Source organism: Chiloscyllium plagiosum, unplaced genomic scaffold, assembly GCF_037043375.1.
Source record: "Chiloscyllium plagiosum isolate Xiang-an unplaced genomic scaffold, Cpla_swu_hap1 HiC_scaffold_39, whole genome shotgun sequence".
Taxonomy (NCBI): domain Eukaryota; kingdom Metazoa; phylum Chordata; class Chondrichthyes; order Orectolobiformes; family Hemiscylliidae; genus Chiloscyllium; species Chiloscyllium plagiosum.
The window spans coordinates 61,344,610-61,415,019 of NW_028270177.1; the positions used below are offsets into that span (position 1 = coordinate 61,344,610).

A 70,410-nucleotide genomic window follows, 5' to 3' on the forward strand; every position below is an offset into this window, starting at 1 on the left:
AAGAAGGGTTCCCGTGCAGATCCCTGTGGAAAAAAGACGGAAAATGAGGGAAATGCAGAATTCTTGAATAAATGAGGTTTTTTTCAATGACATAACAATTCTGATGAATAATCTCTGAACTTGTGATTTTTGTTTTCAAATTAACCCAGTATATTAATTCTCAGTTTACTGATCTTAATGAATATCCAGTACAAACTGCTTTGAATATATTGAATCATTTTAAGTGTTGAGTTCTAACATTATGGCACAGTGGTTCGCACTGCTGCCTCACAGCGCCATAGACCCGGGTTCAATTCCCGCCTCAGGCGACTGTCTGTGTGGAGTTTGCACATTCTCCCCGTGTCTGCGTGGGTTTCCTCCAAGTGCTCCGGTTTCCTCCCACAGTCCAAAGATGTGCTGGCCAGGTGAATTGGCCATGCTAAATCGCCCGTAGTGTTAGATAAGGGGTAGATGTAGGAGTATGGGTGGGTTGCGCTTCGGCGGGGTGGTGTGGACTTGTAGGGCCGAAGGGCCTGTTTTCACACTGTAAGTAATCTAATTTAATTGTCATTTCAATTCTCACGCCATCATGAGATTCTCATTTTAGTTGAATCCATTATTTTTTAATGCCAGTGTCATAATGAAATATTAATATTATTTCCAGGTCAACACACCTGCAATTAACCAACGTTTCCTCACCCAATACTCATAGTAACTATCTCATTCTCTTTCATTTGAATTCTCATATTAATGGATGGATTATTAATCAGCCTTATCAATTAAGAGATGGCTAATTATTTTTCACTTCAATATTTCAGTTTTCTTCCGATATACTGCACAATTACATTGCAATAAGGATTTTCTTATCAACCTTAAATTTGGTTTCAGCCATTTTAAAACTAATCATTGCTAATGTCTAACTGGTAATCATTGTTTAAATGCAATATATCCAGCTGTCGATGTGGAGCTATGGCTCAATACATCAACTGACAAACAATATTGCACTCTACACTCTCTTAATCTTAGCAAAATAATTTTCAGTGTGGAAGCTTAGTTGGATTGAATTGGTTGTGAGCAAAAATACATTCTGAGGAAGGGTCACTGGACCCAAAGTATTAACACTGAATGCTCCCCACAGATGCTGCCTGACCTGCTGAGTTGGTTTCCAGCAATTACTGATTTTGTTTCTGAGTTCCAGCATCCACAGTTTTTTGCAATCTTGTACTGATTGTATTTCACTTCAATGCTAACATTTCTAAATTTCTGATTATTACAAAAGAGCTAACCATTTTCACATTAAACATTATTTAAATTTCATGTGTTTCTTGTGTACACAAACCAGAATTAACAAATGTTTGATCTATTCTTTTACAATAAATCTTGAATTCTTAGAAATCACAATTTTGTGAAACTGAGGCAAGTTGTCTTTCGCTGAGTAGTCACATTGAATGACCAATGCTTTATTTCCAAATCATGTGCTTTACAAAGCAGTTTAATTTTAATTTATGTTTGTGAATACCTGCTTCAAACATATGGAATTATTTGATTATCATGAAACTTATATTTATTTAAGATCATTGTCGCTTCGTTCCATCATTATTAGAAATTACTAATTCTTTTTATCCATTACACACTGGAACTGTCTAATACAATCCTAGTCCAATTATCACAATAAATATCTGAGCAGATTTCCCTGAGAGTAACCACAGTAAGTATGTGATTATAGTCCTGCCATTCCTGCATGGGAACATTATGGAGGGCTCGGGTAATGTCTGTACTAATAGACCAGGAGGCAGGCGTTCATATTCTACCTTAAACAGAGAGGTGTCAAAGCACCTCAGAGTTGATTAGAAAATATCTAAGTGTCAATTGAATTACTTTTCAATCCAACATTTTCTCAATTTGTATCTGTTGTTCATTATAATGATCACAATATCTTGAATTTATTTGCTTCATGTCACTGAATTAAGTATGAATGTTATTAAGGTGAGGGGGAAAGTTTTAAAAGGGATCTGAGGGGCAACTATTTTCACAACGCGTGTTTGGCATTTTGAGATGAGCTGTGAGAGGAAAGGCAGCGGCTGGTACATTTACAACATCTAAAAGACATTTGGACAGTTACATGAATAGAAAACATCCAGAGCGATATGGGACAAACGCAGGAAAATGGGACTAGTTTAGTTTCGGAAACCTAGCCGGAATGCCAAGTTGGGCTGAATGGCCTGTTTCCGTTCCGTATCAGTCTAACGTTTTACAATTCAAACTTGACTGTGATGGGTACAGGAAAGCAAAAACGGGTGTTCATTCTATTTTCTGTCCATGAAAAAGAGACATAAATATTAAATAATTGTGTCACATGAAATAGTTCACTCTTATTGTGATTAGAAATACAATGAATCCGAGCATTGAAGTGAAATATAATTAAATTAATTCGACTGTGTTTCCATGGTTAAAATAAAAATTGATATTCACAATGATTGAGAGTTTGTACACTGCAATATATTCACATCAGTTCACGTACCGAGCTATTATTGCATATTTACACTCCTTACTGAACTGAACAATAATTACATATTAGCAACACATAGATTTTTGAAAATGTATCAGTGCACTTTAAAGAAGGAGATATTTAATGTTACTATGTGACTGTGCAATGTGTAGACATGAACAGCAATCATTGCAGTGAAAAGTAATTACAGTTCTCTGAATTTATGAGGCTGAGATAGCTGTGATTATTCAAATGAACAAAAGCCAGTTTTCAAAGCGTGTTGGATGCAAAATCATTGGTTCCACTGTGGGATAGTTGACCTGAAAACAATAGCATTGCTGCAATGGATTAAATGAAACAATGGATTAAATTAAAATATGGATCTGACTATACACGTTAGAAAGACAAACAAATTATTTTGTAATTATTATAAGGATAATGAATTCATAATAAATGTTGTAATCTGAACAAATAAGTTGACTCAATATTTTAAAAGCACTTTGCTCTGATGTTGATTAGACATCATTAAGATCGGTAAACTGAAGACTAAAATATAACAGCTAGATTGATGGATTGAGGACAATAAATGAGCCATTCAGTAATTATTGAAAAGAAAAGACTTTTGCTCAAAATGCAGACAATACAGAAGTAATGTATTTCATTCAATTAGCTTACATGTAGAAACGTATGTTTTTAATTTAGTTAATTTTATCCTGATCGATGTTCAAACATTTGTGTCTGAATTAGGAAGAAAATAAGGAGATAATGAAAGTGAATATCAGAGTGACCACAAGATACAGTCCATGACATTTGATAGAAAAAGAAATTTGCATAATTTTGTAATTATTGAACGTTGATAAATAATTAACTCCTCAGGTACTGAAGCAGTCCAACCCCAAGAACTACAAAATCTGGACAATATCCAGGTTTGGGCTGACAAGGGGCAAGTAACATTTCTGCCACACAAATGCAGGCTGCGACCGTCACGTATAAGAAATGACCTAACCACCATCACTTGACATTCAATGCTGTTACAATCACTGAACACCCACTATCAACACTATCCTGAGGATAATCATTGATCAGAAACTGAATTTGTCTCACCACATAAACACAGTGGCTACAAGAGTAATTCAACTCCTGGCTCCTGAAAGCCTGCCCAACAGCTACCAGGCACACGTCAGGAGTGTGATGGAATACTCCCCGCTTGCCTGGATGAGTGCAGCCCTAACAACACTCACGGAACCCATGGCCACTTCCATCTCGAAGGACAAGGGCAACAGCTATATGGAAAGACAACTACCTTCAAGTTCCCCTCCAAGGTACTAACCCACCCTGACTTGGGAAAATATCGCCATTCCTTCACTCTCGGTGGGTGAATGTCCTGGAAATCCCCACCCCAATGGTATCGTGGGTCATCCCACAGCAGCTAGACTGCAGCGGTTCAAGAAGACAGCTCAGCACCAATTTCTGAAAGGTAACTAGGGATGGGCAATAAATGCTGGGCCCAGCCAGTGACAACCAAATCACATCAAATAAATATTAAAATAATGTCTGCAAGATCAAAACAGCTCCAACTCTGTCCTAGCTGCAATCTCTGCCTCTTCTTATTGACAAAGATAAAAGGTTACCCTGCTCAACTTTCTCATCAGTACATTCTTCACCCCAGCCTTCTCTTATACCAACCAGCAGCATTTCCATCACCAGCAGCAACTCCACTTAAAATATTTTGTCAGTAACTTTTCATTAATTGGTTACTTCAACTACAATGCAATCTCTACAAACAGACCAAGTACCTTTTAGGCGACTACAAATTTTCTAACAACTTTTCTTGATCTCTCTGCCATTCGTTTTGGTTATATGAGGTAGGGAGGGATAAGATCACCGCAGTGATGTAAGATATGTGTAATACAGTGAGACAGGAAAGATAGTATGCCTCACGTTGACTCTTTGACCCCACAGAGTGGAACAACACAATCATTGCATAATAAACACAACACAACATTTCAACCCGGCGTGACAGTAATAAAATGTGGATCGTTTGGACAGGCTGGATTTGTTTCAGCCGGAGTATGTGAGAGTGAGGGGTGACATGACTGAAGTGTCTAAGATCCTGAATGGTTTGTTAAGGAGGACGTGGAAAGGATGTTTCCTCTTATGAGTCATACATGAACTCGAGAAAAGTGCTTTAAAATTAAATTCACCCTTTCAGGACAGAGATGAGGAGATTTATTTCCTCACAGAGGGCTGTGCAACTTTGGAACTTTCTGCCCCAGAAGGTGGGCTCAATGAATATTTTTAAGACACAGGTTGATAGATTCGTGCTAAGGGACGTTGGGGGAATATCGAACACAAATCACTAACAGATCAGGCCTGGCCTTATTGAATGATGGAGTGGACTTGAGGGGCTGAATGGTCAGCTCCTGCTTCTTTCTCACATGACCCAGGACTAAGAGCTTTGTTGAAAATTCATTCACTGGATGTAGGTGCCACTGGCTATGGGCAGCATTTATTACCCAGAGGGCAGGTAAGAGTCAACCACATTGCTGTGGGTCAGGGGTCACATGTAGACTAGATCAGGTAAGGATGGCAGCTTCCTTCGCTAAAGGACATCAGTGACCAAGATGGATTTTTCCTGACAATCGAGAATAATTTCATCAATAGAATCATAACTCTAGATGATTATTAAATTCAAACTCCTGAAACCGACTGACCACGTGGCTGTCAGTGAATCCAATACAAGTGAATGGAAACATTGCTCAGAGTCTGGTTCTGGAACATTCAACACAACCAGGAAATGGAAAGTGAATCATTAGCTGAAAACAAGGCCACTGCTCTGATAGGAACAAAGTCATTCAATGTTCAGTTATTGACCATTATTGACTCACAGAATATTCTAACTGCAGAATCACAGTAAAAGGGAAAAGTAAACAACATTCTTGGCAAATACATAATGAATTAACTGCTTGTATAAAACAGCTCTGAACAAAGGGGCTGAATCCTCCACAAACTGACAAATCAGATTTGTAGATAGAGATTGGAAATCTTTAGATAAAACCCCTTCCCTGTTGATGGTGTGTGCTAGAAACCATTCTCAGAGTGATCTGCCATTTATTTCCTTTGAAGAGAATCTGTTTCCCCTCACAAAAGGAGGTGTGTTGCTCACTTACAGACTGACTTCCAGACAAAGGAAACCTGATCTGAGACTCGCAAGTTAATTAAGCTATGAGTGACAGTCCACTGCACACAACAAGAGCTCAGACCACAACAGATTCTAGTGAAACCAACAATGCAATGAAAAAGGCGAATTGCTCTTTATAATCATGCAGCCTCTCTCAATCAAATAATCCCAGTCAACTTCTAAACATTTTAAAACTATTAATATCAATGAATATATATTTATTTCCATTCCTTATTTCCTCCAAAAAATGCATCTGATTATTCTCTTCAAAATATATTTTGAATGGTGAATTCCAAATCACAATTCATTTCCAATTATTCTTAGAGCAAAACAACTTGCAAACTAAAATAGTTTTCATGTCAATAATGACACTGGAAACTTTGTTATGTAGTTTAACTGTATGTCCAAATATTGTTTTGGTTCATTATTGTAGTGAAGATAAAATTAAAGTCTATTTATTTTCTCTGATATCCTTCCATTACTTTATTCCCTAATAATAATGCATGACGTAATGGGTGACAAGCATTAAAATAAAATCGAATTTTCAATGCAAGAACTGGTACAAATAATCACATATTATTCAGTTCATTCATTGTCGTTGATTATCAGAGTTATTTTCATTGTATGATCACGTTAAATTCACTCAAATAATCACAGTACAATTTTCACCTCTATAGATAAGTAAAGTGAATGTCAAATTATTAATATTTCAAGTCAAACCAAATTTACATTTTGTTCTGTTTTATTCCAGGAATGACAGGATGTGTTACATTATTATGGGAAACAGGAACAAGTGAAGGTGGTGGCTCTCAGATGTGAGGCCTTACAGCCAAAGGGCCAGGTGGTAGTTACAGTGGGGGAGGTACCTAGTGCCCCGCTCTCCTCAGAAGGCAGTGAGGATGGTGACACTGGCAGGAACGGGTTAGATGACAAAGCGCCTACGTATGGATAGAGGGACGGCAATGGGTGGGATGACCCACCGCCCCGTAAGGTCCAGAAGGCCGTGTCTATAGCATCGCTGGCCATCAAAGCTCAAACTTGGACAGACAGTAGGGGGGGCAACAAAGGGAACTGACAGAAACTAAACCTGAACCGTTCACCCGCTGAATGGCAGATGTTGGTGAATGAACACCCAGCCTGATAGAAAAAATGGTAATAATGGAACTTATTGGGACAATATGGATGAATTAGTAGAGGTACACAGTCTCACCGAAGATGATGTATGGACCCTCCCTCGAGCCAAGATGCCCTGAAGTGTACAACAGAAACTGTCCCTGCAATGAGAGGATGGGATACAAGCTGGTTCCTCCCAGAGTACAGCCGATCAGTGTCTCCAGGCATTTACAGATATTGCAGGGACACACTGCGGACGGGACAGGCTGAATGGGCTAAAATAACCTTGGTGACTCAGGGGCCCAAGGATAATATCGAGGATTATACAGAGAGGAAGCCTGAGGTGTGTAAGCACCACGGAAGATTACCAAACCCCAACCTGTGACGATGAAATAGGTTTGATGTGTTTAAAAGATGACATGAGATCCTATTTAACTGTAATTATAAATATGGGACTCCCAGTGGGAGTTAATTCTAACCACACTCTGAATTGCGTCATGAGAGCTGAGGCAAATGCAGAAACACAGGGGAATAGCTGCAGTACAGGGAGGGTAATCAGACCCACAATGTTACAAGGGAAGCAGGAAAGGGCACATAGACATGGAACGTATGCACAGAGAGGGAGATAGGTGTTCATATTGTGAGTGGCCTGTGTTCACCTAAGTATATGCATAGCCCATGAATATTCATTGACGCGCTGTTGAAGGGCCAAAACTGCATGATGCTAACACCGGAGCATCTTTGTCAGTTACCAATAAGCATTTACCCCTCACTCCCTCAATTACTAAAATGAGAGCAGTCGGAGAGGGAACCTAGGAAGCTGGATGAAGCAAACCTGCCCCGATGTAGACCGGGAGTATGACAAAATGTATTCAGATATGGAGGTGTGAAACTCAAGAAGGGACCTTCTGGAAGTTGCTCCTATTCATGCAACTATTGACATCAACATCTGAATTTAAACATGGGGATGCTCCGGCCAGGACTGGGACAGAAAGAAAAGGAGAGGCAACCTCTCCGGAGTAGCTACATTGCAGGGAGACTGGGACAGTCAAAGAATCTGGTGGGTTATAGCTCGGACGAACTCAGTGGTGTGCGTAACTCAAACAGAAAAGTGGGTTGTTATCTATCGACCCTGGAGAGATCGAGGGCCCTCTCACTCCCCACACAAACAGGATCTCATCAAAGCTGGGGCTGAGGAGGCAATACTTGTGACAGTGATAGATTGACAGAAGCTGGAAATAGTCTGGGTCCATACCTGTGGACATTGAATGGCAGATGAAAGTGGTGTTTACTGACTGAGGAGAACAGGCCACCAGGATACTATTACCTCAGGGATCCTGCAATATTCCTGCATATCGCACCGATGTGTGTTTGATGGATTTAGTCACACTGATCTTACCAACACCTCATCACATCAAACAGTGAGAAAGAACATATCCAGATATTATACAGAGTATTGGATCAGGTTAACCAGGCCAGGCTTAAAATTAACACACAGAGAGTGCAACTGGGAAGGTAGGGAGAGACGGAGCTGGGACATCATATTGGGGAGATCAAATCAGGAAGGGAGAGGGGACAGTCCAAGCGGGAACAAAAACTATGATTATAAACCTATCCACCCGCACACTGTAAAGGGATCAGGCAAACTTTAGGATTGTTTAATTATTGTGGGAATTTTGTGAGGAATTATCCAGAAATAGAGAACCATCACGAGCCCTGGCAGAAGCGCGGACATTAACCAGGGGTGAGGGAGGCAAAATGCACACAGTCAGCATGCCTTTGGTATAGTTCATGACTGGGCTCGGTGAAGGTATATCACCGTGTCTGGGGGCCACCTTGAGCATGAAGGACAGGTCAGAGAGTTAGTAGAAGCAGCTAACTTTCCCAGTGAAGCAGCAATAATGAAGATTAGGGCTCACAGGAAAGTAGAAAGCCCACACCAACGGGGTAGTTGGTGAACATGGGTGAGCATACTTACTGAAACAGTGCAGACATTTGAGGAGGATGCAGTGGCAGTAGCTTCAGAGGCGAGAAAGGAAAGTTTAAAGACATTTCCAGAAACAGTCCCACAGCAGGAGAAACAGGAATGGGAAAAGGGTGGGGCAGTAATAGGACATAGGATGATCCAGCAGTGCCACTGTATAAGACAAACATTATGAAAAACTTATCATGGGCTGGCCCATATTGAGCAGGATAAAATGGAATATCGTATGATCAACTACAGGGGTGTTCTGGAACAAGAAAGTTTTGTCGAAGGGGTGTAGTCTGTACACAGTGTGAGCCAGGGAAATCAATCAGGATAAAATGGAGGCAGCCGCAGGGACCCAGGGGCCCATGGGAACAATCACAGATGGATTTTACATACACCCCAATCCCAATCCCAGGGAAGGAAATCCTGCTGGGTCTTAATAAACAGGTTTACTCAGTGGGTGGAAGCATTCCCCTGCAGATTCTGACCAAGGGACACATGTTCCAGGAAACGAAGTTAAGCAGCTCTGTGGCTTGTTTGGTACTGAGCAGAAATCCCATCTCACATACCACCCCCAGAGCTCAGGGACAGGAGAAGGAATGAAGCAGACACTGAAAGCTAGTCTGACTAAGGCCCTGACAGAGACAGGCAGGGATGGGTTAGTGTACTCTCCACCATCCTAATAAAACTGACGTCAGCCCCAGCAAAGGGAACCAAGCAGTTCCCCTTTGAATTAGTGACCGGATGGACTATGCAGCTGCCAGAGGGTATGGTAGTGGGAGAGCAGGAGATGTACAATGGCAAGGATAGGGTGAAACAATTTGTTAAAGAACTGACAAAGCAACTGCATGAGCTGAGAGGGGAAGTTGCATACGGACAGAGAATCAGAGACTGGGAAAGGGAGCTCATAAACATCCGAGCTGACATCCCGAACCCAGAAGATCGGGTCGGGGGGAAATATTAGTGGAACGTATGAAAGAAACACATCAAAATGCTGGACTTGGCTGGGGGAGCCACAGAATTCCAGAGAGGGAACTCTTTCATCATGCATTAGTAAGGAGCTCTGAATAAACATTGGTCGTGCTGCTCAGCACAGAACTCAGGCTCCTCTTTGATACTTCTCCCAGCAACAGTTGTGCAGGGGTATGTTACCGGCTGGAGGTCTGTGACCAGTGCCTCTGTTCCACAAGGGTCAGAACTGGGACATCTGTTGTTTGTAATACATATAAATGATTAGCCTGAAAATGTAAACAATTTAATTAGCAAGTTTGTAGATGGCACAAAGTGAAGAAGCTGTGAATCGTGAAGAATGTTGTCAAAGGAAACATCAAGGACGTGATCAGTTGGAGGGTTATGTGGAGAAATTGCAGATAGATTTTAATTCAGACAAGTGTGACGTGATGCGTTTTGGGCGGCTCATTGTAAGAGGAATGTATACACTAAAAGGAAGTGCCCTGAGCAGCATTGATATACAGAGGTGCAAGTTCACAGCTCCCTGAATGTGGTGAAGGAGGTGGATGGCAGGCTTGCCTTCTTCTGTCAGGGGACTGAATATAAAACTGTCATTAGGACACCTTTGCAGTATTGTGTGCTGTTTTGAGCACCGCATTATAAGGAGGATGTGGAGGCTTTGGAGAGGGTGGAAATGGGTTTACCAGGATGTTGCCTGGATTGGGAGAGGTTGGAAAATCTTGGATTGTTGTCTTTGGAAAGTCAGTGGCTGTGGAGTGATCCGAGAGGCACAGACAGAGTGAATAATCTGAATCCTTTTCCAAGTGTAAATGACCAATTCCACAGGCCATAGATTTAAGGGGAGAGGGGGCAAGTTTAACGGAAATGAAAACCGAAAGAACAGCAGATGCTATAAACCAGAAAGAAAAACAGAAGTTTCTGAAAAAGCTCAGCAGTTCTAGCAGCATCTGTGAAGAGAAATTAGTTAACATCTCTGAGGAAGGGAGACCGGACCTGAAACATTAACTGATTTTTATTCACAGATGCTGCATAACCTGCTGAGCATTTTCAACAACATATGTGCAAGTTAAAAGGGAGTTGTGTCAGACAAGTTTCTTATGCAGAAGGTGGTCAGTGACTAGAATGTACTTGCCTGAGAGATGGTAAAAACAGAAACAATCACAATGTTTAAGAGGCATTTGGACAGACAGATAAGCAGGCCTGGGTTGGCAGGGATATGGATCATGTACAGGCAGATGGAATCAGTTTGGAATAGCATCATGATCCACACAGACATGGTGGGCCGATTATTCCGGTGCTGTACTGTTCTGTTTTCCAGGGGGTAGAATGATAATATTTTGAGTATAATATGTCTCTTCTTTAGAACACACAGTAAGTTGATGCATTTTGAGAGAAGCAATGTAGAAAGGGAATATATATTTGAATGGCACAGACACAGGGAGCAGGACAGCAGGAATGCGGGAGAATGTGTACAAATCCTTAAAGGAGAGAGAACATAAAGTGTTTTAAGTAAACGTATAGGATGCTGGGCTTCATTAATAGAGGGAATGATAACATACTCATGCAAAAGATGCTGACCGTTGACAAAGTTCTAGTTAGGTCACAATCAATCATTGCATCCAATTGTGGTCAACAGATTCCTGGTCAGGATGAGGAAGTTAAAATACCACAGAGGGGCCTGTTCCATACTTTGCTTCTCTTTCAGGATGCATTGGCGACTCAAGGGTTAAACATTCTCCTGCCAAAGGTCTTACTGCCCTATTGTAAGTGTACAAGGCCTGTACTCTTCCAATACAGACTGAACACCTCAGTAGGGGTGAGGCAGACCGTATCTTCGAAATAGAACCTCTTGGAGCCACACATGTGGATTCCATCATAACCCCAGACAGAGCAATTTACCCTTTCCAGACAAGACTGAGAGCCCTGGGCACAACCCTGTTAAACTGCCTCCTGCTCTCATTGTCTCACTTCCCCTCCATATGAGCATAGGTAAGTGAATCCCCCATTTACAGAAAGAAGAACCCTTCTGTCTTAATCTCTTCCCATCAACATATAATCATGGACAATACGATAATCAGTTTCTGTAATCCATCACACATTATCACAGGACATTCGCATTCATCAAGCTTTGTAAATTCATAATTACCAGCTTTAAACTATGTATCGCCCATGTGACTGATATGTCTTTGTCTAATTCTTATTAAATATACTGTCTCTGTGGGTAAGGCAGAGGTTCATGAAGATGAGTCTGTACAGGTAGACACTCGGCTACTTTAGAGATGCTTTGAAATTCTTGCCAGCTGTCCGATAATAAAGCTACTGCTGTTGTACAGAAAACTTGTGTCGTCTGGATTTGTGGAACAAAACAGTCATTAACAAGGAAGGATATGAGTGATCTTCAGGGTGTGGAGTACAGACTTACTGGAGTGGTTCACTGATGAAGAAAATGCAGTCACTGGATTGATTTGAAGAGATTGCTATTTTCTTTGAAATAAACAAGTTAAATACATTTTTGATAAAGCTGTATAAGATTATAACAGACCTAGATATAGCAGACAAAAATATCTGTATTTGATAGGTGATGGCACAAGAATTAAGACCAGATGTAAGGTTTTGAGACAGCGGAAGATGAGCAAGTGTTTCTGCTGACTGTATTGGCTGGAAGTATGCAGAACATGTTGCCTATTATGGAGGTGCAAGTAGAGAATATCAATGATTGATAAAAACAATTAGATCAGTTCTGAGGGAAATAAACTTGCAGAGTTTGGGGTACGTATGGGGAATGAGAATATGGGATTCTGCAACAGAGAGCCAGCTTGGATTTGATGGCCTCTTTCTGTGCTATAATGATTTTATTTGGACTTGCTTAACTTGTTCTGGTCACCGATTAAGTTGTCATTTAGGTAAATTTGCTCAGTGTTCCCACTCAGACCAATACAGGCTGTCCCTCCACAGCAGGAGATAATGTTTACTGCTTTATACTGAGTTCTTTTGGTGGGGGGGTGGTGGTGGTGTTGGTGGTGGGGGCGGGGGGGGGGGCGAACGGTGTGTGTAACAGTCTGCTAGCATTTATCTGAAATGGCAAAACACCAGTGCAGCCAGACTAGGGAACGACTCTGGAAATGTGGGGAATGCCAGAAGGGAATTCTTTACCCATCCCACCTGGAAACTGGCCAAACCAGTCAGACTGGGGAGCTGTTCACTTGCTCTGTGTGTGTGTGTGTGTGTGGGGGGGGTGGGAAGGGATTCACTCAGGCATGCATCCTGCTGAGACACCAGTCAATTTACTGATAGCCACAGTTGAAGGATTTTTTCTCTTTTTCACGCCAAGTAATGAACAATGGTTTTGGCAGCTCACAAAATTGTGCACATAGAGTTCTTAGCTTTAGAAATGTTCACAACATTGTAGAACATGCACAGGTTCACACTGGGTACAGATTTTTATTTTCCTTTATTCATTCACAGGAGGAGGGTGTCGATGGCCCGGTAGGATTTACTGCCCATCCCTAATTACCCAGCGGGGAGGTAAGAGTAAACCACATTGCTGTGGGTCTGAAGTCACAATGTTGGCCAGACCAGGTAAGGATGGCAGCTTCCTACCTGAAAGGGCATTAGTGAACCAGATGAGTTTTTCTGACAATCAATTAATGGTTATCATTAGACTCTAAATTCACAAGTTTTTTTTATTGAATTCAAATTCCCCCATCTGCTGCAGCAGGCTTTGAACCCAGGTCTTCAGAACACTATCTGGGGTTTTAGATTAACTGTCTCACGACAATACCACTCGGCCAATACGTCCCCACATCGCTGTCCATCTGCACAGAGTGAACTGCGATTTTCTGGTTCATCAGAACTGGGTAATCACACATACGTTTGCTCAATGATTGCAGGAGTTGGATGTTGACGGGCTATTGACATCCACCTCCGAACCATGTATTCTGGGGTTTGTTTCTGATGATGATTGGAAGCACCGTCAGTCTTGTTATCTTTTGGGGATAAAACCAGTTTCAATTAGCTTTCTGTTCAATGCATGACAATCAATTCTATCTCACAACTCTCAGGCAGATTAGTTTTTGTAGAAGGACTCTCCATCTCCCCAACCTCCTCCATCCTCACCTCCAACAGTACAATAATCTCATAGAGTCTCTTTATGATTATGAATGAAACAATCTGATCGGCTGCTTCTTTCCCTACTCCTATGTCAAGTTGGATCTTAAACTCCCCTTACTGCAGCTGTGATCCTGCATCATTGTACAGTGTTGCTCGTATTTCATGTCTTGGCCTATCAGTGTTCATGATACTGCATGTAGTATATGGGGCCAACAGTGTAAGAGTTTAGCTCTTTCTTTCCAACAACAGCAGTAGAATTGTACTCCAACAAAACTTATAGAATCACGGCCAAGAATATCCCCCAACTTACCTCTTACCATCAACCCAGAGTATCAATCCTCATTCAACTGAGAGAATTCAGGAGGGCATGTCAGTAACAGCAGCATGAATACCTAAAAATGTGGTGTTAACCTGATGAAGTTACCAAAGAGGACTACTTCTGTGCCAAACAGCATAAGCAGCAAGTAATAGACAGAGTGAAACAACCCGGGAAACAACAGAACAGATCTAAGATCTGCAGTCCAACAAAATCTAGTTGTGAATGAAGTCAGAGCACAGCTGGAGTTCTGAGGACAGTTCTCTTCAAGATATTAACCAACAAGAATGTCAGACTGGATTAATTATCATAAAACTCAAGTCCTTTTGATATTCATATATTTACAATCAGTGTTCAATTCACCAAATGTAGCTGAAGGTAAAGATAATCTTCAAGTGATTGTAACAGTGGAGACATCTGAATACTTGATCAGCAAATTAAAGCCTGTTGTGTTGAGATAGTAATAATTTTAAAGATATTTTTAAAAAGTAAGGTGACTTGAGTATAATGGAAGAAGTTGATTGGTGGGTGGGAATCCCAGCCCCATGGAGTGCACATCCAGTTCCATGTGGGAACTCCAAGACACTTCTTGTGTGAGCGACAACCACAACAACACGGAGGTGACGTGGGAAATGTCAGGAACACTCGTTTCACCACAGCTAAAGTACTGCACACACTTCTGATCCCCTTATTCCAGGGTTGATGTGATCACACCAGAGAGGGTACAGAGGAGACTGATCAGAATGTTTCTACAATTGGAAAATTTCTGCTCTGAGGAAAGGTTGGAAAGGCTGGGGATGATTTCCGAGGAGGATGAGCTGAGATTTAATTGAAGTGATAAAATGCTGAGGAATCCAGATCTAGTTGGTAGGAAGGATCTATTCATTAACTGAGAGGTCAGAAACTGGAGGATTTAGATTGAAACTAATTCCCAGAAAGAAGGAGGGGAGAATTCATTTCACTCGGAGATAGTGGGGAGCAGGAACTCATTGATGGGATGGGGCAGAGGCAGTAACCAGCATCACATTAGAATAAAAGGACATGGATGTAACTGAGATGCTGGAACATGCAAGGTTGTAGACTAAAGTCTGCAGAATGGGATCAATGTGATTTATTTAACATTTCCCCAGAATATTAAACTCAAGTCCAATTTGAGAATTTATGAACATCATCCGACCTGAATTCCAAATGTCAGAATAAATTTATCAGAAAGTTACAGCACAGATCGAGGCCACTTGGCCTATCCTGCATGTGTTGGCTGTAATAGAATGACCCAGGCTTTACAGCGTTCTGTACTCACCAATGAGTGCAACAATTTCAGACTGCGTACTCTGCCATCTATGTTGTTATAACCTGTTTATTCAATGTATTTCTTTGACAGCTGCTCACCTTGTTTCCTGGTTTCTTTCCCAGCCCTAACTCCATTCCCCGTGGCCTTGAGGGGTTACCATTTCTGCTGTTTAATCTCTCCTGCCTTCTCCCGTGTGACAGACTGTCTTTTTGTCCTTGTCTCACTCCCAGCTTGCTCACTACTTGTTACACTTCTGATGGCTCCCAGACCTCTGTGACTTCACTGCGTCCCCCGGGTCAGTGGCACGAGTTTTGAATTCTCTTCCTCATGAGATTATCGGAAATCTTTCTGGCTGCAGTTTCCCCCAGATTTTATTTTGAAAAAAAAAGAGGATTTGCGTCAGAGTCAAGTATTTGCAAGCCTTCATCCACAATCCTGAGCACTTAGACATAATATGTGACCCTCCCACAGATGTGCAGGTTTGATGGATTGGCTGTGCTAACATGGCCTGTAGTGTGTAGGTTCGGCGGGTTGGGTTAGCCATGCTAAACGTGGGGTTATGGTGGGACAGCAGGTCATTGCAGACTCGATGGACCGAATAGTCTCTTTGTGCGCCTAAGGGACTCTGTAATTCTAACTAGTTGTGATTGTTGTCACATTTTCCTAAGTCCAGGTTCATTCAACTCAGGTACACATGCTGCCTTTTGTGTTTCTGTAGGTGCTCACTCAATCCTTTCCTTCTGTTTTACATCAATTTCACACTGTATGTGAGGGTGGGAATGAATGTGTAAATTTAAATACTCCAACCGAAACCCCTCACAAGTCAGGAACTGTTTCTGCTACTAGCATCACTCACAACAGGAAAATAAAGGTTCAGTCACAAATCTGACAGAAACACAGTAGTTATAATCACCAGGAAAGGCTTAACAGCTTAAAACTCTTTTCTTAAGAAAAGAGGAGGCTGAGAGACAATTTGGTACAAGTAGGAAGCTTTGTGTCTGTGTTTTCAGAGGTTTGAGGTTGAAATCATTGGGTTGAAGCATGCTTCATTGCCCCAGGTCATCCAAGGTGCTATCTAAATGTGCATCTTTCTTTCTGCCTATCTGTCTGAGTCAACAATCAGATGGATATGTCATTGTCTGAGTGTTTTCCCAAATCCCTGAATGAATTTGCCTCCCCCCACAATCTCAGGTGCCAGCTGCCTCTAGCCCACCCACATGGGCATGTTGAAGAGCATGACAGGAGAATGGATTGAAACCAAGAGTTCAATGGCAGAATGAAATAGGAAGAAGGAAATAGAGGGGATTTTTGGATCCCAGGGGATACAGACTCCAGGATTAGTCCTTGTGGGCATTCCCACAGTAACACGAGACAGCATTCCATGATGAGAGATAAATCCGGGTGGCAGTAGAGGGAACCACTGAGCATGAGCAGGTTTAGTTCAAACACAGGAGGTTTGTTCAGTCAGTAACAGTGTGTTAGACATGGGTGTGAAGTGAGCAATGAGGGGAAATGTTACCACAAGCTGCAGATGGATAACTTTCATTGGAACAGGAGGAAGCCATTCACCCCTTCAACCCTGCTTTGCCATTCAAGAGATCATAGCTGATTTGTGGCCTAAGTTGCAATGTTCAAAACTCACCAAACACATCAATAAACTCCTCTGCAACAGACAAGATCAATATACAAAAACGAAACATCTGCAAATGCTGGGAAATCAGGAACAAATACAGAAATTGCTGGAAAAAAATCAACAGATCTGGCTGCATCTGTGGAGAGTGAAACTTTGGGTCCAGTGACCGGTCAGGTGACCACCTGCAGCTGACCATTCTGCCTTTTCTGCAACACTCTCTGGAACAGGTTCCAGTGCAAGGGGAATGAGATTATCAATAACAACTGAGAGAAACAGGAGGACGTGCTCAATCAGAATAAAACCCATTTTGGTCTTTCACCTTTAATTCAACTATAAAAAATTATTCATTATCATTTCAGAAATAAGATAATAGGCCAGAAATCAACTCTTCATGTCATTGGGTCTGGGAGACTGTGTTAATTCTGACCTGGTCCAGCCTACATGTGAATCCAGACATTGAATAACGTGGTTGACTCTGAACGATCTCTTGGGCAGTTAGAATGGATGACAAATGCTGCCCCAGCAAGTGATGCCGTGATCCCATGAACAAACAAAACAAATCCAATCACTGTGGTTACTTGTGAACTCGCCGGTGTTATTGGAAATGGACGAATGGGAAGGTTTATGGGGTAAAGGGAGAAGAATGCATTCAGTGAGGTGATCCTTTGGAGAGCTGATAAGCCAATCAGCCTCCTTTCGTACAGTAACAATTCAGTAAATATTTCATTCTGAGCCATCTGAGGAAATATCAGAGCAGGGTTTATAAAGAGGTCAGATTGAATGAGTGTCTCGGTGAACACAATTGAGACACAGGTACAGAGAGGTTTTGGGATGGATTAAATTATATTTTATACATTTGCATAGTCATCAACATTACAGCAGTTAAAACTGGGAGTTATTTATGCAGCTGAAGGGGATGCTGGGTAAAGATACCGGAGTTAGTGCTTATTTTATTCCAGGCACACCAGGCGAGGAGCACATCCTTCCTGTATCTATCCTCTCGAGCTCTTGAAGATTTTTCTTCCTTTGAAGTGTTTCATGTTTAGATACTCCAGAGAAGACAGCTTCAAGCTCCTCAATCTCTCCTGCCAGGGCAATATTGCTGTTTGAATTCAATTCACTAGCATGTTACTGGCTGCTTCATGGACTAGAACTGGCAATTGAGACTGAAAGGTTCCTGTATAAAATATCTTCAATGGTATTCCCAGACGTGAGTGGTTTTAGAGAAATGACCTTGACTTACAGGCATTGAGTGTCAGAGCACTTCCTGTTGTGGGGCATCCTGTTTAGATTCAATCTATTGATAACTATTAGAACTGACTTGCACTGGCTCCGTCAAAGTGGTCAGAGCATTATGGCTGTCATTGAAGCTGGTAACAAACTTCCCATGGGTTAAAAATCGTAAATAATAGAGTAGGTACGAGGTCTGAGTGCACTGTTGGAGTATTGATGTTGTGGTTAATCACATTAACTCGGCTGGAGTTGACTGAATTTATATTGTCTCTTGCTGAATCTCAGGATGTCTCTCTGGGCAGTAAGTCTCCACAAACAGCAGTCTGACAATGAGCAGGGATCATCTGTTTTGATTTAAATTGTGACTGTAGCACTGCTGCTTCACAGCACCAGGTACAAGGTTGGAGTCCAGACAGGGAGGGAATATTTCCCTGGAGTTTGAGTAACTGGAAAGAGATGGCGTCCGGCAATAGACAGGATTTTGTTTTACAAGACATTTGAAATTTTTAAAAACTGTTATATTCAGATAGTTTCATTTCTTTTCTTTTAAGTTTTATTTATTGTGGAATAAATAGCTACAATATTTTAAAACCAACTTCACAAATGTTAAATAAAATCCATCAAACCGTCCCTCACTGAAAACTGTTGTGGAAGTGCAATCTCCTGGAGAATCCCTGCCCACTTCTTCCTACCCGGGCTCCATGGCTATATACATACCTGGGAGATAGCAGCAGGAGGAGACGATTCAGCCTTTCAATCCTGCTCCACCATTCAGTGGGAAACAGCTGACCATCCAGCTCAGTCTCCTGTTCCTGCTGTGTTCCAATCCCCTTTCATGGCTTTACCTTGAAGAACTATATCTAAGTCCTCCTTTGGCTTCACCACCTTTTGTTCCAGTGACGTTGCGGTGTTACTGTGTGGGTGTAGGCAGGGGTAATGTGATGGTGCTGCCTCCTGGACGATGCACTCAGCGTCCCTCATCATCCTGCAGTAACATCAACTGGGTTTTAGCAACTAGAGATAGAAACCATTTGCAGGATATGGGCATCACTGGCTCAGCCAGCATTTATTCCCCATCTCTAGTTACCCTTGAGAAGGTGGTAGTGAGCTGCTGCCTCGTACCATTCACAGTCCATTTGGTGCAGAAAGACCGACAATGCTGGGAGGGAGAGTGTTGCAGGATTTTGGCCGAGTGATTCTCTATCTTTGCTTCTTCAAATGTTGTTTAACTTAATCACAATCTGCATATGATTTTGAGATTTCAGTCTGCAAATCTTCACCATCTAGCACCCTGTATAAAGGAATATGTACAGATTAGAAATTCAGAGCAGACAATTCTAGTTTCTCTGGAATATCTTTTTCCCCCTTTCTTCCCTCAAAGCTATAACCCTCCAGCCCACTTACTCTCTCCCACCGTTCTGACTCTACTACCCCCTAAGGAACACCCTCCCCATTCTCATGGAGTTGTTGATAAACAGGTCTTTGCCACCACTTCCTGTCCCTGGTTAGACGCTGCACCCTTTCTGGGTTCACTTCCTTTCCCTTCAGTTGGTGCAAGTCAATAATGTAACAGCAGAATGAAACAAAAGGAAACAGACAGGGAGGTGGCAGATCCTGGACAGTAGAGGAACCTTCAGTCTGGGAGAATGGGTCAGATCTTTCTTTGTTTCTCATTGGTAGATTCCAGTGTTATGACAAGTTGGGGATGGAACTTGGTCCCATGTGGGTGTGGTGACACTTTGACCCTCCAACAGATCAATACTACAAGCAAATACGTTCCTCCTCCAGACAATCACAGTGTGAAATCCTTTCCACTAGTTACCCCAAAGCACATGCTCCAAAACTTACACACATTCTGTACTTGTGCAGTGCCAGGTTTCTCCACAGACGTGTGGTCCCTGCCTCGGAATTTGGGAGTTGCAGTCCTCATGCAGGCACTGGATCCCTGTCTCTGGAACGTGAATGAAAAGTGTGGGGTGGAAGATGTTGTGTATTGGATCCCCATTCAGACACACGGGACTTGTGGGCTGTCACTGGGATTTACTGAGACATCCGCTTAGACAACCTGATTTCTGATGTAAGGAACATAGATTCAGCTAATTGGGGGTTAGGGAGGTTAATAAGGCGCAGCAGGTTTTAAGCAGAGGTGGCTCAGTGGCTAGCACTGCTGCCTTACAGCATCAGAGACCTTAGGCGACTGTGGGGAGCTTACACATTCTCCCCATGTTTGCATGGTTTCGTGCAGTTCTCCAGTTTCCTCACACAGTCCAAAGATGTGCAGGTTATGTGGATTGCCCATGCTAAATTGCTGACAGTGTCCATGCATATGCCGGTCAGACAATTAGCCATGGGAAATGCAATGTTACAGGGAATGAGTGGGTCTGAACGGGATGCACATCATAGGGTTGGTGTGGACTCGATGGATGAATACCCTGTTTCTGCACTATAGGGACTCTATTCTATTCTCATGAGGAAGAATGTACTTATCTCGATATGTTGTGAATCTGTGGAATTCCCTACTCAAAATGCGGTGGATGCCAGGACAATGAGCCAATGTAATGAATAGATACAGATGTTGAATTTGCAGTGGGTTGAAGGGTGAGAAAGAGCTGGCAGGAAAATCCAGCTGAGACCGATGTGAGCATAATGATCACCGTATTAAATGGTGGGGCTGGTTCTCCTGTGCCCAGTGCGTCTCTTCTTACGGTAATAACTGGAAAGCTGAATCCAAAACTCACCACTTTCACCAAAGGAGATTTTCGGAAAATGACATAGTCAGGTGGATTAGTGTTCCAAGCTTAGATAGTGAGGAAGTGTGTAGGAGATAATGATTTTGCAATTTTAAACTGAGGGGAGACAGTGATTTATGGTTTTAGATTGCGTCGTACATTCGCATGTCCAGTGTACGCTGTTGTGAATATCCATCCTGTACTTTATTACAAAGCCAAGGTCACTGACAATGAAAACCAAAACACCCAGATAACATCGTCTCACCTCGTAATCTGATAAAAGACTTGTGATAAGTCTGGTTGAACTTAGAACACAGATGGAAAGCTGGAAGATTAGATCCACTCCCAAGATCCTGTGCTTTTTAAACAAAAGGAGACTACAATAGGATGAGGCAGAAGTTGGGTAATGTAGACTGGAAATATAGACTTTACGGTGGGAAAGTTGACAGACTGCGGGAATATCAAAGCAATTTTTCAAACTGCTCAGCAAAAGTATATATCAGAGAAAAGGAAGGACAGTAGGAAAAGGAATAATCTGCCATGGGTGGCTTAGGAAATAAGAGAGTCTATCAACTGAAATAGAATGCATACAAATTGCCAAAGACCATGGAGAAACTAGGAGTTTCGAAAATCTTTAAAGATCAACAGAAAGCGAGATGGGATTGGGGGAGAAAAGTGATGAGTAGCTATCCCCAGGGCCAGAATAGCAGTTTACCTGCGAGAGGGGAAGCTATTGTGTGGGGAACATGTGGCCTCTAATTGTTGAAGCACTGAACTGTTACCATAGAGATAATCCTGATCAAGTTAAAAATCACAGCACACTCCAAAAGCTTGTACTTCCAAATAATCCTGTTCCACGATAACCTGGTGATGTGTGATTTTTAAACTTTGTCCATCCCATCACCGGCTCCTCCACATCAGAATCCTGATAGAAAGCCCCACTGAAACTGAAGCGCCTGTCAGATACTTGAGGGAGCCTCGGGGGCGTGGGGGAGAGGTGTGTGGTTTAACCAGAAAGTGCTGAACTGAACTAGACTTTCTAACTGACCGTCGCCATGGAGATAATACTGAGAGACAGTCTCTATTCAAAACCACAAAGCACAAAGGTATAAGAATGGGAGCGGCACATCGGACAGGTGGGGAGTTACCTGATGCTGCCTGGAGGTGTTCTGCATGTACACTATCCAGGTAACTGCCATGCCTCATCAATAAAGACTCAAAGAAGACCTCTCAGAGTTCTGTGCCTAGTTATAGCTATCTAGCAGGGTTCAGAAAAATGAGTACACAGCAGTCAGTCTTCACAGTGGTGGAGGATACGAAGAACATGCCAGTAATTGATAAGGAGACTGAGGAAGGTGAGGACCTAGATAACCATTATCATGAAAGAGTTAGAGCTGGGCAAGGTATTGGAGCTAAAGGGAGACAAGTCTCATTGCCCTGATGGAATACATCCCAGGATACCAACATAGTTAGTGGGAGAAATAGCAAATGCACTTAGAGTTATAAAATCCTACAGCAGAGACAGGACCTTTGGCCCAAACTGGCCCATGCCGACCAGAATGTTAATCCACGCTAACCCCATTTCCCTGCACTTGGCCCATCTGCTTCTGACCCTTTCCTATCCATGTATTTGTCCAAATGTCTTTTACCTGTTGTGAGTGTTCCTGCCTGAACCACTTGCACTGGCAGCTCATTCCGTATACATACCACCCTCTGTGTAAAACAGTTGCCCCCCCCCCCTCCCCCAGCTTCCCTTTTATTCTTTCTCCTCTAACCTTAAACTGATCCAATCAAGCCGTCCAATTCTTCAGTTACTGGGAGAAGAGACTGAGTGCATTCACCTTATCCAGGCCTCTCATGGTGTTATACACTTCGAGAAAAGAACCCCCTTTGTTTCCTCTGCTCTAAACATAAAATCCTCACTGGTCCAACCTCTCCCTATAACTCAGACCCCTGAGCCCTGGCAACATCCTTGTAAATTGTTCTGCACTTTTTACAGTTTAATTTCTGAAACCTACATTACATTCATCATATTGCCAGTATTTCCCCACAGCGCTGGAACCGACATGACAATGTCAATGGATTAGAATCCATGATCGAGAATGAACTCCTTTACAACAATCCCGTTTTCATAGTGTTTCCCATGGTGCAGGTATCCTTGTGTCTTTCTGGTTGCATGGTTAATTAAAGACTTCTCCTTCTATAAAGCAAAGTTGTGGCTTAATTGTTCCTGGGAAATGTGCCATGATTTTCCAGACTTTCAAAAGCAAATGGAATCTCTCTCCCCAGTCACCATGCTGACATGGACTTGGCTGTGTCTCAGTACTTTTGCAGTCACACTGACATTTGGGATATTCGCCCACGGACAGAATACTCCCTTTCCTTCCAGATGAAAAGGCCAATGATATTCAGAGCGGCACGGATCAAGTAACTATCACATCTGAACATGAAGTTCAATTTGAATTTCTCATCCGCAAATCCACCCTTTCAGTACCTTACAACAGAGCACACAAGTTACCACTGTTAATACAGGATGGAAATTCATAAGACAATTGTAGTATTAAACTGTAGCTTCCTTGTTCCTCCAAAGCTTTAAGCCTCAGTCTCACAATTTCTCTCTTCTGTGAACTGAAATCCAAACCAATCCCCCACTCCTTTCCTCCACACCCAGTTCTCACACACTCTCTCTTCGAATTCAGTTTCCTAGCTCCTGATGAGAACCATCCAGCATACACTGCTTCCTGCAACTCTGGCCAAGACCCATCTTACTAAAATGAGCCAAATTAGAATTCTAATTGCAGGCCCATCCTTGTCCCTTTCCATAACAACTCTGAATCTTCACAAAAGAGTTCTGATAATTTTCTGCAAAACGCTGCACCACTGATAGTCTGATCACATGTCAGGGTAGCAAGAAAGGGGCGATTCCCCTGGGTCCTGCTCCCAGAGGGATGACGCTGCTAATGACAGATTAATTCCTCACACCCACAGCCTCCTTCCCAGGCACTGACCAAGACTGCACATACTCCCACAGTTGCCAGCACTGCGACCGTGCACTGGTCTCCCTCCTACAGCACGTGCTCCCGATCATACAGGAGTCCGGGTGATTTACAGCAGCTGCTGCCCAATATATCAGAATCCCTACAGTATGGAAACAGGCCCTTCGGCCAAACAAGTCCATACTGACCCTGCAAACAGTAACTTACACAGACCCATGCCCCCTAACTAATGTAACTAATACTATGGGCAATTTAGAATGGCCAATTCACCTGCCCTGCACATCTTTGGATTGTGGGAGGAAACCCGCTCAGACACGGGGAACACGCGCAAACTCCACACAGACAGTCGCTCGTGGCTGGAATCGAACCCGGGTACCTGATGCTGTGAGGCAGCAGTGCTAACCACTGAGCCGTCTCTTTCGAGTGGAGGGGGCGTGTCTGGAGGACTGGGTCAATGGGATTGTGAACAGTGAATGAATGTGGAGGACACTGGGTGATGGACAAGTCAGTGAGCGACAGGATCAGTGCAGCAGCAAGAGGGGATCCTGGACAAACTGAGCAATGGGAGAGTCTGACAGGAGAGAAACTACAGGAAGGTTCTGTTTCGAGGCTCAGGCAGGGACAGCTGGGAGACAGCATGGCCTGGTGGCTTGGGCAGGTTTACTAATCAGCCTCTTCAAAGATGCTTTTACACAACTCTGAGCCTGATCCTCCTAGTCCAGAGGTAAGGACACTTACACTATTTCCTGGTGGGCAAGGGATACAGGGACTGCCTTTCAAAAGGAACTCACCTGTGTTGGTGACATTAACAGGACTCATTACAGACTCACTGACAAAATGCTGGTGTACTTAAACTTCATCCAGAATATTAACACCTATAACTGGGCAACGCAGACCCCAATGTACAGAGTTAAATCCTGGATACTAATAACAGCTTTGTGCATGGGAAATCATATCTCATGAATTTGACTCAGTTTTTTTAAGAAGTAACAAAAAGGATTGCTGAGGTCAGAGCATGGACATGATCTACATGGATTCAGTAACGTGTTTGACAAGGTTCCTCATGGGAGACTGGTCAGCAAGGTTAGATCGCATGGAGTACAGAACTGGCCCGAAAGTAAAAGGCAGAGGGTGCTTTTCAGGCTGAAGGCCTGTGACCAGTGGAGTGTCACAAGGATCGGTGCTGGATCCACTACTTTTCGCCATTTATATCCATGATTTGGATGTGAACATAAGAGGTATTGTCAGTAAGTTTGCAGATGACACCAAAATGGGAGGTGTAGCAGACAGTGAAAAAGATTACCTCAGAGTACAAGGGGATCTGGATCAGAAGGGTGAATGGGCTGAGGAGTTCAGTTCAGAAAAATGCAAGCTGCTGCATTTTGGAAAAGCAAACTTTAGCAGGACTTACACAGTTTATAGTAAGTTCCAGGGGAGTGCTGTTAAACAAAGAGTCCTTAGAGTGCAGGTTCATAGTTCTTTGACAGTAGAGTAGCAAGTAGATAGGATAGTGAAGGCGGCAGTTAGTCTGCTTGCCTTTATTGGTCAGAGCATTGAGTGTAACGCTTCGGAGGTCATATTGCGGCTGTACAGGACATTGATTCGGCAACTTTTGTAATATTCCATGCAATTCTGGTCTCCTTCCTATCAGATGGATGTTCTCAAACTTGAAAGGGGCCAGAAAAGAAGTACAGGATGTTGCCAGGGTTGGATAGGCTGTTTTCCCTGGAGCGTTAGAGGCTTAACGGTGACCTGAAAGAGATTTTTAAAATCAGGCCGGGCATGGATAGGGTAAATAGACAAGATATTTTCCCTGCGGAGGGGGGAGTACAGAACTAGGGGGCTGAGAGGGGAGGGTAGGCAGAGAGGGGGTGGGCGGAGGGTAAGAGAGGGTGGATGGATTGAGAGGGTTGGGACAGAAATGGGTGGGGACAGAGAGGGGGGATAGAGAGGGGAGGCACAGAAATGGATGGGGACAGAAAGCGGGATTAGAGAGGAGGGGAACAGACAGGGGGATCAGAGGGGGCGACCGACCGACAGTTGGGGGGGCGACCGACAAAGAGGGGGAACAGACTGAGGGGGGGGCAACCGATGGAGGGGTAAAGAGACGGGTGTGCGACCGACAGGGGGGCGACTGACAGAGGGGGGACAGACCGAGGGGGCAAAAGATGGGGGGACAGACCGACAGATTGTGGGACAGACCAACGGGGGAGGGACGACCGACGAGGTGGGGGAGCCGACAAAGGACTGACCGACAGGAGGGGGGCAACCAGACAGAGTGGGGGGAGGGAGGGGGGGGAACCAGACAGAGTGGGGGGAGGTAGGGGGGAACAGAGAGGGGGAAGATGGAGAGTTATTTTATAGATCTACAACTCAACCCTGTTCGTGTTTTCTCCTCCTCACCTTAATTTCCTCTGAAGGGCTCAGGACAACTGCATAGTTCCTGGAAAGTGGAGTTTCAGGGAGATCAGGTGCTGAATGTGGCATTTGGGACACTGACCTTTAATGGAATGTGCAGTTCAACAAATGGACTCTGGTTTGATTCCACTGTCTGTGTGGTATTTGTACATTCTCCCCGTGTGTCTGCGTGGGCTTCCTCTGGGTGCTCTTAATTTCCTCCCACAATTCCAAAGACATGCACTTTAGATGGATTAGCTTTGTGTAATGGTAGGTTACAGAGTTAGGGTGGAATATTGTTCCGATGGTTGGTATGGTCTCATGGGCAGAAAGGCCTGCTTCCACACTGTAGGGATTCTGTCACTGAGTATAGGGGTTAGGAGGTCACGTTGTGGCTGAGTAGGGCATTGGTGAGGCCAGTTTTAGTATACTGCATTCAATTGTGTTCGCCATGATTTCAGAAAGATGTTATCAGAATAGGACTCAACCTCTTAATGGCAAGTTCTTGGGAAGTGTTGACAAACAAACAGACCACGCAGTGTAGGTTGATTGTTCCTTGAAGGTGTGGTTGAAGGTAGACAGGTTGGTGTAGGTGGTGTGCTGTATGCTAGCTGTTATTGGGCAGTGCATTGAGGATAGGAGTTGGGAGATCATGTTTTGGTTGTACAGTTTATTGGCTCGGCCACTTTTGGAATCCCCAGACTGCTTTCAATTCCAGTCTCCCTGCTTTAGGAAAGATGTTGGGAAACTTGCAAGAGTTCAGCAAAGTTTTACCTTGTGGTGCCAGTATTGGAACATTTGAACCATAGGAAGAGGCTGAATAGGCTGAGGCTATTTCCCTGCAGCACTGGACACTTTAGGTGGCTTTATCGAACTTTATAAAATTATGAGGAGCAATGATAGGGTGACTAGTCATGGTTTCTTTTTTCCCAGGGTAGGGGAGACCAAACAAATGTGAATCTTTTTTCCAATGTGCAAATGACAAATTCTAGAGGAGAGATGGCAAGTTTAAAGGATGTGAAAACCGAAACAACTGAAGATGCTGGAAACCAGGAAGAGAAACAGAAGTTTCTGGAAAAAGCTTAGCGGGTCTAACAGCAGGTGCGAAAATAAATTAGAGTTAACGTATCTGAGGAAGGGTGACCAGACCAGAAACATTAACTGATTTTCCTTCACAGATGCTGCATGACCTGCTGAGCATTTCCAACAACATCTGTGCAAGTTTAAAGGAAGTTGTTTGGAGTATATACCTGAGAGTAACTTTATAAAGTGCGAGTCAGACCACATCTGGAGAAATGACAGAAGTTTTGGTCCCTTTATTTAAGGAAATACATCATTTCATCAGAGGCATTTCACAGAAAATTGACTGGGATGATCCCTGGTTTGCAGGGATTATTTTTTAAGAAAAGACTGAAGACGTTGGGACTCTACTCACTGGATTTGGGAGGAATGAGAGGGGATCTCATTGTAACATGCAGGATACGTAAGGAGTTTGACAGTGTAAATACTGAGTGGATTAGATTAGATTAGATTACTTAGTGTGGAAACAGGCCCTTCGGCCCAACAAGTCCACACTGCCCCGCCGAAGCGCAACCCACCCATACCCCTACATTTACCCCTTACCTAACACTACGGGCAATTTGAGCATGGCCAACTCACCTGACCTGCACATCTTTGCACTGTGGGAGGAAACCAGAGCACCCGGAGGAAACTCACGCAGACACGGGGAGAACGTGCAAACTCCACACAGTCAGTCGCCTGAGGCGGGAATTGAACCCGGGTCTCTGACGCTGTGAGGCAGCAGCGCTAACCACTGTGTGCCGCCGTGTGATGTTTCCTATGTGAGGGGTTTCATTAGCAATGGAGCTGGAATGAGGTGGAGATCAGCAACATTTTAAGAGATTGGAATTCCTGGTGTTTGTGATTGTGTAGGTGTCTGATCAGAAGGTCACCTTGGGGTCAGATAGGAGAGCAATATTGTGAAGAGTGCGGTTCTGCCTCAGACAGTTCCCAGGGAGAGGGAGGGGCTCAGCAGTAAGGGAAAGTAATTTGTAATAGCAACAGAAGGCAATGGGTTTAATCATTGCAACGGTCCGTTGTAGGAAATTGCAGCCAATCGCGTAGTGGGAGTGTGATGAGCAGTTTGATAACTGAGTAATGGAGAGGGATGATGGGGAGGGAGAGCTGGGCATTGTCAGTGTACATGTGAAACCTAACACGGTGCTTTTGGACGATGTCACCTCTTGGCAGTGTGTAGGTGAGAAACAGGACGGACCAAGGCGAGATCCTTGAGGGACACCAAATATAAGGAATTCAGAAAGGAAAGGGAAAGTCGGGATGGAGCAGGTTTTCCAACAACGGTGGGGTCAAATATTAGTTTGTAGCAGAATGGGAGAGAAAGACATAACCAGAAAAAACAGACAGGTAGAACAAGGAACAATATGTGATTTGGTGAGGGGGAGTGATGAGGAGGAGGAGCAGCCCAACTCCAAAAGCACTATTTCTACATTAGTGACATCACCCAACTCCACCCTAGTCTCAGCTCATTGACCGAAATACTCGTCCATCCCTGTGTTATCTCCAGACTTCATTATCCAAACACTCCTGGCCAGCCTCCCACATTCAACTTAAATGTAATCTCAAGAGTATCTAAAACCCTCCTGCCCAAGTGCTCACTTGTACCAAAACTTGTTGATCCATCAAAAGGCTCCTATTAACAAGCATCAATTTAAAATTCTCACCCTTGATGTAATTCCTGGCTGTGAACATCCCTGTCTCCCTGCACCACACAACCTGTGAGACCCCGACAACTCATTTTCTTTCAGACTCCCAACGATGTGTTTATTCATTGCTTCAACTGTCCAGCTGTTTCTACTGTTGCCAAGGCAACGCGGTCTGGAATTCCCACCCTAACCCCCTCAGACCTGCTTTCCTCCTTTAAGGTATTCCTGAAAACCTGCTTATTAGGCAATTCTTTTGATCACCTGACCTAATATCCCCATCTGTGGCCTTATGTCAGAAGTTCTCAATAGTATTTCTGTGGAATTATAAACATGTTAAAAAAACTGTTGTTGATTTGCACATACATTGTCAACTCTTCACTGTCGCTGAGTGAATAATCTATAACAGCTCTTACCCAACCACATTGTGGGAGCACCTTCACCACACGAATTGCAGCTGTACAAGGAATTCAAACATCACCTTCTCCACAGGCAATAGGGCTTTGGCACTGATCAATGGTATCTGTGGAGGGAAAAACACACAGTTGATATTTCAGGGAGTGCAAAATGCATTATAGGGAGGGAAAATGGTGCAGAATTTGGATTTTGAAATTTGTGTTTTACAATGTGCACTAAGTTCTATAAAACCTCTTATCCCATACCATGAAAACTTCCTCCTCTTCCTGGTCTATGTCCTTCCTTTCCCCTGCCCTTCACCTTCACACATTTCCAATGCCTTGGTCACAACAACACTGAGCTGTCAGTGAAGTTTATCATGTGGTTGAGTATTGTCCCGCCCCTCATTCACTCCGATTGGTTGAAGGACCAACTAGCACCTCTAGCCCCCGCTCCCCCACTCTTATTGGTCGTGCGCTGACATCAATAATCCGAGGCCCATTGTGGGCTTGAGCATGCTCAGTGCTTCCTGCTTTTGCTGCTGTTCATTAGGTATGAGAGAGAGAGGGCTCATCCCTATTTCTCCTGATGTCAGACAATAACAACAACTACCTGCATTGTATGGAGCCTTTCACATTGACAAATCTCCTAAAATGCATCACGAATGATGGAAACGTTGATTAAAGAGAACGATTTTTAGATACATCCTTAAGGCGGACAGAGGGGGTTCGGGAGGATATTCCAAAGGTTTGTGTCCTTGGCAGCTTCAATCGTGGAGTGATATAGGTGGGCAACAGCTTACAATGGAGACAGTGGCTAACCATAGGTTAACAACCTCATGTCGTAGCCCCCTACCCCACACACCAGTCCTTGTTCTCACAGCCTGCCATTACACTTTCCCTATGGTTAGCCACTAACTGTCTCCATTAACAGCTAGTCACCCTCCCCCAGCCAGATGGTTATCCTTTATCCAACTGTTCCTCTCACTCTATCCCCACCTATCCTTTACTCCTTTTATCCTTCTCCCACACTATCTTCTGAACATAAACTTACTTTTATTCTCAGTAACATCTGTTCTGTGGAAGGGACATCGGATCTTAAACTTTAACTCTGATTTCTCTTCACAGATGCTGCCAGACCTGCTGAGCATTTCCAGAACCTCCCGGTTGTTGTTTCTGATTTACATCTTCTGCAGTTTTTGGTTTTAATTTACCGGGAGTTTGTAATTTAGGTCCAACAGCATCTGTCCCAGTCTCTGCTGTCTCTCCCAACCCCAAACAGTGACACTGCACTTGCACAGCTCATGGACAGGTGTTGTCTTGCTGGCCACACCCCCATTCAATCCCATTGGCTGCAGGACCACACAGACTCTCCTCCCATTAGTCGAGAGCTGCCGTTAATCAGCCAGGCCCCATTGTGATGAGAGTGGAGGGCTAATCCCTCTCTCTGCCCTGGGATGAGCTTCATCATTCACAGTGAATGGGGCAGTATCACAGAGCACAGGGCCTGGGGGCTATTCAGCCCAATGGGGCTGTACTCTCTCCCTTTGGAGATGCTGCAAGTCTGTCCCAAGTCCCCCCTCCATGTGCCCACAGCCCCCCAAATCTTTCCTTAAAAAGTAAATTCCAAGTCTGTTTCAGAATACCTGCTGAATCTGTGTCGTTCAGACTGTTCCAGATGCTCAGAACCTTGAGTAAAATAGTGTTCACATTTTCACCTTGTATTATTTGCCAATTACTTGAAAGTAGTTACTAAAAATTGTGACAGTGTTAACAATTCCCCTCTCTCTCTCTCTGCAAATTCAAGACCTTGGAACCAAATCTGCACCAGATCGAAATCACTGCTTCACCTTCTCAGCCCCAAGGATAATTATCTGTGCTTCAGCTAGCTCTCCACACAATAGAGGAATACATCTTAATTTATTAAGATCAAAGAAACAGACCTTCGGTCCAATTCGTCCGTGCCAACAAGGAATCCTAAACTAATGGATTCCCATTTACCATCTATTGTCCTGCATCCATCAAAACCCTTCTTATTCATGCACCCAATTGGAAGCCTTTTAAATGTTGTGATTTTATCAGCCTCCACTACTTCATCTGGTAGCTCCTCCCATACACACACCACACTCAGCTTGAAAACGTTGCCACTTAGATCCCTTTTAAATCTTTGCCCTCTCAACTTCAACCCATGTGCTCTAGATTTGGACCCACCTAACCTGAGGAAATAGGACTCCGGCTGCTCACCTTATTCACATCCCTCGTGATTTTATAAATCTCCATGAAGTCACCTCTCAGTCTTTGACTCTCCAGAGAAAATAGCCCCAGCCTATTCAGCCTCTCCCTGTAGCCCAAATCCTCCAATCCTGGCAACGTTTTTGTAAATCTCGTCCAAACCTTTTCAAGTTTCACAACATCCTTCCCAGAACAGGGAAATTCAAACTGAAATCAGAATTCCAGATGTGGCTTAATCAACGTCCTGTCCAGCCACAGTATGACGTCCCAGCTTCTGTATTCAATGCATTGACCAATAACGGAGTGTGTAAATGGAGTCCCATTTGCCAGCGGTTCACCCTTATCCCTCTAAAACCTTCCTATTCATATACCCAATCAAATGCCTTTTAAATGCTGCAATTGTACTATCCTCCACCCCTTCCTCTGGCAGCTCATTCCCTACTTGCAATGCCCTCAACATGAATAAGATGCCCCTTAGATCCCTTTTAAATCTTTTCCCTCTCACCTTAAGCCTGTACCCTCTAGTTCTGGACCCACCGAACTTGGGAAAAAGTCCCTGACTGCTTACCTTATCCATGCCCTTCATGATTAAGATCACCTCTCAGCCTCCAACTCTCCAGGGAAAATAGTCCCAGTCTATTCAGCCTTTTCCAATAGCTCAAACCGTCCAACCCTGGCAAAATCCTTGCAAATATTTTCTGAACAATTTCAAGTTTCTCAACATTATTCCAAGAACGGGGAGATTGGAACTGAAAACAGAATTCCAGACGGGCTTTAATCAGTGCCCTGTCTTGCCACAATATGACGTCACAACAGCTGCATTCAATGCATTGACCAATAACAGGGGCGGGGGTACCAAATGCTACATTCACTACCCTGCCTACCTGTGACTCTACTTTCAAGCAACTATAAACCTGCACTCCAAGGTCTCTTTGTTCAGCAATATTCCCCAGGACTTTACCATTAAGTGTATAAATCCTGCCCTGATTTGTCTTTCCAAAATACAACAGCTCACATTTATCTAAATTGAACTCATTCTGCCATTCCTCGCCCCAGTGGCCCATCTGATCAAGATCCTGTTGTATTCTGAACTAACCTTCTTCACTGTCCACTACACCTCCAATTTTGGTGTCTTCTGTAAACCTACTGACCATACCTCATATAGTCACATCCAAGTCATTTATTTAAGGGCCCAATATCCATCCTTGCAGCACATTGCTCCTCACAGGCCTCCAGTCCGCAAAACAACCCTCCATCATCATCCTCTGTCTCCTACCTTCAAGGCAGTTTTGTAATGGCTTGCTCTCCCTGCATGCCATGTTATCTAACCCTGCGAACCAGTCTGCTTTGTGGAACCTTGTTGAATGTCCATATAAACAACATTCACCGCCTGGCTTCATCAATTTTCTTTGTCACTTCAAAACATTTAGTCAAGTTAGTGAGACATGATTGTGCATGTACAAAGCCACATTGACTCTCCCTGTCATTCCTTACCTTTCCAAATAGATGGATATCCTGTCCCTCAGAATCCCTTCCAACAACTTGGCTGCCACTGACTTCAGGCTCACTGTTCTCTTGTTCCATGGCCTCTCCTTACCACCTTTTTAAAATAATGGCACCTCACCTGTCGCTATCAACGATACAAATACCTCAGGAGAGATGAAAATGTGTTGCTGGAAAAGCGCAGCAGGTCAGGCAGCATCCAGGGAACAGGAGAATCAAAGTTTCGGGCAACGAAACGTCGATTCTCCAGTTCCACTGATGCTGCCTGACCTGCTGCGCTTTTCCAGCAAAACATTTTCAGCTCTGATCTCCAGCATCTGCAGACCTCACTTTTACCTCAGGAGAGGCCCAACAATCACTTCACTAGATTTCCAGAAAGTTCCAGAATACACCTGATCATTTTCCAGGGCTTTATCCACCTTGATGCGATTTAAGACATCCAGTACCACCTCCTCTGTAACATGGACACTTTTCAAGTTATCACTGTTTATTTCTCCAAACTCTCGAGCTTCCATATACTTCTCCAGTAAAAATAACGTGAAATATTTGCATATCTTTCGCACCCCCTGTGGTTCCATAGACAGCCTTGTTGACCTTTAAGGGGTCCTATTCTCTGGTCCAGTTAATCTTTTGTCTGTGATATATTTGTTTAATCTCTTTGGATTCTATTCCAGGACATCCCAGAAAGGCCTACTTCACGGACCGTAAATTTCCTCTGACTTGATCAACACATACCCTCCACTTCCCGCACCTCCGCCTTTACCCCACCCCTCCAGCCACAATAAAGAATATAACCCTGCGGTCTTCACCTTCCACCCCACTAATCTCCAGATACAGCGCATCAACCTCTGTTATTTCTGCTACCTAAAGTCAGACCCCACCACCAGAGACATATTTCCCTCCCCACCTTTATCTGCGTTCCGCAGAGACCATTCCCGCTGCGCCTTCCTTGTTCGGTCCACACCCTCCCACCAACCCACACTCCACACCCTTGACCCTCCCTTGCCACTATGGGAGATGTAAAACATGCGGCCACACCTCCTTCTGACCTCTGTCCAAGACCTCAAAAGGATCTTTTCACATTAGGCAGAGGTTTGACTGCCCATCCCAAAATCTCATATACTGCATCTGGACACTATGGGAAATTTAACATGGTTCATCCAACTAACCTACACATCTTCAGACTGTGGGAGGAAACTGGAACACCCGGAAGAAACCCTCACAGACACTGGGGAGAATGTGACAACTTGAACACAGGCAGTCGCCTGAGGCTGGAATCAAACCCAGGCCGCTGGTGCTGAGGAAGCAGCGCTAACCACTGAGCCACAATACTGTGGGATCTTTGGTGCTGATGCGCTGCCCCACTGATACCTCAGTAACTCACCCTGCCTCATTTCCTAAGTGGCAGTGATGACGGAGTGAAATTATCGCTAGACAGTTAATCCAGAGACCCAGATAACGTTCCGGTGACCCGGGTTTGAATCCCATCACGGCAGATTTTGGAACGGGAATTCAATAAATATCTGGAAAAAATAATCTAGTGACGACAAGGAATCCATTGTCAATTGTTGGAAAAACCAATGTTGTTCACTCATGACCTTTCGGGAAGGAAAATGCCATCCTTACCTGGCCTGGTCTGCATGGGACTCCAGACCTATAGCAACGTGGTTGACTCTTAACTGCCCTTTGGGTAAACGCAGCAATAAATGCTGGCCGAGCCAGTGACGACCTCATCCTGTGAATGAATAAAGAAAACAGGTCAGGTTTTGTTCCTTCTCTAGTAGGTACATCCTACAAACTGAATCTGAAACATTCTCGTACACACTGAACAAATACCTTTCCATCCAAGCCCTTAACACTACAGCACTCCGAGGCCATGTTGGTAAAGTTAAAACCCCTTATCATTGCATCCATATTATTCTTACAGATAACTGAGGTCTCCTGGCAAAATTGTGTCTCAATTCCCCGCTGACTATTGGGAGAGAGTCTATAATACAATCCCAGTAAGATGGTCATCCCTTTGTTATTTCTCAGTACCAAGCAAATAACTTGCCTGGATGTACTCCCAGGAATATCCTCCCAAAGCCCAGCCATAATGTTATCTCTAATCAAAAACACCTCTCTCCCTGCTCTGTTGGCCACTTTCTATCCTTGCTATAGCATCTATACCCTGGAACATTAAGCTGCTCGTCCTATCCATCCCGGAGTGATGCCTCTGTAATTGCTGTAATATCCCAGTGCCATGTTCAAAACCATACCCTGTGCCTACCTCCCTGACTTGTAAGGCCTCTTGCACTAAAATAAATGCAGTGCAACTGGTCCGTCGCACCTCATTCTGTGACTTGCTCTTGCCTGCCTTGACAGTCTGACTGGTGAACAGTACCAGCCTCAGACTCGCCTCTTTTCTCACTATCTCTTTAGGATTACCCCGACTCCCTCACAGGTTTAATGCCTCCCGAGTGGCACTAGCAAATCTCCCTGCTCGTCAGGGCCCCATGCTTTCCCCTTCCTTTGCCATTGGTACCAATGTACAATGTCCTCCCACTGGTTATTTTCCCTTTTGAGAATATTCTGCTCCCTCTGTGAGACATCCTTGACACTGGCACCAGGGCAGCACCACCCCATTCTGATGTCTCACTGTCAGCTGCAGAAATGGCAGACTGTGCCCCTGACTGGAGAGTCCCCTATCACCATCGATCGTGTGGAACTGGATATACCTCACATTATGTTAGAAGCCAGTCTCAGTACCAGTAACTTGGCTGTCAGTGCTACATTCCCCTGAAAGTCTATTACCACCTACATTTTCCAAAACAATACACTTGCCTGAGATGGGGATAGCCACAGGAGACTCCTGCAGTACCGACCTACCCCCCTAGCTTTCCTGGCGATAATCCATCTACCTGACTGTATCTGCAGTATCCTGCATTCCTGAGACTGCCACCTATTACACCCCCCGTCTCCTGTCAATTCCTCACTGCCTTTAATCACTCCTCCACCAATCCATGCGATCCAATAGGATTAGCAATCACACTTGCTGCAGACATAATCATCAGGATCATTGAAACTCTCCCTAATCTCCCACATCCGACAGGAACAGCACGCCACTCTACAACAGGCCATCTCTCCGCCTTAACAATCTACAGACCAAGACAAAGGCACAGTCTTACTGCTCAAAAAATACTGCCCGAGAATAACTTAATGCTTACGGTTCATATCTTAAACATTTAATCAAGGGACCGTAAGACATTAAAAAGAAATCCTCACCTTACTCACTATTGTAGATTGAATAAAATAAAACCAGCTAAGATTGACATTTGAAGAGACTGAAACTCACTGAGCTGATCCCCGGCTCGGAGTACTTCCAAGGGTGAGGTCTCTCGGAGGGCAGCTGTGAAATGTTACTGTTTCTCTTCTCTGCCCCCTCCATTTCCAAAGAGGTTTTTAACTTCACAGCAAGTCAGCTCAGAGAGGTCACTGCTTGGTTTTACTCACTGGGTTGCCTTTGCTGCCCAGACCAGTATTTCTTGGCCACCTTTACTTGTCTTGGAGAAGGTGGTGGTTAACCGCCTCCCTGAAATGCTGCAGTCCATGTACACCACAGTGATGTTTGGACAACAATCCCCCTCTGGCCCCAGATCCCTCGCTGTCTCTGTAATCCCCCTCCGGCTTCAGAAATTACATGTCCATGGCATAAGATTTTTATTTGGATTCATTTTTGTTTAATAAACCCCCCCCCCCAAGAAAGTGAAATATTTCCCCCCCAAACAAATTTCTGTTGATTGACCTTTCGGAGAGGCTGACACATGGACGTTGCAGTATTTTATCTCACATTGTACACCTAGAATGATGGAACTTTCTTTTAACATTGCTAAAAGGGAGGCAATGGCTTAATGGTATTCCTGCCAGATGAGTGACATGTGCAATGTTCCAAGGATTAGGGATAGAATCCCAACATGGCTGATGGTGGCATCGGAATTCAATACAATCTAGAATGAAAAGGCGAATGATGACCATGAAACTATTGTCGATTGTTAAATACCCATCTGGTTCACTAATGTCCTGTAGGGAAGGAAACGGTCATCCTCACCTGATCTGGCCAACATGTGACTCCAGACCCACAGCAATGTTGTTAACTCTCAACTGCCCTCAGGAAAAATACTTTACAAACTGTTAACAAATACTCCGCAGGTATCACTTAAAAACTGGCAGTTCACCTTGGGACCATGTGAATTTCTGAACGGCCTGAACTAAAACTGAGTTTCAGCCTCACCTTCTCCCCGTCTCACATCAGTCTGTTTACACCCAACTCCAGAACACTCTCATTGAGCCAAGCAGCCTGCATAGTGCTGCCCTTTCATTTTCATTGTCTGCTCATACCTACATTGCCCTCAGCCTCCTGTACTGTTCGAATGCATCTCAATGGGAGCTCAGGGACAGCACCTCATTTCTCAAATCAGCCCTTTGTAACCCCTGTGAGTTTTAAACATCAAGAAATGCTTAAGTAGTGCAAAGGCTACGGGCCCTGCCAATATTCTGGCAATAATACTGATGGCTTGTGCTCCAGAACTTGCCACCAACCGAGCCAAGTACCACTCCAGCACTGGCATCTACCGACAATGTAGAACATTGCCCAGGCATGTTCAACACAGGGCAATCCAACCCAGGCAATTTCCCTCTATCAGTCCACACTCGATCAGCAGTAAAGTGATGGAAAATGTCATGAACAGGGCTATCAAGCAGCAGCTGCTCAGCAACAGCCAACTGAGTGACACTCATTTTAGGCTCCACCAGGGCCACTCAGCTCCCGATTGTGTTACCGCCCTGATTCACAACCTGACGACCAACTGAATTCCAGAGGTAAGGTGACGGTGACAGCCCAGTCCCACTCCAAGATCACTATTTCTAGCTGATTCTACCCTTGTCTCAGCTCATATACTCTCATCCACCTTGTGTTATCTCCAGAATTCATTATCCAAACACACTCCTACCAGCTTCCCACATTCAATCTCCCTGTAATCTCAAGAAAAACTAAATCTCTGCTGCCCAAGTACTCCCTTGTATCAAAACATGTTGATCCATCAAAAGGCTCCTATTCATAATCAACAACATAGAGCCACAGAGATATACAGCATGGAAACAGACCCTTCAATCCAACCCGTCCATGCCGACCAGATATTCCAACCCAATGTAGTCTCATCGGCCAGCACCTGGCCCACATCCCTCAATTTAAAATTCTCATTCTTGATTTAATTCCTGGTTGTGATCATCCCTAGCTTGCCGCATCACACATCCTTGAAGACCTCGACAACCCATTGTGTTCGAAACACCCAATGATCTGTTCATTCATTATTTCACCTGTGTGGCTGCTTTTACAGTTGCCAAAGCAACATTTTCTGAAATTCGCAGCCAAAACCTCACAGGTCTGCTTTCCTCCTTTAAGACATTCCTCAAAGCCTGCTTATTTGGCAATGCTTTTGGTCACCTGACCTAACATCATCAGTCTCTGACCTTATGCCTAAAGTTCCCAATAATATTTTTGTGAAAGTATAAGCAGGATAATAAAACTACAAACTGTTCTTGATTTGGACATTACCTTCAAATCATCACTGTTGCTGTCATGAATAACCTATAATGCCACTTACCCAACCACACTGTGAGAGCACCTTCACCACAAAAAATGCAGCTGTACAAGAAAGTCAAACATCATCCTCTCCACAGGCAACAGGGCTTTGGCATTAATCACTGGAAGGAGAAACACAGTCGATGTTTCAGGGAGTGCAAAACGGATTACAGGGAATGAAAATGGTGCAGAATTTGATAGTCAGAAATGGAAGGAAAATGCATTTGCTTATTGGGAAAAAAGAATTCTCGACTGTCAAAGATTTTCCAGAAAAAAATTAATAAGCAGCATATGGTCAGGGGCTGTGCGGCAGTGAAAAATTAACTTACAAAAATGTCTGTAAAAGTAAGAGTAAAATACTAAACAGACCAAATATACACCCATTGTTTGAGACTGAGGAAGCTAGATATTGACAAAGTGGTCATGAGGGAGCCCAGAGATGAAGCAGAGCAGTATAAGCTGTTCTGATCCCACATAGAGATGCATAGCACCGACACAGACCCTTCGGTCTAACTCATCCACGCCAACCAGGTTTCCAAACCTAATCTATTCCCATTTGCCAGCACTTGGCCCATATTCCTGTAAATGCTTCCTAATCATATCATGTGTCCATTTAGATGCCTTTAACATGTTTTAATTGTACTAGCCTCCACCACTTCCTCTGGCAGCTCATTCCACCCAATGCATGAAAGAGTTGTCCTTTAGGTCCCTTTCAAATTTTCTCCGTTCACCCTAAAGCAATGCCCTCTACTTCTAGACACTCCTACTCCAGGGAAAACACCTTGTTCATTTACTCTATTCATGCCCCTCATGATTGTATAAACCTCCATAACATCACCACTCAGCCTAAAGCACTCCAGGGAAAACAGCCCCAGCCTTTTATGCCTCATCCTACAGCTCAAATCCTCCAACCCCAACAACATCTTTGTAAGTCTTTTTTGAAACCTTTCAAGTTTCACAGAACCCTTCTGATAGGAGGCAGGCCAGAACTGCACACACTATTCCAAAAGTGGCCTAACAAATGTCCTGTACAGCAACATGACCTCCCACATCCTATACTCAATGCTCTAACCAATAAAGGAAAATATACTGAACACCTTCTTCAGCATCCTATCGACCTGCAACTTGACTTGCAAGGACTATGAACCTGCAATCCAAGGTCTCTTTGTTCTGAAAACGTCTCCAGGGCCTTGCCATTCAGTGTACAAGTCCTGCCCTGATGTGCTTTTCCAAAATGCAGCACCTCATTTATCTAAATTAAACCTCATCTGATCAATATCTTATTGTAATCTGAGGTAACCTTCATTATCCACAATACCTCCAATTTTGTATGACCTGCAAACTCATTTACGATACCAAATCATTTAAATGAATGACAAAACAAATCCAGAAATAAACATTCATTTCTCTGAGTTTGAATGTGCTCTGTGTGGATCCTGCCAAATGACTCTGTACCAGAGAAAGGCTGCACCTGAGCCTGGCTGCACCTTGCCCCCTACAAAGCTGGCGGCTCCGCACGTGTCCAGTGAATTCTTGCCCCGAATAAAGATGGTGGCGCGCACTCATGCCTGCAGCCACACTGAGGCAATTCCCCATTTACTGAAAACACGAGACTGGGACGTTCAAATTTGTGTTTTCCGATGTGCACATTTTGTTTGTAAAACCTCTCCGCTCATACAGAATCGCTCTCACCTCCTGCGGTTCCACAGACAGCCTTGATGATTTTTGCGGGTACCTATTCTCTGCCTGGTTACTCATTTGTCCTCAGTGTATTTGTACAATCACTTTGGATTCTCCTTGAACCTAGTTCCTAAAGCTATCTCATGTCCCCTTTTTGCCCTCCTGGTTTACCTCGAGTATACTCCTACTGCCACTACACTCCTCTAGGGATTCACACAAACACAGCTCTCTGTACCTGCCATATCCCTCCTTCAGTTTCTTGACCAGGTCCACAATTTCTTTCGTCAGGCAGCACTCTTTACACCTACCAGCCTTGGCCTTAACAGGAACATACTGTCTATGTACTCTCATTGTCACAGGCCTATGGAGGCAATGGCAGATGAGGATACAGAAGCAATCATTCCCAGTAAAGAGGTAATGTTGTGAAAGATAACAGGCTAAAGGTAGATGGGTCTCCTGGCTCTGATGGAATGTATCCCAGGGACTAAAAGATCTGGTGGGAAAGGGGGTGGGGGTGGGGGGGGGGAGAGAGAATAACAAATAGACCTCGTGATAATCCACTAAAATTTGTTGGATGTCTGGTTTTGACAGACTGGAAGCTGCAAATGTGGTGGTACTATTTTTCAAAAAGGATCCGATGGCTTAACGTCTGTAGTGGAGAAAATGCTTGAACCTCTCAAGGAAGTAGTGGTGAGATATCTGGGTAGAAATTGTCTCATTGAGCAGACACAGCATGGATTCATGATTGGCAGGTCACGTTTAACACGTTTACTGGAATTACTTGAGGATGCGACGAGTGCCGTGGACAAGGGGGACTCGGTGGATATGGTGTACCTGGATTTCCAGAAGGCATTCGATAAGTTGCCACATAAAAGGCTGCTGAATAAGGTAAAGATGCATGGCATTATGGCAATTATCATTGATACAGGATCGGTTAACCAACAAAATGTAAAGAATGGGGATAAATGGGTGTTTGGATTTGTGTTGGCACTACAACTGTTTGCAATTTACACAAATGTTTTGGAGTTGAGGACCAAGTGTACGGTGTCAGAGTTCACATTTGATACAAAGATGAGGTAGAGCAATGTGTGCAGAGGCCACTGTAAGTCTGAACAGGGATACAGATCAGTTATGTGAGTGGGTAAAGATCTGGCAGATGGAGTTCAATGTTGGGATATGTGAGGTCATCCATTTTGGTCGGACTAACAGCAAACTGGATGACGAAATGGTGAAAACTTGCACCATGCTGCTGTGCAGAGGGAGCTGGGTGTCCTTGTGCATGAATCACAGGAAGTTGGTTTGCAGGTGCAGCAGGTAATTAAGGCAGTGAAGGGAATATTGTCCTTCCTTGCTAGAGGGATGGTTATGCTGCAGCTGTACAGGGTGCTGGGGAGGCCACACCTGGAGTACTGTGTACAGGTTTGGTCTCCTTACTTCAGGAAGATGTACTGGCGTTGGAGGGAGTACAGAGGAGGTTCACTAGTTTGGGTTGGGAGTTGAGGATTGGTGCATGTGGAGAGATTGAGAAAACTGGTTCTATAGTCATTGTAATTTAGAAGAATGGGAGGTTGGATAGGAAACAATAAAATTATGAGGGAGTAGATAAGACAGAAACAGGGAGGCTATTTCCACTGGGGGTGGGTCAAACTACAGAGCATTACCTCAAAATAAGGGGGAGCAGATTTAGGACTGAGTTCAGGAGGAGGTTCTTCAGCTAAAGGGTTGTGAATCTGTGGAATTCCCTGCCGAGTGCAGCATTTGACGTTATCAACTTGAATGCCTTGAAGGCAAAATGTAGATTTGTGAATAGGAAAAGAACTAAGGGTTATGGTGAGAGATCAGGAAAGTGGAGCAGAGGCCATGAGAAGATCAGCCCTGATCTTATTGAATGGTAGAGCAGGCTTGAGGGGCCAGATGAAAGTTCTTGCCTTGTGCTATCAAAATCGGCCTTTGTCCAATTCAGAACCTTAACTCTTAGATCTGGTATATTATTTTCTGTAACTATTTTAAAACGAGTAGAATTATCAGAGACTCCCAACAGTGTGGAAGCAGGTCATTCAGCCCATCATACTAATACTGACCTGGAAAGCCTCCTAACCTCCTCCTATAACATTGCACTTCTCAGGGCCAGCCAACCTACACATCCCTGAACATTATCGGCAATTCAGCCTAGACAATCCACCCAACCTGCACATCTGTGGACTGTGGGAGGAAACCAGAGCACCCGGACGAAACCATGCAGAAAACCCCAATAATTATCCCTTTCTTATTTCCCAGTTCCACCTAAATAACTTCACTGGGCGTACTCCCAGGAATATCTTCCCTGAGCAAAAACATAATGCTATCCCGAATCAAAAATGCCACTCCCCCTCCTCTCTTGTCCCCCTTTCTATTCTTCCTATAGCATCTATACCCTGGAACATTAAGCTGCCAGTCCTATCCATCCCTGAGTGATGCCTCTGTAATTGCTACAATATCCCAGTGCCATGTTCAAAACCATACCCTGAGCTCCTCTGCCTTCCCGGTCAGGTCTCTTGCATTGAAGTAAATGCAGTGCAACTGCTCAGTCCGACTTCATTCTGTGCCTTGCCCTTGCCTGCCTTGACTATTTGACTTCTGAACTGTACCAGCCTCAGATATATCTCTTTCCTCACTATCTTCTTGGGTTTACACCCACTCCCTCACTGGTTTAATGCCTCCCGAGTATCACCAGCAAGTCTCCCTGCCTAGACATTAGACACCTTCCAATTCAGGTACAATCCATCCTTCTTACGCAGGTCAACTCTACTCCAGAGGAGATCACAACGATCCAAAAAACGTGAATCCTTTTCCCCTGCACCAGCTCCTTAGCCACTCAATGAGCACCTCCTCCTCCTCTGTAATATGGACATTTTCCAAGATGTCACCATTTATTTCCCCACATTCTATATCTCCCATGTACTTCACAGCAAACACTAATGCAAAATACTTGTTTCCTATCTTGCCCATCGCCTGCAGCTCCACACAATGGCTGCCTTGCTGATCTTTGAGGGTCTCTATTTTCTCCCTAGTTAGCCTTTTGCTCCTCATGTATTTACAAAAGCCCTTTGGATTATCCTTAACCCTATTCGCCAAAACTATCTCATGTCCCTTTTTTGCCCCCTGGATTTTCCTCTTAATTATACTCCTACTGCCTTTATACTCAAATTTTTTTGGATTGAAATAAATGCAAAATATAATATCCTGACAATACAAACGAGGGTAGGACTTACACTCAATAAAAATAGGGCCTTGAGTAGTGATATGGGAACAAAGAAACCGAGTTTGTGTCACATGTAGACAGAGTGGTTAAGGTGCTTAGCACACTTACCGACATTGTTCAGACCTTTGAGTACAGGAGTTGGGACGTTATGTTGAGGATGTACAGGATGTTGGGGAGGCCTCTTCTGGAATACTCTGTCCAGTTTTGGTTGTGCTGTTATAGGAAGGATATTATTAAATTGGAGCAGGTTCAGGAGAGATTTATCTGCATGTTGCCATGAATGGAGGGATTGTGTTCTAAGGAGAGGCTGGATAGGCTGGGAATTTTTTCACTGGAGTGCAGAATGTTGAGGGGTGACCTTATTAGAGGTTTATAAAATCAGAAAGTGTGTAGATACGGTGAATGGACGAGGGAGAGGGGGATTCAAATCTCGGGTGCATTCATTTTGAGAAGAAATGAGAAAGATTTGAGCACAGGGGTTGGGGCTATACTCTCTCCCTATGGAGATGCTGCAAATCTGTCCAAATTCCCTTCCCATTTGCCCATAGCCCCCCAAATCTTCCCTTAAAAAGTAAAATTCCAAATCTCTTTATGAATAACTGCTGAGTCTGTGTCCAGCTGCCATTCAGACTGTTCCAGATACTCAGAACTTACTGAATAAAATAATGTTCACATTATTTGCCAATTACCTGAAAATAGTTACTAAAATTGTAACATTGTGAACATTTCCACTCTCTCTTCAGATTAGATATCCTAGAAACAAATTTACACCTGGTCAAAATCACTGCTTAACCTTCTCAGCTCCAAGGACAATTATCTGTGCTTCTGCTATCTCTCCACAAAAGAGGAACACATCTTATTTTAATTTATTAGAGATGTACAGCACAGAAACAGACCTTTGGTCCAATTTGTCCATGCCAAATAGGAATCCTCAACAAATGGAGCCCCATTTGCCAGCTATTGGTCCGTATCATTGGAAACTCTTCATCTTCATGTACCCAATCGGATGCCTTTCAAATGTTGTAATTGTATTAGCTTCCTCTATTTCATCTGGCAGCTCATTCCACACATACACCACACACAACTTGAAAACTTTGCCCCTTAGATCCGTTTTTAATCTTTGCCCTCTCAACCTAAGCCCATGTGATCTTATTTTGATCCCACCTAACTGGGGGGAAAGGACCCTGGCTGTTCACCTTATCCATGCCCTTCATGATTTTATAAATCTCCATGAAGTCACCTCCCAGTCTTTGACTCTCCAGTGAAATTAACTCTGGCCTATTCAGCCTCTCCCTGTAGCCCAAATCCTCCAACCCTAGCAAAGTCTTTGTAAATCTTGTCTGAACTCTATCAAGATTACAACATCCTTTCCAGAACAGGGAATTTCGAACTTAAAACAGAATTTCTGAACTGGCTTAATCAATGTCCTGTCCAACCACAATTTGACGTCCCAGCTTCTGTACTCGATGCATTGACCGATAAATATAAGCATACCAAACCCCCCCTTCACTAGTCTGCATACCTGCGACTCTCCTTTCAAGGAACAATGAACCTGCACTCCATGGTCTCTGTGTTCAGCAACGTTCCCAAGGACTTTACCATTAAGTGTATAAGTCCTGCTCTGATTTGCCTTTCCAAAATCCAACAGCTTACATTTGTCAAAATTGAACCCAGTCTGCCATTCCTCGCTCCAATGGCCCATCTAGTCAAGATACTGTTGCATTCTGAACTAACCTTCTTCATTGTCCACGACACCTCCAATTTTGGTGTCTTCTGTAAACCCACTGACCATACCTCATATATTCACATCGAAGTCATTTATTTAAGGATATCCATTCCTGCAGGACAACGCTGCTCACAGGCCTCCAGTCCGCAAACCACCCTCTGCCTCCTACCTTCAAGCCAGTTTTGTATCCAAATGGCTAGTTCTCCCAACATTTCATGTTATCTAACCTTGCTAACCAGTCTGCTTTGTGGAACATCGTTCAGTGTCCATACAGACAACGTCCACAGTCTGCCTTCATCAATCATCTTTGTCACATCTTCAAAAGAACTCAGTCAAGTTAGAAAGATAGAATTTCCCACACACAAAGCCACGTTAACTATCCCTAATCAATCCTTGTCTTTCCAAAAACATGTAAATCCTGTCCCTCAGAATCCCTTCCAACAACTTCCCTACCACTGACGTTAGGCTGACTGTTCTCTTGTTCCCTGGCCTTTCCTTACCACCTTTTTTAAATAATGGCACCCATCTTCTAGCATCTTACCTGTCACAAACAGTGATATAAATACTTCAGGGAGGGGCACTGCCATCACCTTCCTAGCTTTCCACAAATTTCTGGGATACACCTGATCAGGTCCCAGGGATTTATCCACCTTGCTACTGTTTAAGACATCCAGTACTTCCTCCTCTGTAATATAGACACTTTTCCAGTGATCACTATTTATTTCTCCAAACTCTCTAGAATAGAATAGCATAGTATTTCTCCCACTTCCTGTTGTTCCATAGATGGCCTTGTTGATCTTTAAGGGGTCCTATTCTCTGTCCGGTTATTATTTTATCCTCAATGTATTTGTAGAATCTCTTTGGATTCTCCTTAAACTATTTCCTCGAGATATTTCAAGTTCCCTTTTTGCTCTCCTGATTACCCTCGAGTATATTCCTGTTAAAACGTTATCCTGTGCTCCCAATTCCTCCTCCTCTGACATATCTGCTCCCAGGAGAATCAAGTCCACTCCAGGACATCCCAGAAAGGTTTCCTCTTTCAAGGACCACATTTCCCTTCCACGTGATCAATAATGCGCTCCAACGCATATCCTCCACTTCCTGTACCTCCGCCTTCCCCCCACCCCTCCAACCACAATAAGAATATAACCCCCCAGTCCTCATCTGCCACCCACTAATCTCCATTAACCTCTGCTATGTCCGCTACCTACAGTCAGACCCCACTACCAGGGATTTATCTCCCTCCCCAGCCCTTTCTATCTTCCGCAGAGACCATGGGATCTTTGGTGCTGATGTGCTGCCCCACGGATACCTCAGTCACTCACCCTGCCAAATGGCCTCGTGAGATTATCACTAGATGGATAATCCAGACACCCAGATAACATTCTGGGGCCTAGGGTTTGGATCCCATCACGGCAGAGAGTGGAATATGAATTCAATAAAAATTTGGAAGTAAGAATCTATTAAAGACCATGAATTCATTATTGATTATTGCGAAAAAAAATCTCATCAGATTCGCTAATATCCTTCAGAGAAGGAATCTGCCATCCTTACCTGGTCTGGCCTACATGTGACTCCAGATCCACAGCAATGTGGTTGACTCTTTACTGCCCTTTGGGCCCAGCCAGTGACACCCTCATCCTGTGAATGAATAACAAAGAAGGTCAAGTCTTGTACATAACCATACTATTCTTACAGAGAAGTGATCTCTTAGTAAATTTGCTTCTCAACTCCCTGCTGACTGTTGGGGAAGGGGGGTTCAATAGTACCATCCCAATAAGGAGATCATCCCTTTCTTATTTCTCAGTTCCACCTGTATAACCTGCCTGGATGTACTCCCAGGAATATCCTCTTGAAGCCCAGCTGTAATGTTATCCCTAATCAAAAATACCTCTCCCTTTGCTCTGTTGCCCCCTTTCTATCTTTGCTATAGCATCTATACACTGGAACATTAAGCTGCTAGTCTTATCCATCCCTGAGTCATGCCTCTGTAATTCCTATAATATCCCAGTGCGATGTTCAAAACCATACCCTGAGCTCCTCTGCCCGAACTATCGGGCCTCCTGCATTGAAATAAATGCAGTGTAACTGCTCATTCTGTGCCTTGCCCTTGTCTGCCTTGACTGTTTGACGTCTGAACTGTACCAGCGTCAGACTTAGCTCTTCCCTCACTCTCTCTCTGGGTTTACCCACATTCCTTCACTGGTTTAATGCCTCCTGAATAGCACTAACAACTGTTCCCTTCCAGTACCAGTACAATCCATCCTTCTGATGGAGGTCAATTCTACCCCACAAAAGATTCCAATGATCCAATAATGTGAACTCTTCTATTCCTATGTCATTGATACCAATAAACAACAGCCTCCCCTCAAAATGGTTATTCTCCCCTTTAAGAATATTCTGCTCCCTCTCTGAGACATCCGTATACAAAAATTGAACATTCGAATAATAAACCTTACACTCATCAGGTCATCATAAAAGGATTACATGACACATTGAAGGTTTGGGGAGACCTTTTGCGAGAATGCGATGATTCAAAGGAGAATTTTTAAGCAGCAAATGGGACTGATCTGGAACACAATACTCACACACACAACGCGAATATCCAGGTCCTGATATACTGAGTAATTCAATCAGAGTTTGGCAGAACATTTACTGAGATTACCATCTGAATGTCCACCTGTAATATCCTGTAATACAAGTTTATAAAATCCATCACTATCAGTTCAAGTTAGAAATTCACACCATCCCCTCCTTGTGGACCAGGATTACTGTACATATTACCCTTGAGGACAACAGCAGTCAACTCAGGGGAAATCTGTGGGTTTCTAAGAAATTGCAACTTGAGATCTCATGTGACTGAACACAGCAGTTCTTTGACACATTGGAGAAAATGATCCAAGCGTCAGTGAGATATGGGGAACAAGAATTATTTTCTTTTCTTTCATTCCGTGCTGCCGCTCTGCCTCATCAATAAGACATGGGTGTGAAAGGCTAACGATGGGCAAGTTGTCTCCATCCTGACCAATGGGGAGAAAGATCCTTTCAATAACTCCAAAGCGTATCCCTAAAAAGATAGCAACTCTGCCTGCTTCCCACTGCCCAGTGCTCTCAGTAAATGTTTGGAAGAATGGGAAGGAGGGGGGGGGGTGGGATATCTCCTAGAAAAGGCATAACTGTAAAGGTCTAAGAGGATTATGAAAAGAGAGAGATGCTCAGGAGAAGGGGGCAACAAGTTGCCAGATGGGATGTAACTTGGGAAAACGGGAAGTTGCTCATTTTGGAGGAGATAATAAAAGAACAAAGTATTATTTAAATGGTGGAAACTATAGAAAGCTGCACAACAAAGGGACCAGGGGTAATTGTTCAGGAAACACAGAAAGCTACCACACAGTTACAACAGGGAATCAGGAAGGGGAATCGAATGTTTTGTTTCAAAGGTTCTCAGTAATAGAGTTTGGAGTATATACCTGAGAGTAACGTGTGGAAGTGTTGGTGAGACCACCATATCTGCAGTAATGAGAGCAGTTTTCGTCCCTTTAGATAAGGAAATGTGTCACTTTATTGGAGAAATTTCAGGGAAGATTCAATGAGATGATCCCTGGTTTGGAGGGATTATCTTTTAAATAAAGACTGAAAAGTTTGGGACTCTACTCACTGGATTTTGGAGAAAGAGAGGTGGTCTAATTGAGACAGATGGGATTCTTAAGGGGTTTGACAGGATAAATAGAGAGAGGCTGTGTCTGAGGGTTAATATTGAGAGGGGAGTCTGAAACCAGATTTTGAGTCACGGAATCAAGGGTTCTGTTTTGGATTCAAGTTTAAGGCGACACAGACGCGGGTAAGGGGTTTCAGTAGCAATGGAGCTGGGGTGAGGTGGAAAAAAGAAATGTTTGAGATTGGAATTCCTGCTGTTGTGATTGTGTAGATGTCACCTTGGGGTCAGATATAACAGCAATATTGTGAAGAGTGTCGTTCTGCCTCAGAGAGTTCCCAGTGGGAGGGAGGGGCTCAGCAAAAAGGTAAAGGTAAGGCAATGGGTTAAACCGTGACAATGTTTCATTGGAGGAAATTGCAGCTAATCGAGTAGTGGGAATGTGATAAGCAGTTTGATAACTGAATAACAGGGGAGTAATGGAGAGGGATGATGGGGAGGGAGAGCTGGGCATCGTCAGTGTACATGTCAAACCTAACAGTGTTTTTGGATGATATCACCTCCTGGCACTATGTACGTGAGATACAGGAGAGACCAAGGATAGATCGTTGAGGGACACCAAATGCAAGGAATTCAGAAAGGAAAGGGAGAGTGGAGATGGAGCAGGATTTTCCAACAACGGTGAGGTCAAATATTAGTTTTTCACAGAATGGGAGAGAAGGACATAACCAGAAAAGACCAACAGACAGAACAAGGAACAATATCTATGAATTGGCAAGGGGGAGTGATGAGGCGGCAGCGGAGGAGAGAGAGTTGGAAAGTGAGTTTAGTGAGATTAGGGTAAAGGGTCAAGGTGAACTCTGATAAGGCTTTACAAGAGACTGGAGAAAGATGTAGGTTTAGGACAAAAACCAGGAACACCACGTGATGCAGTTTTTCTCAGTGGGCTAGTGGGAGGGAGAGAAGCAGCAGATCAGATTATCTCAGTCTTCGTGTCAGAGAAACTCCATGTGCTCCTCACTCGTTGTTAGAGGGGAGGATGGAGGAGACAGGATGATGGACAGTGTTTTACAAAGAAACAAAACCAGGGTTAGTGATATTTAAAATGAGTGAACAAACCTGATGTATTTAGCTTTTATCCAGAATATTAAAAAAAACGACTGAAGTCCTGGTTCGAATCCCTAGGATTTGCCCTAGGAGTACACAGCATTGGCTCCGGAGACCAGAAAGTCTCATGGCTCCTGCTGATTACCACGTACAGTGCTCCCACAGCTGATGGATCAGTTCTCCTTCATGATGAACAACATTTGGAGGAAGCACTGAGGAAGTAAAATGGTGTCAAACGTACTCTGGGTACAGGATTTCAATGTCCACAATCGAGAATAGTTCTGCAACAGATTTACTGACTGAGATGGTCAGGTCCGAAAGGATATAGCTGCTCAACTGAGTCTGCAGCAGGTGGCGAGGGAACCAACAAGAGTGTAAAACATACTTGATCTCATTGTTATGAATTGAACAGCGGAGACACATCTGTCCATGACAGTATCCGTACGAGCGACCATCACACATTCCCTTCGGAGACAAAGTCTTGCCTTAAAGTTGAGAAAAACCTCCATCGTGTTGAGTGACATTATCACAGTTCAAAATGGGACAGACTTCGAAGAGATGTAGGATCTCAAACTGGGTATCTCTGAGGCACTGTGGGACATCAACAGCAGCAGAACTGTACTCCAGCACAATCTGAAATCTCATGGGTTTGTAAATCCTGCTCTCACCCATCACAATGGACAGGAAAGGAGGGCATGCCATGGGCAGCACCAGGCAGACTTAAAAATGAAGTGCCAACCTGGTGAAGCTATCAAACAGAACTACCTGTATCAAACAGCATCAGCAGCAAGCAACACAGCTAAGTGATCCAACATCCAATGGAACAGATCGGAGCTCTGCAGTTCTCCCACACCCAGTTGTGAACGGTGGTGGACAATTAAACAACTCATTGGAGGAAGCATCACAGAAATCCCCACCCTTACTGATGGAGGGGCCTCACACATCCATGCACCAGATAAGATGACAGCATTTGCAGCAATCTTCAGTCAGAAGTGCAAAGTGGGATGATCCATCTCAGCCTTCTCCAGTGGTTTCTAACATCACAGATGTGAGTTTTAAGCCAGTTTGATTCAGTTTGAATAACATCAAGAAATGGTTAAGTAGTGCAAAGGCTACGGGCCCTGCCAATAGTCTGGCAATAATACTGATGGCTTGTGCTCCAGAACTTGCCACCCACCAAGCCACGTTCCGCTCCAGCACTGGCATCTACCGAGAATGTGGAACATTGCCCAGGGATGTTCAACACTACAACACAGGGCAATCCAACCCAGGCAATTTCCCTCTATCAGTCCACACTCGATCAGCAGTAAAGTGATGGAAGGTGTCATCAACAGGGCTACCAAGCAGCAGCTGCTCAGCAACAGCCGCTGAGCGACACTCACTTTAGGCTCCACCAGGGCCACTCAGCTCCCGATGGTATTACCGCCCTGATTCACAATCTGGCAAGCAGCTGAATCCCAGAGGTGAGGAGAGTGTGATAACTCAGTCCCACGCCAAGACCACTATTTCTAGCTGATTCCACCCTTGTCTCAGCTCATACTTTCATTTTCCAAACACACTCAGGGCCAGCTTCCCACATTCAACCTCCCTGTAATCTCAAAAAAGTCTAAATCTCTGCTTGTTGATTCATCAAAAGGCTCCTAACTAAAATGAACTGCATACAGCCATAGAGATGTACAGCAAGGAAACAGACCCTTCGGTCCAACCCATCCATGCCGACCAGATATCCGAACCCAATCTAGTCTCACTTGCCAGCACCTGGCCAATATCCCTCAATTTAAAAGTCTCACACTCGATTTAATTCCTGGCTGTGATAATCTCCAGCTCCCTGCACCCCACAGACTGTGAGACCTCAACAACCCTTTTTCTTCGAGACTCCCAACCATTTGTTAATTCATTACTTCACCTGTGTGGCTGTTTCTGCAGTTGCTGAAGCAGCATGGTCTTAAATTCGTAGCCAAAACCTCACAGGTCTGCATTCCACCTTTAAGACATCCCTCAAAACCTGCTTTTTGGCAATGCTTTTGGTCACCTGACCTAATATCTCCATCTCTGGCCATATGTTTAATGTTCTCAATAGTATTTTTGTGAAATTATAAGTATGATAATAAAAATACAAACTGTTGTTGATTTGACATTATTTTCAAATCATCACTGTTGCTGAATGAATAACCTATAATGCCACTTACCCAACCACACTGTGAGAGCACCTTCACCACACAAACTGCAGCTGTACAAGAAAGTCAAACATCACCCTCTCCACAAGCAACAGGGATTTGGCATTAATCACTGGTATCTGTGGAAGGAGAAACACAGTTGATGTTTCAGGGAGTGCAAAAACGGATTACAGGGAATGAAAATGGTGCAGAATTTGATAGTCTGGAAGGAAAATACACTTGCTTGTTGGAAAAAAGAATTCTTGACTGTCAAAAATATTCAAGAAAAAAGTAATCTGATAAGAGAGCAGCACATGGTCAGGGGCTGGGCCACAGCGAAAAACTTGTGAGAAACAAAAGCTCACTCACTTTAATAATTTCAGTCCGAGACAAATATCTGAACAACAGCGTCATTTTATTTATACACCTATAGGTGGGTGCTTTGTCTAATTACCAGGTAAGGCAATGACAAAATGCACAGTATATCCCATAAAACCCTTGCAATTTATACTGTTTTTTTCCCATATGTTTTCCTTATTCCATTGTCTGTTCCCTGCTTCGCTTACGTCACTCATTTCCTTAAGACTTATCCCACAACTTCTGTTTATCCTGTCTTGTACGTGACAAACTCTTATCTCTGACTCCCATAAGGGTGTTTGACGTCAGTCTATTGTAGATTATTGATTAGGCATATATTTTCTTCTATCAGCATCTATTTCCATCCAGAGGACACTTTGACCTCTTTGATTAGGGTTTGTTCCTGTGTCTCCGTGTAAGGGGGAAACATTTGCTTTCCTGTTTGCCCATATATCCACCATTGTTCTGTATTCACGTCTCATGCTAACATATCCTTTCTTTTTGCTGAATATGTATTTTCTCATTCCTGTTCTGTATCAGAATTTATACTTGCAGAAATAACGTAAATTCATTTATATCCCACAAACTCATTTACAAAGGGTCTAAAAAAGTAATAATACAGTAGTAAACAGACCAAAAATACACCCATGGTTCGAGACTGAGGAAGCTGGATATTGACAAAGTGGTGATGAGGGAGCCCAGAGGTGAATCAGAGTAGTATTGGTTGCTATGATCCCAAAGACTCTGTACTCGAGAAGGGCTGCACATGCGCCTGGCTGCACTTTGCCCCCTACAAAGATGGCGGTCGCGCACGCGTCCCGAATAAAGATGGCGGCGCTCACTCAGGCCTGCAGCCGCGCTGAGGCAATTCCCCATTTACTACAAATACGAGACTGGGACGTTCAAATTTGTGTTTTCCGACGTGCACAATTTGTTTGTAAAACCTGTCCGCTCATAGCAACACAGTTTTTCTCCCATTTCCCTGTTTATTTCTTTCCTTACCGTATCCTTTCTCTCCATAACTTCCCGAGGATTCATTACAGCAACTGTGCGCCGCGCGCGAGGGTGATCACATGGTTTAGTTTAGCTCCGCCCTTCATTCACGTTGATTGGTTGGAGGACCAACGTCCCGCTCGGTTCTTCAGCTCCGCCCGCCGTCCTTTCATTGGTCCGGTGCTGATATCAATCACCCGGGGTCGCCTTTGACTAGAGCATGCGCAATGTGTCCTGTTTTAGCTGATATGTTGGGTAATGTGATGGGAAAGTTTACTGAGGGGAAGGATTCCATTTGTGTGAGCTCTGCAGTAGATTTCCTTTATTCATGGAGGGAATTGCCTTCCTACTCATGGCTGCATAGCTATGATTCATGAATCAATGCCATCTGAATCAGTACATAAACACCCCATTTTCACAACATCTGAGATCTTCAGCACATTGTATCACGCTCTTCTTTGGAAACAAAAAAAACATGAAATGGAGCCTCCAGGAATCGGAGCAGGAGTAGGCAATTCATCCCCTCCAGCTTGTTCCCCCATTCTTTCAGATCATGGCTGGGCCAACCCAGGCCTCAACACCTCTTTCATGCTTGATCTGCATAGCCTTCAACTGCTCAATATTTCAAAAATCTATCTGCCCTCTTTTGAAATAATTTGAGATAGAATCATAGAACAACCCTCCGAAGAGTAACCCAACCATTCCTCTCCCACATTTAACTTGCACAATTATTTGGGTGAGAAAATTCTAGCCATTCACTGATAGAAAAAATTCTTTACTTTTTCCAAAATGAATGTTCCCTTATGTAATGTCCCCTGGTTTGAGACTTCACTGGCGCTAGAAGATCTAGTCAACATCTCCTCTGTCAAGCTCCTCAGAATCTTGTTTCCATAAGATCACCCCTGCTTATCTATTCTTAATAGGTCAACCCTTTCGTCCTCGAAGCACCTAAGTGAATCTTTTTTGAATAGTCTCCGATGTTGGTTTACCCTTTATTAAATATGGGAGCTAACACTGTATACAGTACTCCAAGTGAGGACTCAGCAACAGCCAGTTTGGTTAGCTAATCCTCAGTCCATGCTAATAAAATACGCCGATACCATGAGCTCCTAAATTGTGCAAATAACTTTTAAGTAGCACCTAAAATCCAAATACAGAACATCATTGGAATCCCCTTTATCAGCCCTGCCTGTTATCTCCTCAATGAACTATCGCAAATTTGTCAAATATAGTTTCTCTTTCACAAAACCCAGTCTACCATGTTTAATGATAAGCTTTTCTAAATATCCTGCACTTTCGTACTTTAATATTCGACTCTGTAGGTTCTTTCAGTAGATTTGCTAAGTATGATTTCCCCTCTCTTAAATCCATGCGGAAAGTGTCCAATCCTGTCACTGTTCAGTAAGAAACTTGACTGTACTCCAATGTAGTTAGTAAATGTATCTGCATTTATTTTTAAAAATCGATTACTTATCAATGCTGGACCCATGCAATATCAATAAATTAGTGACTGTGAATTTGGGTTATAATGTTTTTTTCTGTTAATTCCTTTTCGTACTGTGTTATGCAGACAGCACCAAGTGATCACTCTTAATTGTGAGTAACTTTGAAAATAATATATTTTAAAAATGACATCCCAAAATGCTGCCTCATTATTGTGCAAGGAGGATTTTGCATTCAATAGTTTGCAGATAAAATTGAACAGATGTTTGCTGCAATTTGGCCAGACTGCAGGTTACACCAAAGTGGCAACTCTGCTCTCAGATTCTTACTTGACACTGCCCAAGGCGATACTGATGGGACTTCACTTTGCCATTCTTGTTCACCAGCTTTATTTCCAGGTTTAATTCTATAATCATTCTAGAGCTTGTAATTATAAACAACTTCTCTTTTAGGTACATATGTAAATATCGTACTGAAATGTTGCACTGAATGGTGCCAAATCTGAAATTAGTCTCTAATCTGATAGTAACGTGCTTTGACCCTTCTACATATGTATTGGCATAAGTCTATGCCAGTTATTTTTCTGAAGCCTGTGATTCTTGATGAAGGGCTTATGCCCGAACTATCAACTCTCCTGCTTCTCGGATGCTGCCTGACTTGCTGTGCTTTTCCAGCATGACACTCTTCGATCTGATGTCCAGCTTCTTTGGTCATCATTTTCTTCTTTGAGTAGTTTAAACCAAGAATATTTTTTGTTGATGAAAGTGCAATAGGAACCAATTCAAGAAATTCAGGTATCTCACATTTACCTTAACTATGTGAAGGCTAAGACATTACTAAATTATTGTCAGTAATTGAAACCGTGCTGACAAACTTGTGCAGTATCAGTGCCTCAGCTTTAGAGTGTTCCCAGATATCGCGCAGCTGTAGTATTTTGTTTGGCACTCAGCTATATGCTGTTCTCACTTGTTTCTTTGTGAAAGATTACAAAATTAACTTAGATGAATGAACTTATGATTTTTTTAACCAATATTGGGAGAAATCAAATGTCAGTATTTGAAGTGCTGATAAAGTAAAATAAACTGATAATCAGTAGAAAGGGTTTAAGATGGATATGGAATAAATGCTGGCAAATGGGACTAGATTGATTTTGGATATCTGGTCAGCATGGACTGAAGGGTCTGATTTTGTGTTGTACAACTGTGATTTCATTCTCTCAATTATTCAATAAGTTGAATACTTCGAGGAGGAAAAGGAGGATTTATGCAGAGAATGCACCTGAACTGATGATTGAGGTATATCAAACTCACATTGTTTCATGACCTTTTCCTCTGGGTTCTTCAATGACCAAACTTGTTTTATTATCTGAATAACTATGTATCATGTGATTTGTTTCGCATAAAATATTTCGTTAGGTTATAGTGAACTATTAAGAAGTGTTCATGTTTAAAATTTAGGCAGCTTGATTGTTAAGCAAGAAAATGTTGGTGTTTTACTCCCACTGAATCATTGCTCTATAAATGGTTACAAGCTTTTTATCTTTTCTGGACACTGAATATATGGAAGTTAATTCTGAAGGAAAACATCCTCGTCGGTAATGTTCCCACATATGTGGACTAATTGCTTCTGGTCACTCTTCAGGCTATAGAGGCTCGGAAAGAAATGAGTAGGCCAAAGTTAGCAACATCATTTGGATGGACTGTGCTCATTGGGGAAACTTGAAAAATCTATTGAAGAAACACGTGTTTCAGAGTGTATGCAATAAACCTGAACATTGTAATTTTTTTCACAGAGCTTGGGACCCGACTGGAGCAGAAATGAAGCTCGTATTGTTTTTTTTTAAATTTCCGAGCTTGCCAAATTATTGTTTGTAAATGCAGGTGACTTTATCAAAGCACATTTCACATGCCCCCGCCAGGAATTTGGTCTCAATTCTGTCAGTCCATCCATTCCTATGGATAAGAGGTATTTTAAATGTGAGCACTCCATTTAACTATTTGTATTGAATTCTTCAGTGGTTAAGTCCTCTTGGATTCTTAATTTCAAATTACTCAATGTGATTTTTTTGTCCCCCCTGAATTTGCCAAGCACTGGGCAGTTCTGGAATATTCCAAATATTTACAATAGATGCATTCACACGATTGAAGGCAACCTGGCAGATTTGAATACCATTCAGGTAGTCAACAATAATACATAAGTAACTTTATGAATTGCTTACTGTACACCAACAACGCAAGCCAAGTATTAGTGAAACCATAGATTGTCTCCCAAGGATTCCCAAATCTGAACAGTGCATTCCAGATATGCTCACTATCACCATCTGGGAGCAGTCTCCCAAAGTGCTCCCAGAATTTAGAAAGCACATACACTGCCCTCCAAAGCTAAATCTGCTGTCACAGGCTTCACTCTTATTGTATACAATGACATTTATTGTCCAGTTCTTTAACGTGAAATGATTTTACAAACAATTTGTAGAAGTGAATGGAAAGTGTGATGTTTGCTTGACCTTTGGCTCTATGTATCAGGCCGAACTGAACCTTTAGCAAGATGTGGGATGTTTCCCACACACGTTGTTTAAAAAAAGCAAAGATTATGCTCTGAGGTTTAAATGTTAAATCAGGTTTAATAAAAATCCTTCCAAAAATTGAGAGTTTGATTTCAGCTCCTTTCAAGAGACATGTTCTCGGCCTTCAATTTTGTGACATGTGATCATTCTTTGGTAAAGGTGGCTATGTGCAAAACTGCAGGATGTTGTGCTGAAGTGCCTCATTGGGTGGAGAAGCTTTATGACTGGTGTAACTTGGCTAACTTTGAGACGGAATGTCACTTTGAGTTAAATCTTGTTTTTAAACGGAGGCCTGCTTGTGTAACTCAAGTGTGGAAACTATGCTTGTGTTTGCATTGAACCTTTCACTTTCGGAGATCAGTATTTTTCCGATGTGTTTTGTAAATAAAGCTTAATATAGAAAGCACAGTGCTGGAGAACCGCAGGTCCAGCAGCATCTCTGAGGGGAATAAAACATTGTAAGTTCAAAGTCTCATGACCTTTTGTCTGTTCGGACGAAGAGTCAGTAAACTTGAAATGTAACATGTTTTTCTCTTCACCGATGCCCTCAGAACTGCTGAGTTTCTCCAGCACTTTGTTTCTGGGGTTCAGATCTCCAGCACCTGCGGTTTATTGTTTTGTTATAGATCCTATGATTTGATTTGGGGAGCAAGAGGCAGCAACTGTGATCAACTGGGATAAAACTCCCCAACCATGGAAAACAAACACACAGTTCGTTATACTTTGCAAAACATGACTGTAAATAAGAAATGCAATTAAGTGAAATGCAATTAAGCTAAGTGCAAGAAGGCATACCACCTGCCTTGTCTCAAACCTGCTACTCATCTTTGAGGACTAATCTGTCAGAATTGTGTTTGCTCCCTTCCTTTGAGATCACAGTCCACAAATGTCCCAGTTCCAATTCCTGGGCCGGGCCCAGTTACCACATTGCAGTTGGGTGGGGAGCTTTGTGTCAGGCTGAAGTTTTTGTTAAGAGCTATATTGCAGGTTGAAGTTGACGGTTTTGACGAATATTGCGTCATCAAACTTGGAGGAAATCCTTCCGAATGTATTGATTAACTGCACTGAGCCTGTTTACATGCAGCCCCTGTTATTAGTGCTGTAATATTCTAAGTTAAGAATCACACAACACCAGGTTATAGTCCATCAGGTTTAATTGGAAGCACACTAGCTTTCAGAGCGCCGTTCCTTTATCAGGTGATTGTGGCGGACACAATGCTAAGGCACAGAATTTATAGCAAAAATTTACAGTGTGATGTAACTGAAATTATCCATTGAAATATCCATTGATTGTCTGTTGAGTCTTTCACCTTTCATGTTCGAATACCATGATAGTTTCACTTCTTTCATGTGTAAATCACAAACTCCTTTTTAAAAGTTGCATTCCTGACAGTGGCCCATCCAATCACTCATTGTATTAATCACTGCACAGTCTCAACAAAGGAATGAAACTGGATGGACCACATTACATCTACCAATGCACCAGAAAATACAACAACACAATCAGCCCTCTTGACCCTGCAACTTCTGCCACACTGTGGGCCAACAACAGCTGCAGAACTGCTGTTTATGAAGTTCAACCTGGATAAATGCGAGGTGATGCATTTTGGAAGGTTGAATTTGAAAGCTGAGTACAGGATTAAGGATAGGATTCTTGGCAGTGTGGAGGAACAAAGGTGTCTTGGTGTGCAGGTACATAGATCCCTTAAAATGGCCACCGAGGTGGACAGGGTTGTTAAGAAAGCATATGGTGTTTTGGCTTTCATGAACAGGGTTATTGAGTATAAGAGTCGTGAGACCTTGTTGCAGCTCTATAAAACTTTGGTTAGACCGCACTTGGAATACTGCGTCCAATTCTGGTCTCCCTATTATAAGAAAGATGTTGATGCTTTGGAGAGGGTTCAGAGGAGGTTTGCCAGGATGCTGCCTGGACTGGACGGCGTATCTTATGAGGAGAGGTTGACTGAGTTTGGACTTTTTTCATTGGAGAAAAGGAGGAGAATAGGGGGCCTAATTGAGGTATACAAGATAATGAGAGGCATAGATAGAGTCGACAGCCAGAGCCTATATCCCAGGGCAGAAATTGCTAACACGAGGGTCATAGTTTTTAGCTGGTTGGAGGAAAGTATAGAGGGGATGTCAGAGGCGGCTTCTTTACACAGAGAGTTGTCAGAGCATGGAATGCATTGCCAGCAGCAGTTGTGGAGGCAGGGTCATTGGGGACATTTAAGAGACTCCTGGACATGCATTTGGGCACAGAAATTTAAGGGTGCATACATGAGGATCAGTGGGTGAAGAAGTTTCTCCTCATCTCTGTCCTAAATGGTCTACCCCGTATTTTTAACGTACTCTCTGTGCATTAATTTTAAGCCTGGCCTGGCCAACCTGTTCCAATACCCTGTTTAATATCTAGATATGTTCTTTCTCACTGCTTGAGGTGATGAGGTGTTGGTAAGATCAGTGTGACTACATCCATCAAACACACATCGGTGGGATGTACTGGAGTATTGCGGGATCCCTGAGGTAATAGCAATAGTATCCTGGTGGCCTGTTCTCCTCGGTCAGTAAACACCACTCTCGTCTGCCATTCAATGTCCACAGGTATGGACCCAGACTATTTCCAGCTTCTGTCAATTTATCACTGTCACAATTACTGCCTCCCCTGTCCCAGCTTTGATGAGATCCCGTTTGTGTGGGGAGTGAGAGGGCCCTCGATCTCTACAGGGTCGATAGATAATAACCCACATTCCTGTTTGAGTTACACACACCACTGAGTGGGTCCGAGCTATAACCCACCAGATTCTCTTACTGTCCCAGTCTCCCTACAATGTAGCTAATCCAAAGAGGTTGCCTCTCCTTTTCTTTCTGTCCCAGTCCTGGCCGGAGCATCCCCATGTTTAAATTCACGTGTTGACATCAATAGTTGCCATTTTAGAATAAATAGGAGCAACTCCCAGAATGGTCCCTTTTTAAGTTTCACACCTCTACATCTGAATACATTTTGTCATACTCCCGGTCTACATTGGGACAGGTTTATTTCATCCAGCTTCCTGAGTTCCCTCTCTGACTGCTCTTATTTTAGTCATTGAGCGGGTGAGTAGTAAATCCTTATTGGTAACTGATAAAGATGCTCCATATTAGCATAATGCGGTGCTGGCCCCTCAACAGCGCGTCAATAAATATTCATGAGTTATGCATGTGCACACGTGAATACAGGCCACACACAATGTGAACACCTATCTCCCTCTCTCTGCCTACATTCCCTGGCTCTGTGCTCTTTCCTGCTTCCCTTGTAACATTGTGGATCTGGTTACCCTCCCAGGGTATTCCCCTGTGTTTCTGAGTTTGCCTCAGTTCTCATGGTCCAATTCAGAATGTTGTTAGAATTATCTCCCACTGGGAGTCCCATGTTTATAATTACAGTTAAATGTAGTACTATTTTAAATACATCAAACTGATTTCATCATCGCAGGATGGGGTTTGCTAATCCCCTGTGGTCCTTACACACCTCAGGCTTCCTCTCTGTATTATCCTCTGTATTACCCATGGGTCCCTGAGTCACCAAGGTTATTTCAGCCCATTCAGTCTGTCCTCTTCCCCAGTGTGTTCCTGCAATATCTGTAATTGCCTGGAGCCATTGATCGGCTGTGCTCTGGGGGGAACCGGGTCACACCCGCAAACTCTCATTGCAGCGACAGGTTCTGCTGTGCACGTCAGGGCATCTTGGCTTGAAGGAGGGTATGAACATCATCATTGGTGAGACTGTGTACCTCAACTAATTCATCCATATTCTCCCAATAAGGCCCATTATTACCATTTCTCTATCAGGCTGGGTGTTCATTCACCAACATCTGTCGTTCAGCCAGGTGAACGGTTCAGGTTTGGTTTCTGTCAGTTCCATTCGCTGCCCCCCCCCCTCCCCCCCGTCTGTCCAAGTTTGAGATTTGATGCCCAGTGGTGCCATAGACACTGCCTTCCGGGCCTTACAGAATGGTGGGCCATACCATCCATGGCCGTTCCTCTGTCCATGCATGGGAGCTGTATCATCTAACCCGTTCCAGTCAGTGTCACCATCCTCACTGCTTTCTGAGGAGAGCGGGGCACTAGGTACCTCCCCTACTATAACTACGATCTGGCCCTTTGGCTTTAAGGCCTCACATCTGAGAGCCACCATCTTCACTTGTTCCTGTTTCTCATAATAATGTAACATTCCATAATTCCTGGAATAAAACAGAACAAAATGTAAATTTGATTTTACTTGAAATAAGAATAATTTGAGATTCACTCGACACAATTATAGAGGTGAAAATTCTACTGTCAGTATTTAAGTGAAATTAACGTGATCATACTGTGAAAGTAATCCCGGAAATCAACAACCATAAATGAGCTCAATAATATGTGATTATTTGTACCAGTTCTTGCATTGAAAATTCAATGTTATTCAATGCTTGTCAACTGTTAGACCATGCATTGTAATCAGGGCATAAAGTAATGGAAGGATATCAGAAAAAAAAAACAGAATTTAATTTTAGTTTCACTGCAATAAAGAACCGAAACAATATTTGGACATATGATTGAACTGAAAACTTTGTTATAGAGTGTCCATATTGACATGAAAAAATATTTTAGTTTGCAAGTTGTTCTCCACAAGGAATAATTTGAAATAAATTGTGATTATTAATTGAACATCTAAAATATATTTTCAAAAGAATAATCAGATATTTTTGGAGGAAATTAGGATAGGAAACAAATATGTATACCTTGATATGAATAGTTTAAAAACGTTTAGAAATTGACCCGGATTATTTGATTGAGAGAAGCTGCATGAGTGTAAAGATTAATTTGCCTTTTTCGTTGCATTGTTGGTTTTACTAGAATCTGTTCTATTCTAAACTCTTGTTGTGTGCAATGGACTGTCGCTAATCGCTTAATTTATCTGAGAGACCCTGATCAGGTTTCCTTTGTCTGTAAATCAGGGGGCCAGTGCACAATACGCCTGCTTTTCTTAGGGCAAGCAAAAATTCATTTCAAAGGAAAGAAGTGGCAGATCACACTGAGAATGGTTTCCAGCACACACCATCAGCAGGGAACGGTTTTTCCAAAGAATTCCAATCTCTGTCTCCAAATCTGATGGTATCTGCGTTTGTCAGTTTGTTGAGGATTCCGCCCCTTTGGTCTGAGCTGTTTTCATACAAGCAGTTGTTTCATTATGTCACTGCTTTTTTACTTCCCCTTTTACCATGATTCTGGGAGAGTACTTTCTGCAGATTAGACTATTCTGTTAATCAGTAATGTTAAGTAATTCAACATTGAATGGTTTTGACTCTAACAGAGCAGTGGCCTTGTTTTCAGCTAATTATTCACTTTCAATTTCCTGGTTTTTGTTGAATGTTTCAGAAACAGGCTCTGGGCAATGTTTCCATTCACATGTGTTGGATTCACTGACAGCCATGTGGTCAGTCAGTTTCTGGTGATGATCAGTTTCTCTGTCCTATTAGGCAATGGTCACTTGCTCAGTTTTCACTGTCTCTCCTCAGCATCAGTCCATCAGCTGCTGAAACCCTCCATTCAACATTTGATACCTCTCAGCGTGACTACTCCAATACAGTCCAAGGTTGTCTCCAAAATGCTACCTCCATTTCCTCATGATCATCTCAGATTCTACTGTCTGTGTCCTTACAGCAAGTTGCGTAAGACATCTACCTCAGGTTTAACCCGATCTGCATTGCGTTCAGAAAGATAATTTCAAAATTTGGTTTGCTGCTTCTAAACCTACCCGTGCCTTCACCCTGTCCATCCGTGTAGTTCCACACCTCCCTGAGGTATCTGCACTTATCCAATTCCAGCTGCTTGACAGTTTCTTATTTTATTCTCCTCCCTGTTAGTGGCTTTAGTTTCAGCTGCCTTGAATCCAGGCTTGATAATTCTCTTCCCCTATTCCCTTCGACTCTCCTCCATTCCATAGGCTCTCCTTAACATCCACTTGTTTGATCAAGATTTTGGTTTCCAAATTTAAAACTCTCCCTTTGTAGATAGGTAACAGCCTCATGGTATCATTGCTGAACCGTTATTATTCTGGGGACCCTGATTCAAATCCGACCACGGCAGATGTGGAATTTGAATTCAGTGTAAATCTAGAAATATGAGGCTATTGATGACCATGAATTATCGTCGATTGTCAGGAAAAACCTACCTGGGTTCACTGATGTCCTTTAGGGAATGAAGCTGCCATTGTTACCTGGTCTGGCCTACATGTGACTCCTGAGCCACAGCAATGTGGTTGACTCTTACCTGCTGTCTGGGTAATAAATGCTGCCCTAGCCAGTGGTAACTACATCCAGTGAATGTATTTTAAACAAAGCTCTCAGTCCTGTGATCATGTGAGAGAGAATCAGAAGGTGACCATTCATCCCCACGAGCCTGCTCCACCATTCAAAAAGACCAGGCCTGATCTGTTCGTGATTTGCATTCCATCTCCCCGCAATGCCCCTTAACGAGAATCTATCAACCTGTGTCTTAAAATACTCAGTGCACCCACCTTCTGCGGCAGAGAGTTCCAAAGTTGCACAGCCTTCTGAGAGGAAACAAATCTCGTCAACTCTGTCCTGAAAGCATAAACCCAATTTTAAAGCAGTTCCCTCTGGTTCAGGAATTACCCACAAGTGAAACATCCTTTCCACATCCTCCTTCTCAAACCGTTCAGGATCTTATGCACTTCAGTCATGTCACCTCTCACTCTCCCAAACTCCAGCTGAAACAAACCCAGCCTGTCCAACCAATCCACATTTTATTTCTGTCACGCTGGGTGTGAATGGGGTTGAAATGTTGTTTTATGTTTATGATGCATTGAATGTGTTGCTTCACTGCGAGGGGTCTACAAGTCAATGCCTCACTGTATTACATATATCTTACATCACTGTGGTGTTTCCACCCCTCCCTCCATTGTCTAACGAAAAACAAGGAGAGAGAGAGAGAGAGAGATTGAGAAAAGTTATTAGAAAAGTTGTTGTCACCTAAAAGGTACTTGGTCTGTTTGTAAAGATTGCATTGGAATTGAAGTAACCAGTTGGTAACATTTTGTCAGTAATATTAACTAACAATTTATCAACGACTGAGGTCAGGCTTATCAGCTGATAACTTCTTTTACTTTACATCCTTCTTACACTGGGGGGGGGGGTTATATTAGCAATGTTCCTGTCCTCTGGGACCCACCCTGAGTCCAGTGATACCTGAAAGCTCACAACTAAAGCCACCACTATCTCTTCAGTTATTGCCTTCACAACTCTGGGGATTAGTACACCTGTTCCAGTTGTTTTATCTATTTTCAGACCTTTCAGTTTTCCAGCATCTTCTCCTTGGTGATGGCCACCGTACTCATCTTTGTCCCCTTGACTCTCTTAAAGTTTTGGGATATTGCTCCTGTCTTCCACCGTGAGGACTGATGCAAAGTACTTATTCAGTTCCTCAGCCATTTCTTTCTTAGCCGTAACTACTCTGCCAGCCTTATTTTCCAACGGCCCAATGTCCACTTTTGCCTCTTTTGAACTTTGTATATCTCGAAAAGCTCTGGCAATCTTGTTTTTAATATTACTGACTAGCTTTCCCTCATGCTTAATCTTCTCCCTCCTTATTTCTTTCTTCATTGTTGTCCATTGGCGTTTCTAGGCTTCCCAATCCTCTGGTTTCCCACTGCACTTTGCCACATGATGTGATTTCTCTTTTGCTTTTATGCCGAGTCAGCCATGATTGCCTCACGCTCTCTTTAATACGTGTCTTTCTCCTCGGGATGAATGTCTGCTGTGTCACCCGGATTACTCCCAGAAACCCCTGCCATTGCTGTTCCATTATCTGTCCTATTAGGCTCTTCTCCCAGTCAATTTTCTCCAGCTTCTCCCTCATGGCTCAGTAGTTGCCTTTATTTAGCTGTAATAGAGTTACATCTGATTCCACCTTCTCCCTCTCAAACTGCCAAGTAAATTCTATCATATTAGGGTCACTGCCACCTCAGGGTTCATTCAAGTTAATCTCCCTTATGAAGGTTGCCTCATTGCACAACACTAAATCCGGTACTGTCTGTTCTCTGCTGGGGTCCACAAGCTGCTCTGAAAAGCCATCTTCCAGAAATTCCACAGATTAATTTTCTTGCAATCTACTGCCAGCCCTATTTTCTCAGTACCCCTGCATTTTGAAATCCCCCCGATAACTGTAACCATGCTTTTCTTACATGCTTTTTCTATTTCCTCATGTGCGTTACGCCCCAAATCTTGACTATTTCTTGGAGGTCTCTAGATAACTCCCATTATGGTGTTTTTACCTTCGTGAATCTACATTATCTGACTCCACTTCATTTATGCTATTGATTTAACTTCATTTCTTACTGATCAGGCAACCCCTGCCCATCTGCCTGTCTTTTCGATTGGATGTAAGACTTTGAATATTTAGCTCCGAGAAAGCTCCAGCCTTATCTTTTGCACTGATGTGCTAGGCTTTTCCATCATTGTCAATGGGAATACTGGTGGAGCCTCCTCTTCCAGTGAGTTGTTAAATTGTCCACAGCCATTCTCGACTGGGTGTGGCAGGAATGCAGAACTTAGATCTGATCTTTTGCTTACTGCATCACTTAGCTCTATTACTTGCTGCTTATACAGTTTGACATGCAAGTTTGCTGTTGGTCGCTTCACCTGATTGGCACCTCATTTTTGGGCATGCCTGGTGCTACTCCTGGCATGCTCTCCTGCACTCTCCATTGAATCAGGATTGACCCCCTGGCTTTATGGTCATAGTTGCGTGGGGGATATGTCATGCCATGAGGTTACAGATTGTGCTACTGCACAGTTCTGCTGCTACTGGGGGCCTAGTGCCTCATGGACACCTTGTCTTGAGATGTTAGATCGTTTCAAAGTCTGTCCCATTTAGCACGGTCATACTGCCACACAACACGATGAGGTTATTCTCAATTTGAAGGTGGGACTTGTTTTCACAATGTCTATACTGTGGTTGCTCTTACTGATACCGTCATGGATAGATGCATCTGCAACTGGCAGATTGGTAAGAATGAGCTCAGGTATGTTTTTTTCCCTCTTGTTGATTCCCTCCCCAACGACTGCAGACCCAGGCTCACAGCTATGTCCTTTAGGACCCAACCAACTCCATCAGTAGTACTGCCACCGACCCACTCTTGATGGTGAACATTGAAATCCTCAACACAGAGTACATTTTGTGACCTTGCCATCCTCAGTGATTCCTTCAATTGCTTTTTTAAAATTCATTTGTGTGACTTGGGCATCCCTATTTGCCTTTGTGAAGATGGTGCTGAGCTGGTTACTTGAATCGCTGCAGTCCACTTGTTGTGGGTGTTTGACCCACAATGCCATTAGGGAGGGAATTCCAGGATTTTGTCCCAATGACTGTGAAGAAACAAATATATATTGCCAAGGCAAGATGGTCAGTGGCTTTGAGGGAAAATTGTAGGTGGTGATGTTTCCAAGTACCTGCTGCCCTTGTCCTTCTGGATGGAAGTGATCGTGGGTTTGGAAGGTGCAGTCTAAGATGCTTCAGTGAATTTCTGCAGAGCACCATGTAGATAGTATACACTTCTGTTACTGATCGCTGACGGTGGAGGGATTGAATGCTTGTAGATGTGGTGCCAATCAAACAGGTTGCTTTTTACTGGATTCTGTCGAGCTTCTTGAGTGTCATTGGGGTTGCACCCGTCCAGGAAAGTGGAGAGTATTCCATCGCACTCCTGACTTGTGCCTGGTCGATGGGGGATAGACTTTCAGGTACCAGGAGGTGAGTTCCTTGTCACAATACCCGAGTCTCTGACCTGTTCTTGTAGCCACTGTGAGGTGAGTCCGTTGAGTTTTTGGTCAATGGTAACAGTGGGAGATGGAGTGATGGTAATGCTGTTGAATGTAAAGGGGCAGTGGTTAGAATGTCTCTCGTTGGTGATGGTCATTGTCTGGCGCAAATGTTACTTGCCACTTGTCGGCCCAATCCTGCGTATTGTGCAGATCTTGTTTCATTTGAGCATGGACTTCTTCAATACTTGAGGAATGCGAATAGTGCTGAACACTGTGCAATCATCGGCAAACGTTCCACTTCTGACCGTGGCAAGGTCATTGATGAAGCAGCTGAAGATTGTTGGGCCGAGGACGCTACCCTGAGGGACTCCTGCAGAGATGTCCTGGAGCTGAGATGACTGACCCTCCACAACCACAACCATCTTTCTTTATGCCGGGTATGAATCTAACCAGTGGAGTGTTTGCCCCCGGTACCCATTGTTACCAATTTGGCGAGAGTTCCTTGATGCCATACTCAGTCAAAAGCAACTTTAAAGTCAAGGGCTGTCACTCTTCCCTCACCTCTGGAATTCAGCTGTTCCGTCCATGTTTGAACCAAGGCTGTAATGAGATCAGGAGCTGAATGACGCTGGGGAAACCCAAACTGGGCATCACTGAGCAGGTAATTTCTGAGGAGGTGCTGCTTGATAGCACTGTTGCTGAGCCCTTCCATCACTTCATTGATGATGGAGAGGCGAATGATTGGGCAGTAACTGGCCGGGTTGGATTTGTCCTGCTTTTTGTGTACAGGACATAACTGGGGACCATTTTCCACATTGTCAGTTAGATGCCAATGTTGTAACTGTACTGGAAGAGCTTAGCTAAGAGAGCAGCAAGTTCCGGAGCATACTTCTTCAGTACTATTGCTGGAATGTTGTCAGAATCCGTAGCCTTTGCAGTATCCAGTACCTCCAGCCACATTTTGATATCACGTGGAGTGAAACGAATTGGCTGGAGACTGGAATCTGTGATGATGGGACCACTGCAGGAGCCCGAGATGGATCATTCACTCGGCACTTCTGACTGAAGATTGTTCTGAATGCATCAGCCTTACCTTTTGCACTGATGTGCTGGGCTTCCCCATAATTGACGATGGGGATATTTGTGAAGCCTCCTCCTCCAGTGAGCTGTTTTCATGTCCACCACAATTCACAACTGAATGTGGAAGAACTGCAATTCTGAGATCTGATGCATTGGTTGTGGGATTGCTCAGTTCTGTCTACCACTTGCTGTTTATGCCATTTGGCACGCAAGGAGCCCTGATTGGTAGCTTCACCAGATTGACACCTAATTTTTTGGTTTGCCTGATGCTGCTTCTTGCATTCCCTCACGCAGTCTGCATTGAACCAGCATTGATACCCTGGCTTCATGTTCATCATTCAGTGGAGGATATGCCAGTCATGGGGGTGCTGGAGTACAGTTCTGCTGCTGTTGATGGCCCACAGCGCCTCACCGATGCCCAGTCTTGAGCTGCTAGAATGGTTTGAAGTCTGTCTCATTTAGCACGGTGATAGTGCCACACAGCACGATGGAGGTTATTCTCAATGTGAACGCAGGATTTCATGTCCACAAGCGCAGTAGTCACTTTTACCAATATTCTCATGGACAGAGACTTCTGCAGCAAGCAGATTAGTAAGGATGTGGTCAGGTATGTCTTTTTTCTCTTGTTGGTTCCTTCACCACCAGCCGCAGACCCAGTCTAGACGTTTAAGCTCCAGCATTAGTTATCAAGTGATTACCATCACAATAATTGCATAATAATTTAAATCAGTCTGGCTAACAAGTATACTGAGGTTGACATTTTAAATTAATTTATTGACTGGTGGGGCAAATAGTACAATATCTTTTTTTTCAGGATTCTAACAGCAATTATTAAGTCATTGGCATTACAATTATTACACAAAGCTTTAACTTAGTCTTTCTGACAAGTACAGTGGGTTAATATTTGAATTTAATCCACTGTTTCCTTGTACCAATACAGTAAGATAAAAATCCATTTTATTTCAGATCAACACACCTCGAAAAGAATCAATCATTTCTGATGAAACACGCATTGTAAAAACCTGATTTTTGCTCATTTGAATGATCGCTGTAATCTCAGCCCTTTAAATTTAGAAAACCGTAATTTTCCCTGCAACAATTCCTGTTCATTTCTGCACATGGCACAGTCACATTGTAAGATGAGATTTATCATTATTCTGAAGTTTCCTAATAGAAGTTTGAAAATCTCTTTGTTGCTAATATATAATAATTGTTCATTTCAGCACATAGAATGTAGAATAAAACAGCACAGCACAGACCCTTTGGCCCACCACATTGCGCTGACCTTTTATCCTCCACTAAGATCAAACTAACCTCCATACCCTTCATTTTACTATCATCTATGTGCCTATACAAAAGTCACTTATAAGTCCCTAATGGATCTGATTCTCTGACCACCACTGGCAGGGCATTCCACGCACCCATCATTATCTGTAAAGAAACTATCTCTGACATCCCCCTAAAACGTTCCCCATTTACCTAAAAAATATCTTTTGTGATCAGCACATCCATCCTTGGAAAAAGTGTCTGGTTATCCACTCTATCTATGCCTCTCATTATCTTGTACGTCTATATCAAGCCACCTCTCATCCTCTTTCACTCCAATGAGAAAAGCCCGTGCTCCCTCAACCTTTCTTCATATGACCTGCACTGCAGTCCTGGCAGCATCTTGGTAAATCTCCTCTGAACCCTTTCAAAAGCCTCGACATCCTTCCCAAAATTAGGC

At 43.4% G+C, this 70,410-nt stretch overlaps 1 long non-coding RNA gene across 1 annotated transcript; it reads right to left on the reverse strand.

The window, feature by feature from the left end:
• Positions 1-18,850: 18,850 nt before the first annotated feature.
• LOC148138725 (uncharacterized) lies at positions 18,851-34,983 on the reverse strand. Its single transcript, XR_015753817.1, has 3 exons — positions 34,884-34,983; positions 29,544-29,650; positions 18,851-19,576 (listed from the first exon to the last, which is right to left on the reverse strand). It is a non-coding gene; the product is annotated as an uncharacterized LOC148138725 (long non-coding RNA).
• Positions 34,984-70,410: the final 35,427 nt, after the last annotated feature.